A 72,089-nucleotide genomic window follows, 5' to 3' on the forward strand; every position below is an offset into this window, starting at 1 on the left:
AAATATATAGAGAAAGACAGAAAAAATTGACTCTATTTGAGGTTCGTATTAGGAAATATGACCTCTGCAAGTCGGGATAAAATTTTTGTCCGGGCAAAAATTCTATAAATGTTTGTTTGACCTTGTTGATTTTATTTTTCCAATTTTGTTTAATGTTTATAGATAAAAAAATTTTATAATGTTAGATAATACATTGAAAAAACTTCAATAAAAAATTTATGCAAAGAGTTATTACCGTCTGTAAATTAAAAATCACGCAAGCTGATTTTGAAACCTGAAAATTTCTGGAACAGAGCCTGTCCAAGAACAAGAATAGGCTTTGGTGCATGAGTTTTAATTTGTAGATGGGATGGAGTTTAAATTTGATTTCTATATGGGAATTTTTCAGACATGTCAGGCTAACTCTAATAAAAATGAAAGAATTTAACTCATTCTAGAATTTTGTTGGTTATTGCTTCTTCGGTAGGACTGAAGAAAACAATTTTGTTGAGTCAATAGAAAACCAATTTTAGTAGAATAATTTTTTCTCTCTAATCTGAAATCCATATGAGTTAAAGTTTATGGCTATGGTTGGCTAACACATCAGAGTATCTACTGTTAAATTTTCAGAATTTTATGTCTTATATTCAAACCATGGCAGAATTTACAACGTCTGATAAATTATGCTCATGCTGCCCAAAAATTGAAAAACATGTTCTTGTTATGTCATAGCTTCGGGTATAGACCAATTTGACATAACTGGGTTACAGAGCTGAACCAATTGGACACATACCTTTTTTGGGTACAATATGTAGCCCTAATGATATTTATGATGCTGGTGTTTGATTATGCTTGTGTTATAATTTGAAATTACAAGGGTAAATGAAGGCATGTTATGCTTACATGTTTAAATGAGAATGATATACAACATATGATTATGGTAAGATGTTAGTGCATGCACCATGATATTAATTGGTATGATTATGAGCTATGTTACATGAATTACATGTTCTGTAACGACCCCAACTCATACCTCTTAAAAAATGCAGATATTTTTTTTAAACTGCTGCGAAAACCATCCCAAAAACCCGGGGCCTTTACAGTTCTACTCCTAATTGGATAACACGACCAACCACAAGAGAAACTTACACCTATCGTCAAAAATAAACCAATACTTTATTAAAATACTGATAAATAAGTCTAGAGACCATTGCATAAAAGAACTATTTAGAGTACAGTAACAACTAAATAAACGAAAAGAAAATAAAAGTAGAGTCATGATGTTCATCTGTAATCTGTCTAGCAAGTGTGTGACACCCGTGACTTTCCCAGATGCCAGTTACTTCACTAATTTCCTGTTTTTGCGAAAAAACATAAAAAGAGGGGGTCAAAAATCCGAAAAAATCTGCGTACAAATCTCTCTAATGAAAATAAGTGAGCATAAAGAACACAAGTATAATTTTATGCAATTTTTTAGAGGAATGCACTTATGACAATTACATAATCTAATTTAAGCATTCATGCAATATTTATTAAGTATACAAGAACCTTAATCAACAGCAAGTATTTTAATTTAAGTAAGTAAGGTATTTCACATGCATTAAAAATTAACCATCACCCATCCAATACATATAACATTTAAGGAAAGAAGTAAAATATGCATGTCCTAATGCATAGTAGGATTATGCATGATTTATGTTCAATGTATGAACACATTATTGTCTTTTGTTAAAGTTTTACTTTTCATATGCATGCCCTATTAAATGCATACAATTTAGGTTTCTCTTTTTAATTATCATCGCCCGCGGATACACCCAACAGGTACAATCCCCGAGGTCAAGTTAGGTTCACAGGATAACTTAGCACACAAATTTGTATTTTATTACTGGGTTCCAACTTAGCCCTCGACCGAATCACCTTCGAAATATTAGACCTCCACTTCTAATGTCGGGGACACAAGGGACACCCACGCCCACAAGTGCCACTTCCTTGGTACCATAAACAACAATTGTGTCAAAACACACCACCCCCGATTAAAGTGGTGGATTCTTCCTAAAACCATGACCAGGAGAAAGAACCTCAATATTGGGTTCAGGAAACAAAAATAAAGCGCACGGAGTTTTTGTATCCTCACAGTCTTCCTAAGACTGGATCTCTAAGATCTCCATTCTCCAGATGAAAGATCTCATAATATATTTTACACTGTTCTTATTTCTTATATTTTTATTAAAGTCAATTCTTTAAGTTTGCAACATCATATGCAAAAGTAAAGTGAAAACTCGCATCCTCCCTTGCGGAGACCCTTATGGTACTCCAGCTCGTGTAAACACATAGAACAATGCAATATAATGCAATACAAGTAAATATAATTTTTGTGATGCCTTTAAAAGTAACCAAAGAAAGAGCAAACCAATGCTCGAGGCTCTCTAGGCCTGCGATGATTCATTTTGATCGTCGATGCACCATATTCAAACACCATAACAACTTGCAATATATGCAATGATGTCAACATGCTTCCAAATGCATACTTATATATGTCAATTCAACCATGTACATAATATGTCACATTCCTATGCATGTGCTCGATACTCATGTGCATGTACCTTTATGTGACCAATTCACCAACATGCTCCTATCCACCAATCATCTTAAGTTGGACAAATGAGCATGTATATACAAAACACACATAGATTTTATATATGCCCATGCACTTAAAGCAAACTTTATCATAGAATAATGCTTAAGCATGCCACATCAAACATATAAGCACTTACAATCTTAACATGTAGTGAAATCAAAGTGCATGTACATCACACGTTCTTGAAATTTATCATGCATAGAGAGATTAAAATCCCCGATTTCACTAGTCACATAACCACACTGCTTACATAAGCTGAAAAACATCACATCATTAACAGGATATGATTCCAATAAGAGATGATCTTCATAATTTGACTAAAGCGAGGGACTACGTTCTGTCAATGTGTGTTGCCTCAGGTGGCCCCACAGACATAGGGTATTCCATCTCAGATTATACTTGGGAAAGAAGTTTTCTCACCCAGATAATTAAATTCAGTTATTAACCTTACAACAAAAATTATTTCCTATCGATGGATTTCATATGCATAGTCACTTCGTCAGTGAACCCGGCACAGATGTGTCCATAATAATATGTAGAGTTTCCCCCCTACTTTCATTTAGGCTATTTCAGAAGATGCAAGAAGCTACACAGGGCTTTATCCATGGGTCCTAACACAAAAGGAATCCTACTACCTATACCCAGCCCATAGCTTTTGTTTTTACATACAAAAAGTTTCCTAACGTAAGCCCCACAAACCCAGATTTTTCATTTACAGAAAAATCACCACTTTGGAAACACACAGAGGCTGATTAAATTTATGAAACATACTAAAAAGAGAATGACTAATGTAGCACTCGAGTCAAGGATGTCAATGTATTTACCAATGCCAAACAAGAATATCAGGATATTGAACCTAATTTTTTCTTTTTTTTGTTTTACCTGAGACCCCGGGCCAACACCCTGCCGACTGACTGAGTCGGCTGAGCCTGCCTTGGCCCTGCCACAGCAAGCACATGTACCCAACCGACTGGGTCGGCTGGGGCCCTGCCAAAGCTAACACAGCACCCAGTCGGCTGGGCCTATCGCCTACCACCATCAACTGAAGCAAACGGCCTCATCTCTTTCTTCTTCTTTTTCCAGGGTTTCCATCCAAAGAAAAGAGCACAAAATCGAACCAGGGTTCAATTTCTCATTCATTTTCACAAGAAGGGACTCGTACCTCTGTCCGACGCTTGATGGCTGTTGAAACCGCGTGAGGTTGGTCCCGCCGACCCCGATTGCTCACTGTGAGGGGTTGTTATCGCCGCCTCTGGTGACCCTGCTGTCGAACAAGGGGCTGCGTTCCCTTCACGTCGCGTGCACGAGAGAGAGAGAGAGAGAGAGAGAGAGAGAGAGAGAGAGAGAGAGAGAGAGAGAGAGAGAGAGAGAGAGAGAGAGAGAAACCAACTCGAGACCCCCTTTTGAAGGGGAAAGCCTGACAAAATAGGAGCTGACCTTCCCTCCGACGGCTACGCTTCAAGCCCCTCACTTTTCTTTCATGCGATTTCAGTTAGGGTTCTCTCTCAGAACCCTAACTTTTTTTTTCAGATTTATTGGGCAACACATATCGGGTTGCCTTTTACCCTTATGTGTTTTTGTTACACAGGGCGTGGCCCGGGTTCGGACCCGGGACTCGAAAACCGACCCCGAGTTGGGGTGCGCCTTACCTATTCGACATGGATCCACAAGTTGGATCCAAATGGATCTAACTATGAATCCTCGAGTTAAATTTATATTTTTGTTTTAAATATTTATTATTAATATTATTATTATTAGTATAAACGTGGATGATATCATTTATACATAAATACCCCTTTATGGGTCCTAAATCCGAAATGTGGATCTCAGGCCTAAATTTGCATATTTTAAAACATTTTATATTATAAATAATAGCTAAAGATCACGGTTTTTACAGCACATGTGAATGCTCTCGGTTGAGTTTCCTAATTCAAGAAACTAATTTGTGCTAAGTATGCACGAGTTGTGAATGTTGCATATGTGTACGTGGATGTGCAGATAGGCATAAAAAGATATGTTGGCACATGCCAATTGTTAATGCTTGGTTTAAGAAACCAACTAAGTGCTATGTGTGCACGAACGTGTTTGGTTGTGACATGGATGTTATTATGATATAAGATGTATAAGGCATGCGTGTACATGTGATCGCTCGTGAGTGAGCAAGGGCTTTGATAATAACCCAGTGGCGTGTTGATGTGAACCAAGATATGCAAATGAATACACCATGCACACATACATAATAATATGAGATATCTTCACATGCAAGATACTCATATGGTTGTAAGAAACTAAGCATAATAAATGGATTATGTAATTTAATAAGCTAATGAACTATGCAACTATCATAATGAGTAGTGTGATACTCATGCCTGAACGGCAATGTGACAAGTCACCCTAGAGGGATACTTGGGCCTTTAAGCTTTGCAATGTTGTTTAGGCACTTGCTATGAAATGGTATGAAACCCTACTTTAATTAAGAAAACCAATAACACATTCAGACTTGGTATTACCTTGAAGAGGGTAAGTGATACAAACTTTGTTGAACTGTCTTGTATTTATTTTATAGCAAGGACATCTCACTAGAGTCCCTAGTCTTCAGAGTTAAGAGATCAGGACTACCAATGTGTCCTAGGTGATAGCTCTATATTTTATGCAGAAGTGGTTAGGTTGCATCCTCGAAATCTCGGCCACTAGTGAGTTTTCTCTCGGTCATAGATCGGTCTCGGTAAATCACTCAAAAAATTAAAATATATAGCATAAAAAACATCTGAGTGGTCTCCTTCGAGGCTATGATTGTACTGCGAATACCTGCAAGAAGGTAATAACGATAAACTTAAAGCCTTAAACTCAATTATAGTTATGCATGAAAACTTATGTGCAAATATACCTTAATAAGTTAGTTGCATAGTCATAATATTGTTCTTGATTTATGGCATCTTGCATAGAATTATGATTAATGCATGATCAGTGAATACTTTATGGTTTAATCATGCAATATAATGGTTTCAACTGATCTTTGGTGTTGTGTGCACTTAGTTCGTATATGCATGCTTAGTTATGGTATTCTTATTGAGACTCATTGCAGTCTGACCCCTTACTTTAGCAATGTTCCAGGTAACGAGTAGGTTGATGGAGTAGTTATGGGATGCTACAGAGGTATCATGTAAACCATCAATTCAAATCCTGAAAATATTATTTTTGAATAAATGATTATTAAATTTAAGACTAGATTGTAATAACTTTCATTTATTTAATAAATACTTTAAATTTATGAATGGTGGTGTGATTGAATACCTGTAACTCGCCCAAAATGTTTAATTGATTTCAAACTAATGATTTTCATTATAGTTTTGAAATTGACAAAGGGTTTTGTTAATTGAATGTTTTTTCTCGAATTCAGTTATAGGGAGCTATTAAATGTTGGTGCTTGTGTAAGTTGACTCCTTAGAGCTTAATTTGATTAAGGCAATGACATAGGTGAGACCACGTATTAAAAAATATATCCTTGTATTTTTGGGTTAAAATTTTGGGGCATTATAAACAACGTTACCATTAATCGTTCTGCTCTAAAACGTTATTGGCTATAGGCCCTGCACAATGCCCCTTGTATGGATGTCAAAACAATCATTGGCATTGTGCATTACCCCATGTGTAGTTTCCTAAACACATATTTGGCTCCATGCACCACCTCATGCGTAGCAACCTAAACCATGTCACGACTTTGTGCATCTTCCCTATGCATGGTGTCATAATGCTCTTCAATGAATATACGGAAGCAATCATTGTTCAAGTTTTGAAGAAGGGGTAACGCTCAGGCCCCTTCGAACCAACAACTCAATTCAAGAGCAATGTCGTACTGTCAAGGCCGTGATACGGCCTATTTTAAGTGTAACCCAAAACACCTGCCTTGCGGCTAATTGATAGTTATATGTCTTCGTGAGCAATGCTACCTAAATCACTCATCGATGCTTGGGCATTCACTTGCCCGGCCCCAAGCCACCATGCACGATTGGTAACACCTAATATGATCCTTGAGGGAATTAGCCATAACTCGCATGCACCCTCATGCATACCAAACGCTATGTGTGGGATACTTATTCGAGTTGAGAGGTACTTAATCAAATCAACAAAGACATCATACTCTATTTTGCTGGCCCAATTCAATGTAAAACAACACACCACATCATTGTCGTCACATGTTGTTGCAATGACACCAATATTTTTGCTAATCGATGACATGCTACCACCACACGTTATCGATAACTCAACAAATATTGTTTGTTGCCATGTCTTATGCCGTCACACACCATCGCACCAACATCAATATTGTTATTCATCTCAAGACACGATACCACCACATGCCATCGATAGCCTAACAAATACCACCCACTACTACATCTGATGTATTCTCCACTCGATGTTGTTTTGCACTATGCTTGCCAAATTCAATTCTCGCACATGGCTCTTGCTCAATGCTCATCATCTACCTAAACATTGAGTGAATTTCTATTACCCGCACAACAGGTTGTGCCAACAATGTTGCCTTGCAGTGCCAGTGTCCACTTCACATGACAAGGTTTGTCTGCCCCAAGACTATGCATACACTTCGGTCCTCAAACACTATGATCAAGGGTCTCTATATGAAAAGGCCTCCTACTTTTGAGAATCCCTTTCTCTCTAGAATTCATTATATGGGACTCTATAGCCACATTGGATCTTGGACCTGAGCAGGCATCTCTTGGATCAACTAGATGCAAGTCCACTTCCTTAACATGTTCCATCAAGCTGATATCGTTGAGATTGAGCTTATCTCTAAACTGACTAAACTTTGGGGCAGACAGAGGTTTGATGAGAATACCAGTGACTTGTTCTTGAAAAGGAATATACTTCACAATAATATCACCCCTGAAATCTTTTTTTTTTTGAAAAAAGTGATAGTCAATTTCAATATATTTAGTTTGGGAATGAAAAATGAGATTTACAGCTAAATATGTTGTTCCTAGATTATTGCACCATAAACAAAGTGTTTCTTCATATGTCACATTTAACTCTGCTCGCAACTACTTGAGCCAACTAAGCTCATAAATTGCCTCACCCATAGCCTTTTACTGAGCTTCTATAGAGGACCTGGCAATTATACATTGTTTGTTAGAGCTCTAAAATAGTAAATTTGGTCACATGAAGGAAAAGTAATTACTGGTAGATTTACTGAGCACCCTGCCCAATCAACATCAAAATATGCAAACAAACGAAGCGATTCTGACTTCTGAATTTACAGACACAAATTTAAGGTCTAAGATATCTCAAAATTTTGTTTTACATGTGACCAATGACCTTCAGTAGGTTCATGCATAAACTAACAAGCTTTATTGACCGAGTATGCCATATCTAGCCTGGTGAAGGTGACGTATTGCAAGGTCCCAATGATGCTTCTGTATTGGGTTGAATCTTCTAATAGGGTACCATCATGCTTAGAAAGAACCACATTAGGAGTTGCAAGGGTAACCATAGGTTTGTAGTCTCTCATGTATGATTCAATCAAAAGATCCTGAATATATTTTCTCTAGAATAACACTATCTCTGAGGGCTCGTGAACCACCTCAATCCCAAAGAAGTAATGAATAGGGCCCAAGTCCTTGATAGAAAATTTATTGCCAAAATCGTGGATAACCTGCCTAACATTGTCGTATGAGTTTTCTTTAATAATAATATCATCAAAATATATTTAAACAAATATATGAAAACCATTCTAATGATAGATAAATAAGGATGCATCAGCTTTGGATTCAGTGAACACTATCAGAAAAATGCGGATTAGCGACAGACACTTTCCATCGCTCATCTGTCAGTAACGTGTTTAGAGACAGATTAATAATGAATTAGAGACGGAAAGTGTGTCGCATAATCCTGGTCGCTAAAATGCAACATAATTTATTTGTATCCAATCCATCGCTAAATAAGGACTAATTTGGTTTTATGAAGGAATATATTCTGTCACTAATCCATCGCTAAAATTTAATGATGAATACATATTGGTCGCTAATGTCCGTCACCAATTTAGCGAGGGATTCACGACGGATTAAATTCCATCACAAAATATCGATTGATTTAAATTGGCGATGGATATTAGCGACGGATAATATTCATCGCTAATCCATGCATTTGGCTACAGTTAATATTTTCATGCATTGATAATTTAATATTTTCATGTGCAAAACCATTCATTTAAAACATATTTGAAGCATTGATAACTTATTATTCATTTTTATGTGCAAACTCATTCATAAGATGATACATTCATTTGAAGCATGTTTTCATGATATAATTTCACATGGAAGGCATAATCAAATTGAAAATAACTGCATGTAAGCATGGATACAGTTACATCAAACATTGTAATATATTCAAATCAATCATATCAAAACAATGTCAAACATGTACTTGAAGCAAACACACTCCAATATCCTGCTAACTACTATCATGACTAGTATGGAATCCAAACTCCAAAAATAAGAAAACTTCTATTTTCATACATTAAAATCATGCTCAGCATGATCTCCGAACTTCATCAAAGCAGTCCTAGATATCCATAACTAAGTGAGTGTGTGAACAAAAAATTGTTGCATCCAAGAAATTAAATAACTTGTGATGTGCTTGCATCAGTTACTCACCACGGGTATTTATCCAATTTGCATGCTATTGCCTTTGTATTTTTTTATTTCTTTTTACATTTCATTTTTAGCTGCATGCGATCCTTAGCACTAAGCATCGCGCAATTAGCCCAGCTACGCATCTGCAAAGCATAATTATATACGACCAAGAAAAAGGGAGGGGGGGGGTGCAGGGGCCAAAAGGCCCCTGCGGCTCTTGAAAAGGAGGAGGTAGGGGCCGATGGCCCCTACCGGACCAAGACAAAAAAAAAAGAGGAGGGGAGGGGGGGCACAGGGGTCAAAGGCCCATACGGCTCTTGAAAAGGAGGAGGTAGGGGCCGATGGCCCCTGTCGGACCAAGACAAAAAAAAAAGAATAAGGAGACAACGCAGGGGGAGAGAGGGATCACTTGAGGGAGAGGGAGCACAGACGATGATGAGGGAGTGCGGATGGGGTGCTCCAGCGACTGAGGAGGCTCGAGAGGGAGAGAAACCAAGAGGGAGGAGGGGGGTAAGGTGACCAGACGTGGCCGGTCGCCCGGTGAGGAGGCACCGGTGGAGCTACCGAAAAAGGGGTGGCGGTAGTCGGACAGGAGGATCGGCAAATACAAGAGGGTTAGGGTTCGATTTGGGGGAAATCAGAAAGAGAGGAGAGAGAATGTCACGGCTTAGACGGGCTTATATCGAAAAATAGTGACCGATTAGCGACGAAAATATTTTGTCTCAAACTCCGTCGCTAAGTAGCCACTTCCTTAGCAACGGAAAACTTATGTCGTTAATCCATCGCTACTTTGCGACAAAGTTTGACACAAAACTTTTTCATCGCTAATCCATCGCTAATTAGCAACGGAGTATGAGACGAAATATTTCTGTTGCTAAATCCGCAGCAAATTTCAACTTTAGCGACGACTACTTTTCTCTCGCTAAGCCGTCGCAACTTTGCGACAGAAATAATCCGTCGCCAATTTTTGTCGCTAATTAACATTTTTCTTTTAGTGGAACCCTAGCTTTTCTAAGTACACATGAAGTCTCTCAAACCAAGTTCGAGGAGTTTGTTTCAATCTATAGATGACACAATTCAACTTACATACAAAATTAGGATACCTCTTGTCTTTAAAACCATTGGGTTAACTCATATAAACTTCTTATTTTAAAATACCAAGCAGAAAATCATTATTAACATCGACTCAAATACCATGGGACACCCTGGACTATCCTTGAGAAATTTGAAAATTCAGAAAGAAGGGATTGAAACGTGCCTTCTCTTCCTCAACCATCGCAGGCATCATGACCTCGATCACGCCCTCTTTGAGAGAAAAAGGTGGTGGCGAAAGATTCAACTACTTGGATAGACTTTGAATTCAATATTTAAAGTATCTTTTCTTGATTTAAATGTAAATAAAAAATCTAAAAAAACTTATGCAGCTTATTGAGGGCAGATGTGATAACTATTGTTTTAAAACTTTCATAATCTCAGGAGATACCATTCATAATATATTGAACCAAGTCTCTTTCAGCGATAGGTTTATCAACTGCACATAGAAAATCCGCAAGAAACTTGACATGATTCAAATTTTTAAACATAAACTTTTCTTCCTTTTTCACATTATGGATGTCACACTTCAACTGAAGAATACAAATACTTGAGTGAGATGCATAGGATTGTTCTAATGCAATCCATACTTTCTTGTTAGATGAAACACATATAATCTATCCCAAAACAACTTCAGTAATTATGGCCTTTATCCAACTCAACGTGAGTTGGTCTGACGATTTCCATGAAACACATTTTGGATTGAGTTTTAATAGCTCACTTTCTCTAATATACAAACTTGGTATAGAAAAGGAATCATCCACATATTTGATGAAGTCCCTACTATACATCATGAACTCAATTTAGGAACATCATAGCAAATAATTGTCCATGTCCAGCTTGATGGACACTAGAGAGGAAAATATGTTTAATTGAATTATAGGGTTGTGACTTAGGAAAGACAAACTTATTAAACTTGACGTCATGTCAGCCAACAAGTGAAAGGGCATACCACAATCACAACTTTGCAGGGGCTAGGCTTGACTCTGATACCATGTAAAGATTCAAACGACACGACTTTGAGAAAGCACACACAGAGAATAACATATTTTACATGGCATGTTCTATCATGACCTTTGTCCACGGGGAAACTCTCGCTCTCTTAATTAACGCAAAGAGTAGAGGTTATCTTCTTTTATATAGAGATTACATGAGAAAGGTTTAGAGTCCAATTGAACCTTTTGTGATTAGAATCATGATTGATTTTCTAATAAAGGAGTCTGACTGAGCATCCCACTTGGGAGAAGCATCTTATGATCAAGAGTCTCCATATCAAGAGACATCTTACAGAAAGTAATCCTTGTTTCTCTAGGATTCATCATATGAGACTTTGTACCCGTATTGAATCCTTGACCTGGGTGGGCATCTTTTGGATCAATTGGACACAGGTCCACTTCTTTAACAATATATAGCTTACTATATGTTTAATTTAAAACATGCAAGAAAAAAACTAAAGCAAATAAATACCATTATAGTTCATTTATAGAGCTTACTATATGTTTAATTTAAAACACGCAAGAAAAAAACTAAAGCAAATAAATATCATTATAAAATATTATCATATATTGTTTATCCTACTATCCATAAAATGAAAGAGAGGTTGAAAAAGATGAACATATCGTTGAAAAGAGAAGCAAAGTTTGATGCAAGCAATTGCTAAATTTTTTAGACCAGTAATTTTCTCGTATAAGATGGATCTCAACTTTGTCCCAAATGCTTTTTATCGAGCAACTTTGATAAATCATAAAACGTGAACCACCACCACTGTCATGAGCTTACTTTTTTCAATAAGTTAGTGTGGCACAACAGTCCTTCCTTACCATCGCAAGCCTTTCTATCGCTCTATCACGAACATAGAATGCTTTGCAAACCCACGACGCGCCAAGCTGGCCAGCCTAACGGCCAAAGGCCGCGTACCAACATCTTTCTATGTGCTGAATCATTTTCATTGGCCCTACATACCACCTCGTGCGTAGCTACCTAACGAAAGTTGATCAAGCGCATTTTCAAATGTGTATTTTATATAGTCCATGTCGCTTAGTGCATAGTTGTCTCATACCAGCTATCACTTTCGAAAGAGGCACAAACTTTGCCTTAACCTTGTGTGCCATGATGCATATTGTGATTCCATGCGCACAACATAGCAAAACCTTGCAACCGAAGGAACAGGATCTTGCGGCCTCTAATCCGAAGATCAATTGATGATTGAACACCATAGCGAAGAGCATCAGCCAGACTCATTTGTTGGCGCCTAGGCATTCACTCGCCTAGCCCCGAGTCACCATACTTGGTTGGAATCACCTAATGTGATTCCTGAAAGAATTAGCCCTAACACACACGCACCCGTGTGCATCCTACTGCTACGCGTGGCAAATCTCTTGCAAGCTGAGAGGTCCTTAACAAAATCTCCAAAGGCGACATCCTCTGATCCGCTAACACTGCTTAACCAAACAATGCTTTATATTTGTGTCACCACACAGCGATGTACTAACGACGATACTGATGCCTATCGCATATCGTGCTACCATCGCACGTCACCGATCAAGCGAACGCATACCGTTCATACACTCGATGCATTTTTCGCTCAGTAGAGCTCTACACTGCACATGTCCTGTTCTAAAAGATCGGCATGCGACAACCACAATAGTTGGCCTTAAAGGAAGAAAACTGAAAAATGAATGGTTTTTAAAACTGCAATATATCATAATTCATAATTTATAATTTTTAAATAGGTAGGTTTATTAAAAATGGTAAGTATCTAGACCATTTATATTCTTGAAAATGATTTAATGCATTGTAACTGAAAATGGGAGGCAGGTGGAATGCAGGAATCCTTTTGTCCTATGAGAGAGAGAGAGATTGTTATAAATAGTAATATTAAATTTTGAGAAAACTACTTGATGCATTTGCTTTTGCTTTTATAATATTTAGGAAAATATTGACCCAAGAAAACCAAAAGACAGCATTTTTTTATGCCGCAAATGACAGCTACCCATCTCAACATTTCTCCAGATGGAGACCACACTCATCTGGAGAAATGCCAAGATGGAGTGGTTGTCAGCGGCGCTGCAGGATAATGTGAACCACAAACTAAAAATCTGATAATTCTGATTTGCACAAGTGGTAAAATAAAAAAATAAAAAGTTAAAACAAATGGGGAAAAGTGAAAATGATTTATTTAATACATCATCTTTTTGTGATTCCCAAGGTTTCTATTGGATCGGTGGTTTCTACTAGAGCATTAATTGAACTCAACGGCAAGCAATAGAAACAGCAAAACCTGTTTCTTAATAAAGAAAAAAGGTGTCTTCTTCCACAGGACTAAGGACCCTGCAGTACTGCTGGACGACTTTGACGGCCGTGCAAGATGTGATCAAAAATCAAAATAATTCCGATAAAACTAATCATGCACGTCAATGGTGAGTGGGAAACATCTCAACAAATGGTTCTCAAATGCTATGACTTTGGTCTTGCGTTTCTACGCCTTGATCAGTTTGGACTGGTAATGTTCCTTCTCTTTAATTTATCTTTTTATCAGAAAATCTTATAATACAGTAAACCAAAAAAAGACAAAGAGAGTTCTTACTTTAAGAGGCAAGTCATTGGTCTTCTTTGAAAGTGGCATGGTCTAAATCCCACCATCTTCCTCCCTTTTAAAAAGCTTTACCAAGGGGGCCTCAGCTTGTCGAGCAGTCAGTGCGTCACCTTGTAGAAGTTGTAAGTTCGAATCCCAATGATACGGTTGTATAACTGGTAGGAGTGTGCCTAACACCAACTTTTTATGTGAACAAAAATAAAAATAAGAAGAACTTGCACAAAAGAGAGCTCTGCCATCGTCTGACATCTTGATTCCAATCTACAGGAGCCGCATCCTCCATTGCCCGTTTACTCCATGAGATCCCTGATCAGAAAGCTCAGTCACAAGCGCTTGCCCGTTTACTCCATGAGAGTCAATGAGAGCCCTGATCAGAAAGCTCAGTCACGCTTCCCCCTCCCCCCACGCAAGCCGGCAATCCCGTTACTTCCGGACTCCACTCACCACCTTTTGACCACGACCAGCGCTAGCAGGCCCCCTTCCTCCTTCCTTCCTTCAATGGAAAAAAACAAACAAACAAAAGTTGCATTCCCATAACGTCATCGCCATTCTTCTATTCTTCCTCTACTTTGACCGTCTCTTCCCCTTCTTCAAGACCTCCCCCACCAACCCCTTTCTCTCTACATTTTTTCATCAATTACCATTTCCACCTCTCTCTCTCTCTCTCTCTCTCTCTCTCTCTCTCTGTAAATAAAGAAAAATGGTGAAGAACGATCTCTGCATCACAGTGCCGAGCTTCTTCAGGTGCCCCATATCGTTGGACGTGATGAAGTCGCCGGTGAGCCTCTGCACCGGTGTCACCTATGACCGCTCCAGCATCCAGCGCTGGCTTGAAGCCGGCCACAACACCTGCCCCGCCACCATGCAGCCCCTTCCCTCCAAGGACCTCCTCCCCAACCTCACCCTCCACCGCATCATCCAGTCCTGGTCCTCCGCCACCACCTGCTCCTCCCCGAACCACGACAACGACCACCTGCCGGACCTCCTCCGCGGCGTCCGGGATGGCGACCTTGGCTCGATTGGGAGGCTCTCCGCCGTCGTCCGATCCGGCGATAGGGGCCGCGACGCCGTGGCGAGCGCCGGAGGCGCCGCCGCTCTCGCGTGTGCCCTCCGCGTGGAGAAGGGGATCCACGTTCTCCGGGAGGCCGTCAAGGCGCTCGCGCCTATCCTGGCCGCCCGGTCCGATCAACCGGCGGTGGAGATGCTCTCGACCCCGCACGCGCTCGCCTCCTTCGCGGCCGTCCTTTCCAATGGCGACGACCCGAAGGCGGTGGCGGAGTGCGCGAGGGCGGTCGAGTCCGTGGCTTCCGCCGGCCCGGGCTCGTGCTCCTCCGTCTCGGCGAGCGACGCCGTTCTTTCAGGCCTCCTCAGAGTTCTCTCGACGGACTCCGGCAGCGATGCGATCGCGGCGGCTGTGTCCTGCCTGGCGGCGATCGCAATGAAGAGACGCTCTCGCGAGGGGATCGTCCAGCTCGGTGCGGTTACGGCCGTCGGAAGGGTCCTCATCCGGCCGGATTCAGGCGGAGACGCTGTGGAGAAGGCGGTGAGGGTGCTGGAGCTCGTCTCTTCGTGCGCCGAGGGACGGACGGCGATCTGCGACTCGCCGGAATGCGTCGCGGCGATCGTCGGGAGGCTGCTGAAGGGGAATGCGGCCGCGACTGAGAGCGGGGTGGTGGTGCTGTGGAGGGTGTGCCGCTCCTTCCGGGACCGGAGGGCGACGGAGGCGGTGGCGGGGAGCAACGCGCCGGCGAAGTTCCTGCTGGTGATGCAGAGTAACTGTTCGCCGGACGTCCGACGGATGGCGGGAGACCTCCTCAAAACCTTCCGTCCGAATCTCAGGAATTTCATCTCCAGCTACGATAGCAAGACGACGCACATAATGCCCTTCTGAACCTCCCGAGATTTTCCTGTCTTGTTCTTTTTCCCCTTTCTCTCCTAATTCCGGATTTTGTATACGAGAACTTGTAAATCTTGGGGATCTGAAAATGAGATAATCGTGAATTCTCGGGACTTAGTGAAAAATGGGCGTACAAGTCCGTTCTGAGCACCATCTTTTTGGCTTTCTTTTCATCTACCTGGATCATGATTCTGAGAAGGAATGATCGAGATTTTTCGTGATTTGGACTTCCTAGAGTCTAGATTCTGGGAAATTAGGAATAGGTTGAGCCGAGATGATGATAATCATGTTGATATATGTAACTAATTCGAGGAATTATTTTAAGAATTTGGCCGTTAGTTCAAGGAAATTGATTTTTTAAGATCTTCGAAATACAATTTCCGGAAATTGATTGATCCGAGCAGGGGTACGACAACACCAAAGATTTTTAGCTGGTTTGAGGAGGAATGGAGCTGGTGATCCTTAAAAAGAAGGGTTTAAGTGAGATCTTTGCGATTTTTGAAGAACGAGTTCGTGAAATCGAGAGTGCTAGGTAGATTATGATCTTATCTTTCAGCCCGAATTTCTGGGCTAATGTTCTATCTAAGCCAGACAATTCCTATATCAGATCTTCGGCTATGAGGATCTGGTCGCTTAAAAATCCATTTTGGTCAATTATATGGGAAAGAAATCCTTTCAAAGTTCATCGTTAGTCTTTTCGATTTATAACAGCTAAAAAATAAATTAAATGAAAAAACATAAAATTCAAAATTCTTGGGCATGTGATGGTGATAAAGAAAAAATACCAGAAAACTTAAATTCTAAATAAACTCAATCCCATAAAATTATATTTTCCATTCTCCTAAAATCAATGCAACTAATTAGGTAAATAGTAAATAATTAACAAGTTCTCACCTACCCAACTAATCATCTTTCTAGTCCTCATAAAGTTAATGCAATTAATTAGGTAAATAATAATAGTTACCAAGTTACTATACAAGTAATTAATTTATTTAATTTTTATATTATTAAAAAAATTAATAAATAGCACATTCTCGGGCTGACTCTAACCCGGCCTAAGTATATAACTAGTCGGGTTTTGACCTAGTACCTAATGGGCTCAAGCCTAAAACCTTGACCCAAACTCGAGTAGGCTTGACCCATCGGTCCGCCTAGCCTGTTGCCCACCCCTACACCCCACTATGCCAACCCCGCCTTGGTTAAGTTCATCGTTGGATCAATATCTCTACACCTACTCCAACTTTTCACTGCATTTTCATCATCAAGAAAAAAAGCCCCAAAATCTTGCTTCGAAGATCTTTTTTGTGTCTATCTTATTAAAACCAACCTTTAAGAATTGGTAAACAATGTGATTGAAAAATGGGACAATTGGCTAAAAGAAATGCCAAAAAGCAAAAAATTCAAATACAATTTACTCTAGACCATTTTTTGGGGTTGGGTTGTTGATGCAGAAGCATAGTAGAAGGTCCAAGTCCATTTGGATTCATTTTTAGATTTTAGATTTTTTTTATCTTTGTATGAGGATATTAAATCACTATACTTCATCCATATCTTTAAAATAAGTATTAGCTTTTTTAGAAAGTTATCATATTAGGTAATTTAATTTATTTAGAATAAGGTAAAATCTCTAGATGAAAGATCAATGTAGATTAGAAGTTGATTGAGATATAAATTTAGTTATTTTTTTCCTTTAATTTTTAGCTTTTCTATATTTTTCTTTAAGTTTTTGCTTTTTGGTAGATAATTTCACAGTTGGTTAGATAATCTTGTAAATTTTAAATCAATTAGTATCAAAGTTTAGGTTCGCTTGCCTCATTCATCATCATAAAGCGATGCTCGAAGGATGATCCTATTGTAGCAAAGGGACGGTTTTCTTTGACTTGTTCGATCAAATGATTTGAGAAAACAATTCTATCAGATTTGGTATTCACCATTGTCCACTACAAACAGGGAGCAGTTATGGTCGTCGACCTGTATCGCTCCCACCATTGCTTATGTTTAATCTTCATCGACTATGGGAACCACCCCCACCCTCTTCTTAACAAACGGAGGATCAACTGACAACCTATATTCTGGTGGCAGAGCAACCCATTGCCGCCACCATTCGCACACGGCTCTGCCTACCTGTCATCTCCCCAACAATGTTGGTTTGCATATGGAGTGGATCCCACCTATCAGCCATTGGATTGTGCCCTGCAGAATGAAGAACCTCCACCTAACACCATGCATTGGCATTAGCTCTGGCCACCGGCTGCCACCACACCGATGGTTACCCATGCTCCTCAACCCCCTGCCACTGCCATCCCTATCTCTCATGCAGACAACCAAAGGAGACGTTGATCATGCTCCCTTGTTCGTTGTCCTTGCTCAGCTTCATCCTTGCCCCCCCCTCTTTCTCCCTCTCTTCTCACCTTCTCTTGGCCTTCTTTGCTAATGCAGGGATAAAGATGAACAAATTCGTATATATGATTTGAAGAAGAAAGATACATAAATAGATGAAGTCTTCCTCTAGATAGATACAACAGAATTTTATCTTAACAAAAATACAATCAATAATAAAAGGTAACTAGAAATCAACCCTATTTTACGCAATCTGCTGAATATGTATAACTGAATTGATGTGCTTCCTTATCCTATAGCTGTCAACACTCCCTGTCAAACTGGTGTATAGAGATCATATACACCTAGTTTGCCGACCAGATCTTTTCCTAATGCTTTGGTGAACAAGTCAGCTATCTGATTTTGGGAAGAGACATACATGGTTCAAATTACTCCTTGAACCTTTTCTCGCATAAGGTAGCAATCTATATCGATGTGCTTTATTTTTTCATAGTAAACATGATTTGCTGCAATTTGTATCACAGCTTGATTGTCACAAAATAATGTCACTGCCTTAGGAGTGTTTACTTGAAGATCTCTGAGAAGATTCTTTAATCATATAACTTCACACACTGCATTTGTCATTGCTCTATATTCAGCTTCGGCTGAAGAGCGAGAGACCACAGCTTGTTTCTTCATCTTCCATGAGATAGGAGTGTTTCCAAGGAAGGCCCAATATCCAGAAACTGACCTTCGTGTATCAAGCCAACCAGCCCAATCAGAATCATAAAACATTTTCATCTAAAGACGGTTGTCACTTTTTAACAAGATTCCTTGACCGGGCTTGGTTTTCAAGTAGCGTACCACCCTCAATGCTGCATTCATGTGAGGGACACGAGGTGCATACATAAACCTGCTTAAAACATGAATAGCAAAGAGAATATCGGGTCTGGATATGGTCAGATATATTAACTTCCCCACTAAACGTTGATATGTGGATGGGTCTGTAATAAGCTCTCCTTGAAGATTCGATAGAGACAAATTATGTTCCATTGGAAATTCCATTGGTTTAGCTCCCAATAGTCCTACTTCATCAAGAATCTCAAGAGCATACTTTCTTTGAGATATAAAAATCCCCTTTTTTATCTTGCAAATTCTAGACCCAAAAAATACCTCAAAGGCCCAAGGTCCTTCATATGAAATTGATTACTTAAATGTTCTTTAAGTCTAAGAATCATATCATCATCGTCACCAGCCAGGATTAAGTCATCAACATATACTAGAATCATAGTGATTTTTTTATTTTGAACCTTAGTAAAAGGGAGTGATCTGCCTGAGATTGAGAAAAACAACACTTTCAAGGCTTGCGAGAATTTAGCAAACCAATTTCTAGGAGCTGGTTTAAGTCCATACAAGAACTTATTCAGCTTGCAGACTAAGTTCTCCCCCTTTCGAGCAAACCCTTAAGGAAGTGTTACGTAGAGATTTTTATGTAAATCTCCATGGAGAAAGACATTATGAACATCCATTTGATGCAATGACCAACCCTTGACTGCCGCAACTGCAAGAAGGCAACGAACAATGACTAGCTTAGCCACAAGAGCAAAAGTCCATGGAGACCTTCCTGTTGAGAGTATCTTTTTGCCACTAGGTGTGCCTTGTAACATTCAATAGACCCATCAAAGTTGTATTTCACCTTATACACCCATTTACAACCAATAGGCTTGGCATCTTCAGGCAAAGTAGTAATAGTCCAAGTGTGGTTGTCTTCAAGAGCCTGTATCTCAGACTCCATGGCTTTTCGCCAATTCAAGTCATTGATGGCTTGGTGAAAGAATTGAGGTTCACGAATGTTTGAAATAGCAAGAAAAAAGGCTTGATGTGTAGGTGAAAGACGAGCAAAAGAAACAAATTGTGTAAGTGGATATTGTGTGCCATGAGCAATTCTTGACTTTGACTCCAACAAGGATGTGACGCCCCAAAATGCCAACTTGGAAAATCCTTAAATTTTCAGAGTAATTTTTTTTTTGAAAGCATTGTGCAAAAAGGAAAGCTAGCAAGGGAAAACAGTTGGAGATTCTGAGCGGGTCACAGGAAGAAACAACAAGAAGAAACATTTTATTTATTACAAATTGATACGTGAGCAATATACATCATTTCCCTTTTCCAACGACCACTGCCAAGATCTTCGAGTTCTAGAGTGTGGGTTCAGTCCTCCGTCGCACATCGAGCTTCATCGCACCACTAGAAGTCAAATACTTGTATCCCCATAAAACGGGGTCAGTACTCTTGCGAGCTGGTGAGATAAACCATCCATACATTTATCATTTCTAAGGAAAAGCATAAGGTATAAAGCATGAAACAGGATACAGATATGTCATGCTTGAAAACTACAAGTAACAGACTATTGCTAACATGATGGAACAGTTAGAAACATTTAAACCAAAGTACAAGTGCGTGTGTCAAGTAAGCAAGTGTACGTGTTACAAGTCTAAGCAGCAGTGAAAATAGCAAGTACAACAACTACTACGAACTGAACAAGGAAAACAAGCCCAGCAACTACTGAACAACGAAACGAGGGAACTAAGCAAACCAAAGGACTGAGCCAAACAACTGCTGAGACAACAAAACGACTAAGGAACCAAGCATGAGACAAGCGCAAGAACAGTACCAACACAAGCAGTGAAGTAAAAATAATACTAAGTGATAAGCGATAATGTCAAGCCTTAACATGTTTAGATAGTAACGTCAAACATCTGAGTAAGTAAGCAAGGTAACGAATACTTCCACGTGATAAGCTACAGTGTCGAACACTAACAACTTAGACAGTGACGGAAACCATCTAAGTGAGTAAGCAAAGAAGTTACAACTCTAGCATCACGATCAAGGATGAGCAGCACTATCGTGATCAAACGGTCAGCATTCACATTCCAGGGCAATGATGAATGTTCATTAATTATATACCCAAGGCACACAGGATATACTACAAGGAAAAATACATGTAACCACACGTCCTTAGCACAGGTGAGCTCAACTCATGAGATGGGTCTACAACCCACACAAACTCGCCACGGAGTTCATAACATCCATAACAGTCTTCAAAGATAAGTATATAGTTCTACAATGTAATTCAAGTCCCCTCTTCACGTTCGGGACGGATCAAATGCCAAGGGTAAATCGTGTGCCCAATGCAAATGCACACGAAACTAATCAGACATTTAAGCAATAAAGCACTTAATTAAAGGAGCCATTACGATGATGAAAATCATCGTGTACACCAAACCACGCCTAGGCATAATTTGTGTATTCAGTCACAATTCCTCCCTCCAAGGTACTTAGGCCCATCTGGCCTGGTGTTCCCTGCAGGGCAACACGAGCAGAAATGTCAAGATCACACTTAGACATTTACGTGCTCCAGCACTACCAGCATAGTAGAGGGCCTTGCCGATGAAGGCAATAACCATACATGATAATCAGAGATGTGACAAGTTTTTACTTAATGTCAAGGGGAGGTGAATTGCCGCATACATATGTGTAACGATGTCACATACGACCCATATGACGTACATGTCAATAAAAGAAAGACCTAATTGCTCAACCATCAAACATAAATGTTAATATTTACGTATCTCATTTCTATTCGCGTGCAACCTCGTGCAAGGGCTAAGTGGCATTCCACACAGCAGTAAACAAGTGATCATAATTTGGTATTTGCAATTATAACAATACAAACGTATCCAACTCGTGCCTCCTTGCACGAATTTACTTCGCATAGGTATATAGATACAAATGCCTCGTGGTCCCCACGGGGTACGCAGCGAGGTCTTAGCCATGTCACCCACGTGCTCGGCCTCACACGACCCGAGAAAAAGCACGTCGCCGATAAAAGCGATCTCACATCACTACCATTTCCATCTCTAGGGTATCACAGTACGTGAGCTCTCTCACGATCGTGGGCCACTGCCCAAAGACCCCAACCGAGTCCCAAACCTCAACCGGTCAAACTATGTTGATACCCAGATGGTGTTTCAACTTTTCAAGTGTATGTTACGTCGAGTGTGAAGCACGCATCTGGTGCGTAAGACAATCATTAATATAGGAACATGAATCAAACAACAAGTAACACTCAACAAACCATAGACAGTGACAAACGTGTCAGATGTGCCAACGTGCACATGTGAAACAAATAAAGCCACGAAGTCACGATTATTTGCACGAGTATCGAGCAGAAGCTACGATACGAACACGTATTTATAAAGTGGCACATCTCCTTATTTTTGAGTGGCACGAATCTCAAAAATGCATATACAATTACGATTGCACATGCATCAAGTGTCCAAAGCTTTGATTACGGATCTTCCAAGTATGCGTACTTCAAACGCCATACGTCGGCTCATAACGTGTAGCGAGGCCATTCACTTAGGGGATTCGCGACGTCAACACCCACGAGTGTGGGAAAAGATTCTCAGCACAATCCCTTGAGTATGGGAAATTTCATTAGCACATCCACGATGTATTGCTGCGCTCGCGAAACACAAAAATGCCAAAACGTTGGTTTTGACGAAACGTCAAAAACCCCAATACGTAAGAATACATTTACATACGAGTGGGCAGCGTACCGCTCGTCACACTCCCTGCCCTAATACTGTCAAAACAAGGTAGCTAGGTGGTCACCATGGTTGCTCCACGCGCATCGCACGATAGGCCAACCGCAGGCGATAATCGTAATGCACGAAGTACCAATACGTCACACGGGACCCATGAGGTCATCATTGTGGGTCCGGACAAGCACACGCAGTGCCAAGTGTACAAATGGGACTGTTGGACAGTACACATAACGTCCCAGAAGTTCTCTTTCATTTTCCTAGCTTTCCCCTTTTTCTTACTCTATTTCTCGCGTCAAAGCAAGAGACAACTATTACTGAAACACATTTCAATTCAATATATATCAGAATTATCGTGGTTCTTACAAAGGAAGTAGGTGAACATAGAGCATTGGAACAATAAAATTCTTTCAGTCAAGTTGAGGGTTGACGTGCTCAAGTAGAGCGGCGTGGTTTAGATATAGTATCAGAATCAGTTAGAGGTGGTTGAGTTGTACTGGGCTCAATAACAGGTAATATGGATGAGTCTATATTGAGGGTGTTGGTGCTAAGTGATGAGTCTGGCAAATGTGTGGTCACGGTAGGAATAGAAATTGGAGTATATCGTTCATTAATAGGCATTGGCAACACAGTCGAAGAAGGTTCTATTATCAAAGAAAAAGAAAAATTTTGTTCTTCAAAAACTACATCTCTACTAGTGAACATTTTTTGATCTTGAAAATCGTAAACAAGGTATCCTTTTTGTCCAAATGGATATCCTAAGAAAATACATTTTTTGGCTCGAGGATGAAATTTTGAACTAGGGTTTAAATTTGTAGCATAACTTAAGCATCCAAACACACGAAGATGAGAAAACTTGAGTTCTTTCTTATATAGCCTTTCATATCGTGCTAGTCCATTGAAACAAGGAGTAGGAGTTCGGTTAATTAAATACACGGTTGTTTTGACACATTCTCCTCAAAATTTCAATGGTAAGTGAACTTGAAATCTTAGAGCATGAGCAACTTGCAAAAGATGCTGGTGTTTTCGCTATACTACACCATTTTGTTGTGGGGTATCAACACAACTATGTTGATGTAGAATTCTATAATCAAATAAAAAAGATATCATATCATGTGAAAAAAAAACTCTCCTCCATTGTCTGAACGAACAATTTTTATGCAACAATGAAACTGATTATAAATCATGTTAATAAAATCCTGCAATAAATATTTGGTTTCATGATTATATCGCATCAAATAAACCCAAGTGCATATAGTGTAGTCATCCACAATACTTAAAAAATAATGTGCACCACTAAATAAAGGTTGGGAATATCCTGCCCAAATGTCACAATGAATAAGTTCAAATGGTGCAGTTGAAATAATATCACTAGATGGAAAAGTTAAACAAGTTTGTTTGGACATTTGACAAACCTCACATAAACATGTATCAAACATAACAATAGAATCACCATACTTAGAGAAAAGATTATTCTTAGACTGAGTTGGATGACCAAGATGCCAATGCCATAGATTGAACTTAGATGAGTGATAGGTGGAGGCCACATTCATGGACATTGGTTGTTCAAAATGGTATAAACCAGCTCTTTGTTCACCCACTCCAATCATCGTCATCTTGACTCGGTCCTGCACCACACAACAATCATAGTAGAAAATGACAGAACAATTGGTGTTTTGGGTAAGTTTACTAACTAAAAGAAATTACATTTAAAGGAAGGCACAAAGTAAACATTTTTAGTGTGATTTTAGGAGAAATAACACAAGTGCCTATGTGTGTGGCTGTAGCAAAGAAACCATTAGGAAGTCATACTTGAGTGGAGGAAATATGAGTAGAAACTTGATCTAACATATCTATAAATGACACCATATGATCACTAGCTCCAGTATCAATGATCCATGTATTATTTGAAAGAAATTGAAAAGATAAACTCATACCAACAAGATTAATGGAAGGTATTGAAGGCTTTTCATTAACTAAGGCCAAGAGTTTGTGATATTGTTCCATGGTTAATGAAGGAGTAGCACTTAAGAATCGCTTTTGGACACATCACTAGAATGCTCCTTGGGTGTCTGAGTTGTATTAGTTGTAGGTCCTTGCTTGTATTGCTTGTGACCTAGTGGAAATCCATAAAGAAAATAGCACTTGTCTTTAGTATGTCTCGCCTTATGGTAATGCGAACAAACAAATTTTTTATGCAGATTTGGTTTGCCTCTTGATGTTTGACGATCTGATTCAAGTGAAGATCCACCTTCTTGAGACATAAAAGCAACATGTCTCGATGATGCTGGAGTCACACATGCTTCTCATTGTTTTTCTTCTTATAAGACCAAAGAATAGACTTTTGCAATGGAGGGCAACGGTTCCATCAATAGTATTTGTCCATGAATAGCGCCATATGAGTCGTTCAGTTCCATAAGGAACTGAATCATTCTTTCTTGTTGTTGGTGTTCAATCATTGTTTTTGTAGCACCATAAGAACAAGTCGGCGAGAGAAGATAAGAGAAAAGCTCATCCCAATAAGCTTTAGTTTAGTAAAATAAGTAGCAATTAAAGAACTTTCTTGCATCAATCTGAAAATGGCACTTCGAATCTGGAAGATTCATGGTGCACAACTCTAAGAGAATCACTCTTTTAAGTCCTGCCATACTTCATATGCAGTTGATGCATATATTACACTCTCAGCCAACTCCCTTGACAAGGAATTAATTATCCATGAGAGTATCATATGGTTGCATCTAACCCATAATACATGATCTGGTGAAGACACCTCTGGCTGTAAGATCAAACCATCCACAAAGCCAAGTTTGTTCTTAGCACTCAACGCCATCACCATGGAGCGACTCTATGTGGCATATTTATTGCCACTCAAGGGTTGGGACACCAACACAACTCCTATGTTGTCTGAGTGATGCAGGAAGTATGGTATTCATGCTTCTTGAGCTATGTTGTTCGGTGCACCAGACGAGTTATTTTTTTAAGTTAAAGCTTCTCCTTCATTGCTCATGATGATCAAAACATTTGAGGATCATAGTGATAACCTTTGTTTAGGAAAAAAGAGAATGCCAACAATATTTTTTCTTGACAGGGAAAATGATTCCTTAGCAATATGGTTGGATAGCAAACATAGAATATGAGGCTCTAGATTATAACAGTCTTTGACTGTAAAATGACAGCAATAAAAAACTCAACAACACTGGTTGATGAATAAAGCCACCACAACAAAATAATAATGCAGCTACAAATATATATGCAGCACCACAACAAACAAACGGTATCAACAAATCAGAAGCTGAAATATATACGAATCCTTAGACGAGTTGCTAGCATCTAATTAATGGTGTTTCTCCTTTCACCATGGCTTTGATACCATGTTAACGCAAGGATAAAGATGAACAAATTTGTATATATCATTTGAAGGAGAAAGCTACATAAATAGAGGAAGTCTTTCTCTTGATAGATAAAACCAAATTTTATCTTAACAAAAATACAATCAATAATAAAAGGTAACTAGAAATCAACTCTGTTGGATATGTATAACCAAATTGTTGTGCTTCCTTATCCTACAACTATCAACATTCTTCTCCCCCACCACCACCTCCATTTTATCCACCATCTTCCTCTCTGCTTCTACCACCCAAGCCTTGCTAGTGAGAAGCCCAGCCCTTGCTAGTGGGAAGCCCAACCCAGTTCTTCCCTTTCTTCCTCCTACTTCCTTTCTCATATGTCTACCGCCTACAAGGTTTAGGCCAATGGGGATCCCATTGGGTGGTATATGCCAACTACCTATGACCAACAACACCTCTGTTAAACAACCACCGATCCTACTAGTAGACCACCATGGGTGGTGAGAGAGGGTGGATTTCATCCAAACACTAACCACCTCCACCCTTTTTCAAAGCCAACGAAGGTGAGAGAAATGAGTTTGAAAATGGTTCAGTTTTGAACTAATTTCTCTAATGTCCTCATTCTTCTTTTTATAAAGAACCGAGGGACAAAATCAGCTTCTCAGCCAAACACAGTTCTACCCACTTGGGCCTCCGTCTTAACCTTTGTTTGGACCTAGTATCAAGCCAAATACCTCTCATTTTGACTCATTTTAACCCTAATCCCTAACTAAATCAACATGAACTATCCCAAACCCCAAGCCTTGGACCCAACCCACTAAACTCCGTATCCAACCCCAAAATTATAGACCCAACCCAACTCAAGATCCAAACTTAACCCAGACCTTAACCACATCCAATTCATGTCAACTCAAAATTTACCATGAGTCACAGAATCCAAACATCTACCAAAAACTGCAGAGCAATGGTTAGAGTATTGGATTTGTGTAGAGTATGGTGATGAATTGGATATTTTAGAGTTCATACATTTTTTGATTAGATTCAAGCAATGGAGCAGAACTTCAAGAATAACCAAACCCTAAAACATCGAAAATTCCTCTTAGCTATTATTGCATTTTGCGAGGTTGCTAGATGGTGGTGGATGGGCGTGTAATTCACCCGTGAGAGCAAAGAAATAAACAAAGATCTAACATAGATTGAGATGAAGCAATTGATGTGGGTCAAGATTGCAGATCAACTACGCCTCACTTTTGGCACAAAAGATACCCAAACCCAGTTTGATAATACCTTGTTAGAGCCTACATGTTATCATCGCAAAATTGTTTCCCTCTCTTGTGAGAGAGAAACGATCAGCGAGTCAAACTCGACCAAAGTTTTCAAAATTGGTTTTGAAAATTACTCGCCTCCGTTTTAAAAATTTGCGGGAAAATTCTGTAGAATGGGATCCGCCTGTCGGTACGAGGTTCAACCGTTCCTGGCGCCTTTATTAGGGGTAATTGAACAAAGGATCGCATGCACGCTTTGACTAAGTTAAATTATCTAAATCATGCTCTATTTTCCTAGAATGCACAAAGAATCAGGCATGTGCTATGGAATTTTGAACAAATGCAAGTTTTGAAAGAATGATGTTTGCTTGGAAAATTGAAATATGCTTGGAAAATGTTTGAGAAATACTTGGGAAAATCATTGAATTTTATTGGAAATCAGAGATTGGATTGGAAAATGAATTCTCAGGAAAACTTGAATCTTGAGAAAATTGATTTTTGAGATTGGAAATTGCTTTTCTGAGAAAATGGATTTGAGAATCTTGAGAAAGTCAGGAAGTTCATTAGAAAATGACCTTTGAAATGGAAAATGGATTCTCAGGAAAATGGGAACTCTGAGAAAATCGATTTCTGAAAACTTGGGATTTTGAAATTTGAGAATGTTAAAACAATGGAAAATCTTGATTTGAACTTGGGAAATACTTTGAAATCTCATTTGAAAATTTAGAATTCTGAGAAAATCCAGTCCTGAGAAAGACTTGGTAAATCCTTGAGAAAATTGATTTTTTTTATTGAAATTGAAAAATGAATTTGAAAATAATGCAATTTGAATGATATGAATGAATGAATATGAATTTGAAAGGGAATTTCAATTGAGGAATTGGGAAATCCTTTTGAAACTTTGAGAAATGCAGTGCATTTTTTAAGTTAGCCTAAGAGTGTAGGCTGAATGTGGCTAATATGAAGATCATAAATCTTGGTTTTCTTCGTATTCTGACTATGGCTATAAATACGAATCCCACCGAGTTTATAAACTCCATAAGAGCTTGTGCATGTGTCATTTGTGTCAACCATAGTGAATTTGGAAAAATGTGCATGAATGATACATCAAGTATTAAAAATTGTTGAAATTAAACTATATGCAATGCAGTCCTATTCTAAGCAAAAAAGTAACTCTTATTCCAAATTATTACATTTGATGTTACATTGAATTAAAATAAAAGAATAAAACTAAGTCTTCTTCTTGAATATTCCTGCAAAACTAAAAAACAATGTTAGCACAAAAATATAGGTTTTTCTGAATTTATCCGAAAATATGGGAAATTATCGGATATTATTCAGATATAAACCCAGAATCATACCCCCTTTGATATAAACATGAGAAATAATGAATAAATTTTGAAAATAAACTTGAAAATTCAAAATTGGGGTCAAAATGACCAAAATGCCCCTGAAGACATTGAAATCAGGGTTTTCTGAAAGAATTTTTTGTAAATTTTGGAATTTTGGAAATCAAAGAAAATAAATCAAAATAACATGATGAAATATGATGATATGCATGAAAATTTATGGAATTAGAAATTGGAATTTCGAAATTAAGGTCAAAATGACCAAAATACCCCTGATAACAAGATTATGGCCTTGAAACCAGGGTTTTCTGAAATAAATTTTGCAAAAATGAAAAATTGAAATGCAAATGAGATTGAAATTAACCCTAATATGATATTACATGCTTATTTAAATGAATGAAACCCTAAAATGGCAAAAATATCATAAAATATCAAATTTAACTTGATTTTCGCCTGATTTTTGCTTCTGAATTTAAAGATAAACTAACATATAAAGCAAATAAACTTGGAATTGAGCCAAATTTAGCATGGACACCTAGACTGACTCTAAAAACAGAATTGAGCTCGAAAATCTATTTTTTTTGTATTTTCTTAATAAGGAAAATAGCTAAAAAACCTAAAAAATCAAAAGTTTGCCTAAAATACTGATTCTAATTTAGATTTTGAATAACAAACTTCTATAAAAATTTCCCAAATTTTATGGGGTAATAGAGGACAGTTAGGCGAAGATTTTTTCCTTTTACAAATTCTGGTTTTGACCTATGGTCGGAGCTGTACAGCTCCGGCAAATCGGATCAGAATCCGGCGACTCTAGGATTTGGAGGAAACAGACAGGTTTCGGGAGAAAATGTGGGAAAAATAGCAGACATATGGGAAAATGGCTGAAAATGTGGGAAAATGTTTCTGATAGATAGAAAAAAATTTATCTTTTTACAGTATTGGGATTTAAGTTACGGTTTGGAAATGGGCATACTATTATCAGAGACCTAAATCTCTGAAAATTTTGGATATTGGAATCGGTCAGACATAAAAGATAATTTTAAGAAAAATACTGGGATTATCCCAAAAATCCCCAAATTTTGGGAAATGACATAAAAATGAGTTAGAAACAACTTTCTTGTTGAAAGTTTTTGTATTCTAGGTACGGGTTGTGCAGACACAACGCATTAGGGTCTGTCTAAACCCTGACAAAGAAAAATCGAGATTTTCTCAAGGGTCTGGGAAAATCGATTTTTGACAGAGGTTAAATCTACTTGTAAAGATCTCAAAATTTTCAGATAATTAGTAAATTTCACCGTGAATCTACTGTAATTTTTAGGGGAAGGTTCGGATCTCCCATCTTGGGGATCTCAGGCTGACAAGTCTGCTAAAACTGAGCTTGGTATTTCTAGAGGGTTCAAAACCCGATTTAGGTTCTGATTTTTGAAATGAAGTTGCCAACCTCAAACCAATCTATATTTTTTGCAGGCGATCAATAACACACAAGAATATCTAATACGAAATTTTCAGGATTTATCAATGAATATTCATACATGAGATAACAACTGGACTCTATACATGAATTTAAAAAAAATGATAAAGCAATAGACACGTGTTAATGAAACTAATGGTATAAGATATGAAGATATCTTAAATGCAATTTCTAAAATGTACAACCTAAATGAAAATAACAACAAAATTAAAAGAGATGCAGGAAGGTTGTTTGATGAGAGGGGGTTTGATCCATCTATCGGATGGATCCCTTCTCTCACATGGCCAAAAAACGAATTCCACAAAACCATTTTAACTTGCACAAACCCAATTTGGGTTTCCTACAGCAACCATACAGCATGGACTTATGCTAAACTTATGTAAAAAAAAAATGAAAAAGACTTTACCTTGAGAAGAATAACCCTGCTAGATCCGGGTGCAGGAGTGAAGATGGAGGCAATGATGGCTTGGTTGGGGCTGTCAGCTGAAGATCACTTGAAAATGGAGTGATGTTGGCTGGTGAGACCTTGGAAGAGACGTCTGCCAAGGTGGCTGAAGATACCTTAGTTGGGGGTTGAAGCAGGTTGAACCGGTTGATAATGGCTGGACGTCTTGAAGAGTATGAAGCCACTAAGGGCTGGGCGTCATCTTGGAGATGGCGCTAGAGGTATTGGAGCGGATGCACCTGGTCTTGCTGGAGGCGATGCTGCACAGGCTGGAAATAGAGGGCTGATGCTATGTTGTTGGTGAAGGAAGAACCAGGGAGTGAGAGAGAGAGAGAGAGAGAGAGAGAGAGAGAGAGAGAGAGAGAGAGAGAGAGAGAGAGAGAGAGGTGTGAGATGGATAGGGCCACCACCGTATGTTGTTTTTTTTTGGTTTTTAACTTAGGGAAGAGACTATCTTTTCCTAAGTTTTTAGGTTTTAATTAGAGAGGAAAGAAAAGGAGAGAGCCTTTACGTGAATGGATGGGCAAGAGGGAAAGGAAGGAAGGAAGGGAAGAAGGAAAGAAAGGGAAGAAAAGAAAGGAAAGAAAAGGAAGAGAAGAAAGGAAAGGGGAAGGAAAAGAGAAAAGGAAAGAAAAGGGAAGAAAAGAGAAGGAAAGAAGGAGAAGGAGGATAGGCTGGAAGGGATGTACGTGAGTGGCGGGAGAAGTGAAAGAAAAAGAAAGAAGGAAAAAGGAAAAGAAAATAAGAAAGAAAAAAAAAAGAAAAGGAAGAAAAAGAAAGAAAAAAAGAAAGAAAGGAAGAAGAAAAGTTAAGAGAAAGAGGAAGAAGAAAAGGAAGGGAGAGGGGGCTGGAGGTTTAGGCGACCACCTTATGGGTCCCACCTTAGGTAAAAAAGAAAATAAATAAATAAATAAAAGAAAATAAAGAGGAAAATATAATAAACAATTTTTTTCTTGTTATATGTAAATTAAAAAGGAAAATGCAAATGGATAGGCCATCTCAGAGCGGGTCCAAATTCCACTTTTGAAATTCATTTTGACGATTAGAGGGGTAAAATAGTCTTTTCAAAAAAATTCTAGACGAAACAAACTATTTTTGGCAGTTTTTGAAACGAGCTCAGATTTTGAAGTTCAATACCCCGTTGTGAAGCAAATTCAGTGTAGAATTTGAAAATTTGAGTTTGAAATAAATCCATATTGTTTTTCTCGAGAAAATATTTCTAAATTTAGAATCCCGGGGGTAAAAATGTCAATTTTAGAAACCCGGAGTTTGAAATTGATTTCTGAAAACTTTTAAAAACTCAATCTGGATTGAAATTTATAAAACTGGAGTTCTGGACTTCAAAAATGAAATAAAATGTTGAGAAATGATATGAAATGATGAGAAATGACATGAAATGCTATGCGAAATGCAGACTCTGAATGAAGAATTTTGGATGTTAGACCCCGATTGGCAGCTGTACTAGTTTAAAAAGCATTAAAATTGATAAAATTTGCAAAATGGTTTTTGGACTCTACTAGGTTAGAGTGACACTGAAAATTAGGGTTTGAGCTGAAATGAACTAAAATGAGTTGGATTGAGCTGGATTCTAGAGTTTCAGAACTCAACTAGACTGACAAGGTACTGACTCATCTGACCTTTCCGACTAAATTTTCAAAAAAAACTGTCATTTTTAGAGAAATTGTACGGAATTGACACTTGAGTGAAGTGAATTACGAATCTGATCTGGGTTTGAGCTAGAACAAAAGTCAGTAATACTGACATGAACTAAAATCAAAGCTCAAACACTAGCTCAATTGACTGAACTCAGGTCAATTTCAGCTGAAAGAGCTGAAATGGACTAAAATGGGCTCCTAGACACTTGGAAATGGTTTTGAACTTAAACTGGAGCACTTGAACTTCTGGTGAGCTCAAGTTAGGCTCTGGGGAATATGACTGACTGTGAATGACTGACTCAGAGACAATTGGCTTGGATTTGAGTGAGAAATAAGCTCATTTCTGAAGAAATGATCTCATTTTGGCAGGAATGGTCAGAAATGGAAATGGTTTGTTCATTGTGAGCTCAAATGAGCTTGAAATGACTGATATTCTAATTGTCATGAACTGACCAATGAGCTTGGTTGACTCCGACTGACTGGGGTCTGGGATGACCTAGGGGTAAAATGGTAATTTTCTTAATAAAAATGGGTAAAGTGGTGATTTTCTGAAACTGACTCAGGGTTTGACTCCTACACTGACCTAACAGGGTTGGCACTGCACGAGGAGGGTTGTTTGAAATGAGTGTGGAAAATTTGGTGTGTTTATAGATGCCTCTCTTTGCTACTAAGTCGACTTGAAGACGAGCTTAGTGGCAAAAAAAAAACACACCAAATTTGGGCTATAAACATGCTCTAGTTAGAAGGATCTGACTGGATATGAAGAAATTAGCCTTTATGAAAATGGTAGATATGAAATGGAGAATGAAGAAGAGAAATTTACTTCAAAAGAAGTGAGATTCAGGTTTTGCCCTTAACCTGGATGGGACGAAAAATACCTCGTGTAGAAACGAAACTCAGGTTTGACCCTTAACCTGACTGGAAAATGAAATACCTCATCAAAATGAGGCTTAGGTTTAACCCTTAACCTAATCGAGAAAATGAAATACCTCATCAAAATGAGGCTCAGGTTTAACCCTTAACCTGACCGGGAAATGAAATACCTTATCAAAATGAGGCTCAGGTTTAATCCCTTAACCTGACCGAGAAATGAAACAACTCATCAAAATGAGGCTCAGGTTTAACCCTTAACCTGACCGAGAAGATAGAAAATGGTAAGTTGGATGGTGAATAAGACATTTTTTTTTTGAAGAAGAATAAAGCGACTCTTTCGAAAATGCGAAAGATGAATTCTTTCGACAACGCGAAAGATAGCAAAGGTGATCCAAAGGAACAAGGCGATTCTTTCAACAACGCGAAAGATGACAAGGTGATCCAAAGGAGAAAGGCGATTCTTTTAACAACGCAAAAGATGAATTCTTTCGACAACGCGAAAGATGACAAAGGCGATCCAAAGGAACAAGGCGATTCTTTCAACAACGTGAAAGATGACAAGGCGATCTAAAGGAGTAAGGCGATTTTTTTTGACAACGCAAAAGATGAATTCTTTCGACAACGCGAAAGATGACAAAGGTTATCCTTTCAGAGAAAAGGTTAATCTTTCAACAACGCGAAAGACGATAAAGGTTACTCTCTCAAGGAGGTAAAAGGTGATACTAGGATGTGTCAAGATGGACATCGAGCTCTTCACTTCATGTCAAGATAGTAAGAAAATATTGCCAAAATGTTAAAAAATGTTTGTTGATTCAAAATGCTTGAAATTGATGTATATTGGTATGAAAATCTTTCCTCTTTTCTACCAAAAGTATTACCTACAATTGGGCTAATTCTGTAGAATCAAGATTCAAATTCAAATTGCTTGCGATTGGATTTCTTTTAAGGAGGCTATCAATTTCCTTGATATGAATAGAAAAGCGAGTATTCTTGATATTGTGAAAGCAATTGGTGAAAGAATATTGATAATAGAATTTCACAAATTTTAAAAAGGATTCTTGGCATATTTGGCAATCTGATATCCTGAGATTTTTTTCTCATGATGATCTTTCTGCACTCTTTTTTTTTCTGTGACAGAATTGGAGCTTTCTTAGTTTTTTTTTGGGATTACATCATCCTTCATTTTGAAGATGTCCTAACTTTTCTCTCTCTCTCTTTTTGGCAGGGTACGTCACAAACTCCTTCATCTTGGAGATGCTCTGATTCTTCTTTTCTCTCAGGGATCATATTGGCGGTTATTGGCTCTTCGGCTGAAAATCTCTTGATGATAGCAGAAATTAAATACCTTTAGGGTTTGTCGGGAGGCTCATCGCAGTCGCCTTCATCTTGACGGTGATCTGAACTTTCCCTTGAAGGACCCGTCATAAACTCCTTCATCTCGGAGATGATCCAAATCTTTTTTGGCCCTGGGGGTCTAACTCGCATAATTTATCTTCATCTTGACGACAATTGAGAGATCCCTTTTACATATATTTAATTGCAGCTTAGGTGATTGAGGAGATATGAAATTTGAATGGATTTTTCTGTATCAACCAGGATATTTCGATTGCTTTATTTTCCAAGAATGATCTTTAAAAATGTGCCATTGACTGCGATCAATACCGATCACTTATGGCTTTGCAACAACATTGAATTTCCTTTGCTGGCCATATCGAGGATTTATTCTTCATCCTTTTGGTTGGCTAATAGAAAGATTTTGAATTTTGAATCCTTCTTCGCAAAAGCTTTGTCCTTTTGAAAGTAATATTGAAGGTAATTTTGAGGTAATTCTTTTATGCAATAAAGGTTTTGAAATCAACAAATATTTTAATGACAAATTGGCAAAATGTTCTTAAAATCCTTGGTGAAAGAAATTGCTTGAGGTATAATTGACACATACTTGACTAAATTGAGTCCTGAAAAGACTCAGTAAAAGATCAACTCGAATGTTGGGTTTTGTTTTGACTTACCATCTCGAAAGTAGGATTTGTTGATTGACCAACTCGAAAGCAGAATTTGGGTTGACTGACCAGCTCGAAAGCAGGATTTGTTGACCGACCAGCTCGAAAGCAAGATTTGTTGACCGACCAGCTCGAAAGTAGGATTTGTTGATCGACCAGCTCGAAAGCAGGATTTGTTGACCGACCAGCTCGAAAGCAGGATTTGTTAATCGACCAGCTCGAAAGTAGGATTTGTTGATCGACCAGCTCGAAAGCAGGATTTGTTGATCGACCAGCTCGAAAGCAGGATTTGTTGACCGACAAGCTTGAAAGCAGGATTTGAAATGGTAAAAATGATTGACATTGATAGTTGTGACCCGAAGGTTTGAGAATGATGGATATTTGATGAAATTGTAACCCGAAAGCTTGAAATATAAGAGATATTGATGAAATTTGTAACCCGAAGGCTTGAAAATAATATACTTTGATGAAATTATAACCCGAAGGCTTGACAATGATAATTTGATGACCCAAAGGTCGGAATTGGAATTAACACTTTGGAATTTTGATGAATGGTTAGTGCAAAGACTGAACCAGGGGCGGCAATTGATCAATCAGTCAGACACTAGCACGAGCGTTAGGCATACCAGTACGAGCACCAAATTTTTGTAAATATACCAATACAAGCCCTGAATTTTTGAAAATGTATCAGTACTAGTACTGATTTTTGAAAAATGCCCCAATATGAGCACCGGGTTTTGAAATTGCACCGGTACGAGTACTGGATTTTGAAAATGTACCGGTACGAGCACTGGATTTTGAAAAATGCATCAACACGAGCACTGGATTTTGAAAATATACCAGTATGAGGACTTGGCTTTCTGACCAAGAGTTGGATAAAAGACCGACATTCTAAGGTTCTTGAGAATTGAGCGAGAATGATTGTCGGTATTTTCAGGATTATCCCTTATCCTGAAAGGGGAAGAAAGAATACCTCGAAGGACGAGGTTTAGGTTTATCCCTTAACCTGAAAAGGGAAAAAGAATACAATTTATAAAAGTGGAGAAAAATTAAATAAGTTTATGAAAATTTTGTTTTTGAAAAGAATTCTCACAGGTAGCCTTGTTGCTTTTGTTAGGGGTCTCAGGATTATCCCTTATCCTGGATGGGAAACTCAGGTTTATCCCTTAACCTGAAGGGAAAGTGATGGATTTTGAAAAATACCTCAGCACGAGCACTGGGCTTTCTGATCGAGAGTTGGATAGAAGATCGACATTCTAAGGCTCTTGAGAATTGAGCGAGAATGATTGTCAGTGTTTTCAGGATTATCCCTTATCCTAAAAGGGGAAGAAAGAATACCTCGAAGGATGAGGTTCAGGTTTATCCCTTAACCTGAAAAGGGGAAAAGAATAAAATTTATAAAAGTGGAGAAAATTGAATAAGTTTATGAAAAATTTGTTTTTGAAAAGAATTCTCACAGGTAGCCTTGTTGCGTCTGTGAGGGGTCTCAGGATTATCCCTTATCCTGAATGGGAAACTCAGGTTTATCCCTTAATCTAAAGGGGAAGTGAATTTGATATATATGGATGCAAATGAATGCGAATGAATACAAATGTGTGCATGCAAATGCAAATGTATGCAAACGAATGCAAAATGATGTAAATGGATGCACATGCATGCAAAATGCGAGATTTGTTTGATCATGCCTGCATACAGGACATTTTGAAGTAAAAACAAATTTTCAAAAAAAAAATGCCCCAGTGTAATAAGGGAAACAAATTTTGGATAAAAGGAAGATATTTGACAAAGTGACTGGCTTCTTGATTGATTAGAGAGACACTCTGAGAGAGGTCATTCCTCATGAAAGAACATTTTGCAAAGAAGGAGAATAAGATGTGACATCAAGTTTATGAGGAAATTGATAATTGTATTAATGCATTGAAGAAAAGATGACAAATCAAGGAAAGACAAATGAGATTGCATTATCCCTTCAAAATAATGAAAGCAAGATGAGAAATGGGAAAATGCTAGCATTGTCAGCTTCTTGAATGATTGAGAAAAAAGCTCAGTCAGGATGACTAGTCCTTCTTTTTATCTTCAACGAGGAGATTCTTATCAATGCAGTCTTGAACGATATTCTTGAAGACGAAACAATGTTCGGTATCGTGACCCATTGTCCGATGAAACTTGCAGAATTGATCTTTAAACCTTCCCATGGTCACAGGAGGATCCGCTATCTTGGAGAATCTAACCATCCCTTTGGCTATCATGTATTCCAGAACTTGCTCGAGCGGTTGTTCTAAGGGAGTAAAATTGCAGTCGTATCCCCAACCGTCATGCTTTGGTCTCCCTTGGGGTTTTAATTCTAGTTGAATGCTCGAGGGAGGGCTGTCATTCTGCTTGTTGATTTTATCCTCTTGTCTTGTATGATCATCTTTGCTGGAATTTAGACTCCCTGATCCGCCGGTGTGGTTTTTTCTGCCACCCTTTTGCTTTTGCCATTGTTGTTGCCGGGAGCATTTACGGAGAATGTGAAGTTTGACTTCTTCTTGGTATCTAAATTGTTTTTTTAGAGTGTGAGGCTTTCATATACTCCATTCTCTATTCTCATCTCAAGTCATTCAGCTCGTTCTATTAATTCGATGAAAGATCGTGCTGGGAAAGTAGAGATCATGTCTCTCAAAGGTTGAGAGAAATTATTCAGGATGATCGACAACGCATGCCCTTCTGATATCGGATCCTTCATTTGATTATAGGTGGATCTTTATCTGTGGATAAAGTCTCTGGCCTTTTCAGTGTCCTTCTGCTTCAGATTGTAAAGATGATTCAGGGTGGGTAGCACCTCGGTATTGAACAAGAATCGCTCAATGAAAAGATTAACCACCTTGTTGAATTCCTTCAACTCAATGAGATTGATGTGCTCTGAATACCATTTGGCAACAGTGCCCTCTAGACTGCGAGGAAAGCATCTAAACAAAGCGTGATTGTCTCTCTTAAATCTATTGCATTCTACAAAGAAGATAGCCAGGTGACCCTTGGGATTGCCAGTCCCATCAAATTTGACAAATTTGCGAGGGAGATCTTCTAGGTTGTCATCTCCTTTCAGACCATCATAGAAATCTTCGCTTATAAAAATTCTTTTGCCCTTGTCGTGAGCCTGCAAATCTTGAACTATCCTGACCATATCTCTGAACTGTGGTTGGTCAGAATCACTGATAGACTGATCTTTGACTTTATGGGCTGACCCCTGCCCCTGAGCAGACTTGCGGAGTATCTGTTGAGTCTCAATTTCTTCATTTGTGTCTCCCACTGATTCCTCTTCATCAGATGTATCTTCATGTTGGACACGCTTTTTAGATGTCTTCACCTGCTTCTTGATTGTGTGACCCTCAGCTTTCTGCTTGACCTGGGTCTGCTTTGTACTGGATTCAGCTTGCTCTGCCAGCACCTTGCTCATCATCTTTTTGAACATGGTATATATCTGAAGATCAATGTCATCCTCGACTTGCTGCCCTTGATTTCTTCTTGATCGAGGAGAGTCCATCTCTTCTTCTGAGGCCATGGAATATATGATGCCCTTGATTGGTGCAGTTTTCTTTCTTGACCTCGTCTGAACCATTAAATATCATAAACGCTCTCTGCAGAGCAAAGTTGAGAGTTAGGTTTTTGAAAGAGATTTTGATTGAAAGAAAAATATTTTTTGGGAAATTTGGTAGACAATTGAAAGAATATCCCACTACTAGGGATTGAGTCGTCGCTGGGGTTACGAGAATTGCGTTGTCATTCCTTCGCAAAGAAAATAAACAACTGAAAATTATGCCTTGTTACCTAGGCAAGGTCGTCAAACCAAGAATGAAGAATTTGAAAGATTTTTATTCATTGAAGGGAAAACATGATTGCATCAATAATAAACTTGGGAAAGAGGGGGCAGACAGACAATTTGCCACCACTCTTTATAATCAACAGGGACACAAGGACCGGGAAAAAGTGAAAGAGTAACAAAAGAGTCACGGCCATATCTGGCAGAATGGTATATTCTGGACCACTGTGCTGATGTAAGGTCGAACTCTGACACAACTCCTGATAACAGTCACATCTTTATGTGCTTTTGTCTCTGAGAAAACTGTCGGACACACCACTCTGGATGGTAATAAGCACAGAAGAAAGGACCAAGTAGCTTGAATCTCTTGCCATATTCATAGATGTATCTGAGAGGTGATAACTCTCGATCAAAATAGTCCCATACCACTTCTTCTTACTGCAGATGATCAATCGGGAACCGGTACCGTGCCACTGGAAGGAGCTCCTTGCCGTTGTATCTGAACGAACTAGCTCTGGTCGGCACATGCTGAAGAAACCAAGACTGAAGTGCATAAGTGCATCACTCGACTAAAATGGACTCTCCAAGCGTGAAGCGAGTCAATCCTTTGTATAGAAAAGCAAGTGCGGCCATGGCTATCGAAAAATGATTGGTCTATCGACTTCCCCATCTTCTCAGAAGCTAAACTATTCTGACATCCACATAATTTTGTCCGTATGGAAAGAAAGCGAGTCCCACAGTGCACAGAACCATCGCATGCTGAATTCTCTCTCGAGTTGTTCTGGATAGCGAGCTGACTTCTGCGAATTCCCCATACTGTCGGTAGATCTCGATCAGGCTCACATATTCATTCCCATTTTCTTCAATCAGTGGCCAAGACTTGCGTCCTGTCATGCAAGCTACAACATCTTTAGGGTCCAGACCCTTGACATTGATCAGAAATTGTTGCTCTAATGGATCTTCAGGTTGACCAGCTCGTCCATCAACAAGGTCATCTCGCCCTATAGGAACCAGAATGTGCAAGTGTGTGGATTCCACTGTTCTGCCAGTGCATGAATCAGATTGTCGTTGACTACCAACTTTCTCATTACTGATGTCAGTTCCAACCCGCAATCGCTCAAGTAGTCCAGAAACATACGAGAGAAGTTTTTGAACCAAGTATAGTACCACCGAAGAAAGAAGGGTCTAGTGCTAAGAGCTCGATGCTTAGAAAGACTTTGTCGCACCTCATATAAGATGTGACCTTCAGGAAAGACAGAGTCGAGCTGACTGAATGCCATTGGACTGAAAGATAGGAAGATTGGAATTAGACTTTGAAAAAATACAAGAATTTTGAAAATTGCAGGCAGGATAAAGTGAAATACTGAAAATTTGAAGTCCAGAGGAACGAAAGAATGAAAAATCACCTGGAGTTTTGAAGAAAAAGTGGATAATTTGGAAAAATCGTTCAGGGTTTACAAGGAAATGCTTCATAAATGGGAAAATAAAGTATTTTGGAAAAACTGGAAAAAATATGGGAAAATAAGATGGAAATGAATATCATACATCCAATCACAAACAATTATGCACATACAGCATTCCCTAAGAAGCTGACTGTAAATGCATCAATTTTGAAAGAGCTTTAGGACCTTAATCCTTACTCTAGGCTAGGGGTGGCAATTTCTGACACGACCCGCCAACCCGCCTCTTAGGCGGGTTCGGGTTGGGCTTAAGCCAACCCGTTTAATAAACGGGTCGACCCGCGTAACCCGTTTATTAAACAGGTCGGGTTCGGGTTGGGGGTATGTCAACCCGCCAACCCGGCTGACCCGTTTAATAAACGGGTTAGGCGGGTGGGTCAACCCTCCAACCTGACCCGCCAACCCGACCCGTCAACCCGACCCGCCAACCTGACTACCTGCCAACCCGATCCGTCAACCCGCCAACCCGACCCGCCAACCTAACCCGCGAACCTGAAAACCCGTTTACCCGACCCAACCCATTTATTAAATGGGTTGGCGGGTCGTGTCAGGTTACCCGTTTATTAAACGGGTCGGGTTCGTGTTTGCCACAGCTGACCCGTTTAATAAACGGGTCGGGTTCGGGTTGAGGTATGCTGACACGCCAACCCGACCCACCAACCCGCCAACCCGACCCGATTGCCACCCCTACTCTAGGCTAAGATCAACTGTGTCCAATCCAGTTACGTTGATATACTCGAGACGAGACTCTAAGTACGTGGCATAGAAATTCATCTCCGGTTCTAGGCCTGTGTTTTCCCAACATCCTTGAGCACCTGCTGATATACGTTGGACTATGGCCCTTGGTATGTGGCAGGGGGGCGTTATCCCAAATAAGTGACCAGTTGTGAGGCTCTGTCCCAAACTATGGTTCTAGAAGAGAGCCCAGCAACGTGAAGACAGGGTAGACATAGGTGGGGTGGTTTTTAAAAACATGAGCACATGCAGGCAAACAGAGGGCTCTAAGTCCTAAAGAGATAGAATTTTGAAATATTTGAAGATGCAAACATTGTTTTCATACAAATCCTAGATTGAGGAGTGTTGTATTTCAGACCTAAGTCTAAGTGAGCATGCATAATTCTCCTCAATATGGTCCTACCAACCCATGCCTAGTCTACATGCAATCCATGTCAGTTGGGTTCAAGTCTAGGCTCCTAGGTTCACATGATATCAGAAATTAAAAGTTGACAGTTCATAGAGCACGATTTTGATAATTGAGCTAAGTCAAAACATACAATTGATCAGACGAAGACAGGTCCCATCACGACCGCCAAACCTGTTATCATCGCAATTTTTTTTCTCTCTTGCGAGATAGAAACGATCCTGCGAGTCAAACTCGACCAAAGTTTTAAAAATTGGTTTTGAAAATTACTCACCTTCGTTTTGAAAATTTACGAAAAAATTTCGGGGAATGGGATCCGCCTGTCGGTATGAGGTTCAACTGTTCCTGGCGCCTTTACCAGGGGTAATTGAACCAAGGATCACATGCGTGCTTTGACTAAGTTAAATTATCTAAATCATGCTCTATTTTCCTAGAATGCACAGAGAATCAGGCATGTGCTATGGAATTTTGAACAAATGCAAGTTTTGAAAGAATGATGTTTGCTTGAAAAATTGAAATATGCTTGGAAAACGCTTGAGAAATACTTGGAAAAATCATTGAATTTCATTAGAAATCAGAGATTGGATTGTAAAATGAATTCTCAAGAAAACTTGAATCTTGGGAAAATCGATTTTTGAGATTTGGAATTGCTTTTCTGAGAAAATGGATTTGAGAATCTTGAGAAAGTCAGGAAGTTCATTGGAAAATGACCTTTGAAATGGAAAATGGATTCTCAGGAAAATGGGAACTCTAAGAAAATCGATTTTCGAAAACTTGGGATTTTGAAATTTGAGAATGTTCAAACATTGAAAATCTTGATTTGAACTTGAGAAATACTTTGAAATCTCATTTGAAAATTTAGAATTCTGAGAAAATTCAGTCCTGAGAAAGACTTGGTAAATCCTTGAGAAAATTGATTTTTTTATTGAAATTGGAAAATGAATTTGAAAATAATGCAATTTGAATGATATGAATGAATGAATATGAATTTGAAAGCGAATTTCAATTGAGGAATTGGGAAATTCTTTTGAAACTTTGAGAAATGCACTGCATTTTTGAAGTTAGCATAAGAGTGTAGGCTGAATGTGGGCAATATGAAGATCATAAATCTTTGTTTTCTTCGTATTCTGACTATGGCTATAAATACGAATCCCACCGAATTTATAAACTCCATAAGAGCTTGTGCATGTGTTATTTGTGTCAACCATAGTGAATTTGGAAAAATGTGCATGAATGATACATCAAGTATTGAAAATTGTTGAAATTAAACTATATACAATGCAGTCCTATTCTAAGCAGAAAAGTAACTCTTATTCTAAATTATTACATTTGATGTTACATTGAATTAAAATAAAAGAATAAAACTAAGCCTTCTTCTTGAATATTCCTGCAAAACTAAAAAACAATGTTAGCACAAAAATGTAGGTTTTTCTGAATTTATCTGAAAATATGGGAAATTATCGAATATTATTCAGATATAAACCCAGAATCATACCCCCTTTGATATAAACATGATAAATAATGAATAAATTTTGAAAATAAACTTGAAAATTCAAAATTGGGGTCAAAATGACCAAAATGCCCCTGATGACCTTGAAATTAGGGTTTTCTGAAAGAATTTTTTGTAAATTTTGAAGATCAAATAAAATAAATCAAACATAACATGATGAAATATGATAATATGCATGAAAATTTATGGAATTAGAAATTGGAATTTCGAAATTTAGGTCAAAATGACCAAAATGCCCTTGATAACAAGACTATGGCCTTGAAACCAGGGTTTTCTGAAATAAATTTTGCAAAAATGAAAAAACGAAATGCAAATGGGATAGAAATTAACCCTAATATGATATGACATGCTTATTTACATGAATGAAACCCTAAAATGGCAAAAATATCATAAAATATCAAATTTAACTTGATTTTCGCCTGATTTTAAAGATAACTAACGCATAAAGCAAATGAACTTGAAATTGAGCCAAATTTGTCATGAACACCTATACTGACCCTAAAAACAGAATGGAGCTCGAAAATCTATTTTTTTTGTATTTTCTTAATATAGAAAATAGCTAAAAATTCTAAAAAATCAAGATTTTGCCTAAAATGCTGATTCTAAATTGGATTTAGAATATCAAACTTCCATAAAAAATTCCCAAATTTTATGGGGTGATAGAAGACAGTTAGGCAAAGATTTGTTCCTTTTACCTTTTCTGGTTTTGACCTATGGTTGGAGCTGTACAGCTCTGGCAAGTTTGATCAGAATCCGACGACTCTAGGATTTGGGAGAAACAGACAGGTTTTGAAAGAAAATGTGAGAAAAATATCAGAAAAATGGGAAAATGTCTGAAAATATGGGAACATGTCCATGACAGACAGAGAAAAAAATTATCTTTTTATAATATTGAGATTCGGGTTACGGTTTGGAAATGGGCACACTGTTATCAGAGACCTAAATCTCTGGAAATTCTGGATATTGGAATCGGTCAGAAAAAAAGATAATTTTGGGAAAAATATTGAGGTTATCCAAAAAATTCCCACATTTTAAGAAATGACAGTAAATTGGGTTAAGAACAACTTTTGTATTAAAATTTTTTGTATTCGGGCTACGGGTTGAGCAGACACAGCGCATTAGGGTCTGTCTAAACCCTGACAAAGAAAAATCGAGATTTTCTCAAGGGTCTGGGAAAATTGATTTTTGACAGAGGTCAAATCTGATTGTAAAGATCTCAAAATTTCCAGATAATTAGTAGATTTCATCGTGAATCTACTGTAATTTCTAAAGGAAGGTTTGAATCTCCCATTTAGGGAATCTCAGGCTGACAAGTCTGCTAAAACTGAGCTTGGTATTTCTAGAGGGTTCAAAACCCGATTTAGGTTTTGATTTTTGAAATGAAGTCGTCGACCTCAAACCAATCTAGATTTTTTGCAGGAGATCAATAACACACAATAATATCTAATACAAATTTTCAGAATTTATCAATGAAGATTCATACATGAGATAACAACTGGACTCTATACATGAATTTAAAAAAAACGATAAAGCAATAGACATGTGTTAATGAAACTAATGGTATAAGATATGAAGATATCTTAAATGCAATTTCTAAAATGTACAACCTAAATGAAAATAACAACAAAATTAAAAGAGATGCAGGGAGGTGTGATACTTGTTTGATGTTGGCTTTGATGAGAGGGGATCTGATCCATCTATCGGATGGATCCCTTCTCTCACATGGCCAAAACACGAATTCCACAAAACCATTTTAACTTGCACAAACCCAATTTGGGTTTCCTACAGCAACCATACAGCATGGACTTATGCTAAACTTATGTAAAAAAAAAAATGAAAGTGACTTTAGCTTGAGAAGAATAACACTGCTAGATCTGGGTGAAGGAGTGAAGATGGAGGCAATGATGGCTTGGTTGGGGCTGTCAGCTGAAGATCACTTGAAAATGGAGTGATGCTGGCTGGTGAGACCTTGGAAGAGACGTCTGCCAAGGTGGCTGAAGATACCTTAGTTGGGGGTTGAAGCAGGTTGAACCAGTTGATAATGGTTGGACGTCTTGAAGAGTATGAAGCCACCAAGGGCTGGGCGTCAGCTTGGAGATGGCGCTGGAGGTATTGGAGCGGATGCACCTGGTCTTGCTGGAGGCGATGCTGCACAGGCTGGAAATGGAGGGCTGTTGTTGTGCTGTTGGTGAAGGAAGAACTAGGGTGAGAGAGAGAGAGAGAGAGAGAGAGAGAGAGAGAGAGAGAGGCGTGAGATGGATAGGGCCACCACCGTATGTTGTTTTTTTTGGTTTTTAACTTAGGGAAGAGACTATCTTTTCCTAAGTTTTTAGGTTTTAATTAAAGAGGAAGGAGAGGGAGAGAGCCTTTACGTGAATGGCTGGGCAAGAGAGAAAGGAAGGAAGGAAGGAAGGGAAGAAGGAAAGAAAGGGAAGAAAAGAAAGGAAAGAAAAGGAAGAGAAGAAAGGAAAGGGGAAGGAAAAGACGAAAGGAAAGAAAAGGGAAGAAAGGAGAGGGAAAGAAGGAGGAGGATGGGCTGGAAGGGATGTACGTGAGTGGAGGGAGAAGGGAAAGAAGAAGAAAGAAGGAAAAAGGAAAAGAAAAGAAGAAAGGAAAAAAAAAGAAAAGGAAGAAAAAGAAAGAAAGGAAGAAGAAAAGGAAAGAGAAAGAGGAGAGGGGGCTGGAGGTTTGGGCTACCACCTTGTGGGTCCCACCTTAGGTAAAAAAGAAAATAAATAATAATAATAATAAAAAGAAAATAAAGAGGAAAATATAATAAACAAATTTTTTTCTTATTATATGTAAATTAAAAAGGGAAATGCAAATGGATGGGCCATCTTAGAGCGAGTCCAAATTCCACTTTTGAAATTCATTTTGATGATTAGAGGGGTAAAATAGTCTTTTCAAAAAATTTCCAGACGAAACGAACTATTTTTGGCAGTTTTTGAAACGAGCTCAGATTTTGAAGTTCAATACCCCGTTGCGAAGCAAATCCAGTGTAGAATTTGAAAATTTGAGTTTGAAATAAATCCATATTGTTTTTCTCGAGAAAATATTTCCAAATTTAGAATCCCGAGGGTAAAAATATCATTTTTGGAAACCCAGAGTTTGAAATGAATTTCTGAAAACTTTTAAAAACTCAATCTGGATTGAAATTTATAAAACTGGAGTTCTGGACTTCGAAAATGAAATGAAATGCTGAGAAATGATATGAAAATGATTAGAAATGACATGAAATGCTATGCAAAATGCAGACTCTGAATGAAGAATTTTGGATGTTAGACCCCGATTGACAGTTGTACTAGTTTAAAAAGCATTAAAATTGATAAAATTTGCAAAATGGTTTTTGGACTCTACTGGGTTAGAGTGACACTGAAAATCAGGGTTTGAGCTTTAATGAACAGAAATGAGTTGGATTGAGCTGCATTCTAGAGTTTCAGAACTCAACTGGACTGACAAAGTACTGACTCATCTGACCTTTCCGACTAAATTTTCAAAAAAAACTGTCATTTTTAGAGAAATGGTACGGAATGGTCACTAGAGTGAAGTGAATTACGAATCTGAGCTGGGTTGGAGCTAGAACAAAAGTCAGTAATACTAACATGAACTAAAATCAAAGCTCGAAGACTAACTCAATTGACTGAACTCAGCTCAATTTTAGCTGAAAGAGCTGAAATAGACTAAAATGAGATCCTAGACACTTGGAAATGATTTTGAACTTAAACTGGAGCACTTGAACTTCTGGTGAGCTCAAGTTAGGCTTTGGGGAATATGATTGACTGTGAATGACTGACTCAGAGACAATTGGCTTGGATTTGAGTGAGAAATAAGCTCATTTTTGAAGAAATGCTCCCATTTTGGCAGGAATGGTCAGAAATGGAAATGGTTTGTTCATTGTGAGCTCAGATGAGCTTGAAATGACTGATATTCTAATTGTCCTGAACTGACCAATGAGCTTGGTTGACTCAGACTGACTGGGGTCTGGGATGACCTAGGGGTAAAATGGTAATTTTCTTAATAAAATGGGTAAAGTGGTGATTTTCTGAAACTGACTCGGGGTTTGACTCCTACACTGACCTAACAGGGTTGGCACTGCACGAGAAGGGTTGTCTCAAATGAGTGTAGAAAATTTGGGGTGTTTACACTACCCTAAATGATTTTTCATTTAAATCCATTCAAGACTTATCTAAGGTCACAGATCCAATTGAAGATTATTTGGGTCCAAAATCTCTTGATATATCCAAAACTATTTAGTTGGATCCATTTGAACCCAGCTTAGGTCCCAAAGATCTAACACTAGACCCACTTGACCCAATCCAGAGTGGTCTTCTACAAACTCCACCCATACCCAAATATATTCAAAATCCAAACCCTAATAATCAGATTTAAAACTATCCAAACTTAATCTTACCTAACACAAGCTCGCTTCAAACTTTCATCTTGCATGGATCAGAGAAGTATGCTCTTTAACAAATAGCTACAGATGAGGTTCCTTTAAAGTGATTCTAAATTTTATCTTAGCCATATGCTTCATATCCAGTTAACATGTTTTTACTTTCAAGGCATCTCATGTGACTTTGGTTTGATTGGAAAGAATGTTTTTGGTTTCAGTATGCATGTTGGGATAGATCTCTGCTTGGTTCGTTCAGTTTATAAAGCAACACCAAGATTTGTTTCCATATTGTGGGCCCATGACCCATAATATAGAATGGAATTGAAAAAAATGCAAGTGAGATCCAGACTTGAGGATAAATCTTCTTCAACCTAAAGAGAATGATGCAGGAGGAAAGTAGAAGGCCCGGGTCCATTTGGATCTATTTTTAATTTTTTTTTTTTGTATTTAGTTATTGGATCATTATACTTGATCTATATCTTTAAGATAAGTATTATCTTTTTAGAAAGTTATCAAATTTGGTACTTTATTTAAAATTAGAAAAATATCATCTATTTATAGATGAGGGATCTTTGTAGATGGACAATTGATCGAGGCATGAATTTAGTTAATTTCTTTCTTTAATTTTCAGTTTTTCTGCATCTTTCTTCGATTTTTTGTTTTTTTAGTTAATTTCGTAATTGATTAGATAACCTCATAAATCCAGAGTTAGATTTACATCATTTGTGTACCTAGGGTTTGCTGCCAAACAGGAAATTAGTCACACTTGAGGTCTATTGGAGGCCATGCCCGAGCAAATTTTCCCCAAACCAGTGATCCAATATAGCACCCTGATATGTTTTTCATCAATATATATATATATATATATATATATATATATATATATATATATATAGAGAGAGAGAGAGAGAGAGAGGGGGGGGGATGGTCCACCCCTTGTCTTTTCCTTCAAAATTTGTATGTCAGATATGTTTTTTTTGGCAAATCTAACCATATGGATATGATCTCCATGGTTGAAAACATATGAATTAGACTCTTGGATCAAAGTTTTTTTTATGTATAGGTAAGATTTTATAACATAGAAAAACTTTCATAAATTTCAAAACTATTGATTTTTTAACCCATGTAAAATCCTATATACACATCAAAAAAATCTGCTCCAAGAGTCATGGAAGTCACATCTCTATGGTTAGATTTGCCAAAACACGATCTAACATGTACATTTTGAAGGAGAGGACAAGGGTTGGACCATTTGGTGGGTTAGTGGGTGGATCATCTTCTCTCTATATATAAAGCTAGGAGCATACAGTTTTGAGTGTTCTTTGCAAATCTGACTCCACAGATGTGTTGAGCATGGCCAATTTATTAGGAAATGATATTTGGATCATGTTTCTTCTCTAAATTTTTTTAAGCATTGAATGTTTAGCTAAATTTTAGGCTGTTGATTTTCAAACCTTTTAAAAACCTACCCATCTGTTGCAATCAGGCAACCCAAGAGTCAAATCTTATAAAATAAAATATGTAAAACACATTTGTATGGATAGAACTGAGAAAAACATGAAAAATCCTTCTAATGCCCTATACGATGGCTCTAGGCATGAATCCGTGTAGGCAACTACATTGTTTTAAGATGAGAAAGTCACTTTTCTATGGTAATACTTGTGAGATTAGTGTAGCCTTGATATTTGTTTTTTCCTATCGAAGTTTAAATTCTCAAGCTGCAAAGACTGCACATGAGAACATTTGAGGTATATAATAAAGGAATTGAATCTCCCAAGCCAGATTATAACTCCTAGAATGCATGAGCACGACTTCAAGAATTCATGCACTTGCATTCTTCTGTGTTATTTCTATGAGACAACATTTGAGAATGTTTATATAGTTGGTGCTTTGTTTTTTATTCGTGTGATTGTGTTCCTAGGTTAAATGCTGGAAATGGTTTGCACTTTGAGCTGAATATTAAGGGATCAAGTGTCGTTGAGATATTGTGGATTAACTATGAAGTAGCCATCAAGCCTGTGCAGCTTTCTATACTTAAAGATTCAATGAAATCTTTTAAGAGAAATTTGGAATTGTTAGAGAGCCTTAAGAAACAGCTAGATGGAAATTCAGCGCAACTGAATGCAAAAGAAAATGCCAATTATGAAGTGTTGCATGAGCTAAAAAAAGGTATATATCTTCTCCCTGCACTTTGGGCTTTATTGACAGTTGCTAGCTTATTGTGTTTGAAAAAAGAAATCGCATTTGAAATTTGGATGGTATTCTCCCATTCTCACTTTTTTATTTTTTTATTAATAAACAAAGCATCTTGACTTTATACGGCAGCATGACACCACCAACTAGGTTTTGAATTCATTTCTAGTCATCCGTCCCTTTTAAAAGGTATGCTTCTTCGTCTTAACTATTTTTTTAACAATTCTTCTTCTTCTCTCTCACTTAGGATCTAATATTTTGTCTTGCATCTGCATTATAGGTTTTTTATATATATATATTGAAAGCTATGTCACATGAGTACGGGAAACGGTGCGGAGGGTATGACATGGTAATTTTAAAATTTGCGGCTACGAAAACACAACTATATATATTGTTTATTTGGACTTTGGATAGGGTTAGACCCAATCCATCTTGTATATATTATATATTTTTTGAAGAGATTGGGATGTGAATGATATTTTGAAGAGATTGGGATTGTGGATGATTTTTTTTTTACAAAAAGGAGAGGGCAGTTTGATATTTTTTATAAAATAAAATGATGTTTTTTCCCTTTCTCTCTCCAACATGCCATCACAGAGGAAGTCAGGTCTCTCTCTCTCTCATCCTCTTCCTTCGTTTCTTCTTCTCTCTATGAAGGAGGAACGAGAGGGAAAACCAGAGAGAGGGAGGAAGACTAGAGGGGTATCTTAAAGAAGAGGGAAATCCAGAGGGGGGTAAACAAGACCAGAGAGGGGGGCCATCGTGGTGAGGGTGGGACCAAAAATGGTCCCACCTATTTGACCCTTGTTTGACTAGGGTCAAAAACCCTAAAAAACAAGTTTGGGTCGGGTATGGGTTGGAACTGACCCAAATCAGTGCAGGATCCGACCTAGTGTGTACCCGTACTGAGTCTGGTACCAATACCTGACATGGGTACGGCACCTCATATGGTGTGTCTATATTACATAGATTGAAAGCATTAAAGTGGAAAAGTATTTAACAACTCTTGCATAATTTTCATAGAATTTAGCTTTAGCTTTCACATAGTTAATAACTTTCATAATTATAATCAGTAATCAGGATAGATTTTAGTACAAAGTGGTTCCCATACTCTCTCACTGATTCTTGAGAGAGAGAGAGAGAGAGAGAGTTTTGCAAGTAGGTTATATGTCCCCCCCCCGAACAGGGCAGTTAGCTACATCTCATGTTCGGGGGGTCCCAAAGAGCACCACGTATGTAAGCATGTGTGTCTCGTATCCCCATGTTTGTCAGCATTAATTAGCGTTGGAGTTTGATGCGATTGCAAAGACTTAAATACCCTCTCCTTCATTGGTGCCAAAAAAAATAATGATTCTAGAAAAGGAGTGGTTGTAAAGACTTAAGTGCCTCGAAAATGATTATTTAAGACTCAGTCTCTGCACTGCAGGATTATCCGAGAAAGAAATCTCCCCTGGAGGAGGCCATGAATATCAACCCTCTCACTCTCTCTTTCTCTTCTCTTTCTGCTTCTGTGCACATCCAACAAAAGATCCTACATTGCTCCATCAAGCACCGACTGACATGCACATTGACTGTTGTGGAGCTTGATTTAGAGTTTTTACCCTTACAAGAGGAGGGTTTGAGGGCTCCTCCCAGCGTAGGCAGCATCATTCAACTAAATGAGTTGTGGATCCTGATTCAGAGTTTTTACCCCTTATAGGAGAGGGGTCTGGGGGCTCCTCCCAGCGTGTGTAGCATCATTCAACTTGAAGAGTTATGGAGCCTAATTCAGAGTTTTTACCCTTACAAAAGGGGGGTTTGAGGGTTCCTCCCAGTGTGGGTAGCATCATTCAACCTGCACATTGACTGTTGTGGAGCCTGATTTAGAGTTTTTACCCTTACAGGAGGAGGGTTTGGGGGCTCCTCCCAGCGTGGGTAGCATCATTCAACTAAATGAGTGTGGATCCTGATTCAGAGTTTTTACCCTTACATGAGAGGGGTCTGGGGGCTCCTCCCAGCGTGGGTAGCATCATTCAACTTGAAGAGTTGTGGAGTCTGATTCAGAGTTTTTACCCTTATAGAAGGAGGGTCTGAGAGGGCTCCTCCCAGCGTGGGTAGCATCATTCAACTTGATGAGTTGTGGAGCCTGATTCAGAGTTTTTACCCTTACAGAAGGGGGGTCTGAGGTCTCCTCCCAGCGTGGGTAGCATTATTCAACTTGATGAGTTATGGAGCCTGATTTAGAGTTTTTGCCCTTACAGGATGGGGGTTCGGGGACTCTCCTCCGATGCGGGTCGTTGGAAACCCAAAAACACTATAAATCGTTGTGAGGCTCATTGGAGATCCGAAAATACTACAAATCACTATAGGAAAGCCCGACAATACTACAAATCGCTGTTGAAAGATCGGACAACACTATAAATCATTGTGGGCTCGTTGGAGACCCGAAAATACTGTAATAGGGGTCTGGTTTGTAGTTAAAATGGAGAATGAAATAGCAATAGAAGTCACTAAAAATTTACAGGAATAAACTAGACTCAATAACGAAGACACCATTTTTTACGGATTTGGAATATGACCTCCGATTAGGGAGATATGACCCTGACAAGTTGGTCCTAATTTGGGTAGTGATTTACAGTGATTTGCTTACTGAATAACACTACAAATCGCTATAGTGATTTGTGAAAGACACTACAAATCGCTATAGTGACATCCAACAACACTATAAATCGTTGTGGGGCCCATTGAAGACCCAAAAACACTATAAATTGCTATAGTGATTTGCGAAAGACACTACAAATCGTTGTTGAAAGGCCAGATAACACTATAAATCGTTGTGGGGCTCGTTGGAGACCCGAAAATACTATAAATCATTGTAGGAAGGCCCGACAATACTACAAATCATTGTTAGAAGACCGGACAACACTATAAATCGTTGTGGGACTCGTTGGAGACCCGATAACACTAAAAATCACTGTAGGGGAGTCACTGAAAAAATCATGGGACGCGCCGGGGGAGAGCCCCCCGGACCCCCCTTCTGTAAGGGCAAAAACTCTAAATCAGGCTCCACAACGAATCAAGTTGAACGATGCTACAGTCAGTCGGTGTTTGATAGAGCAATGTACGATCGTCTGCTGGATGTGCACAAAAGTAAAAAGAGAAGGGAGAGAGAGTGAGAGGGTTGATGTTCATGGCCTTCTTTAGGGGGAACTCTTTGCCTCCCTTCATTTCTTCTCTAGAGAGAGAGAGAGAGGGAGGGTTTTACAGTGTTTTACGGAGAAAGAAGAAGAAGAAGATGACGATGAAAAGTTCAAACTGACATTTTTGATGGCTCAGGTTCGTTTCGCCGGATGACCATCGGATCGTCGGCTCACCATCATTTCGCCGGATCACCATCGGATCGTCAGCTAAGGTTCGTTTCGCTGTGTAGACTTTGAAGAGTTAACATCATCCTCGACTTTTTGGGTGAAGGACATGTTTGTCCTTTTTTGAACTGTTTGTTTTCCTTTTTTGAATAAAGGATATTTTTGTCATTTTCTCAAACCGTCATTTTATGGCAAGAATAGCAAGAAAGGGTACTTAAGTCTTTGCAACCACACCAGACTCTAATGCTAAGTGATGTCAACATACATGGGAATACGAGCCTCATATGCTTGTATACGTGGTGCTCATTCAGACCCCCGAACACAGACGTGGGATTCAGTGAATCATCGGGGGAGAACATACACCACCCTCCCGAGAGTTTTAGCCTAAGCTAGTATTTTAGGTGTACCATGTTCTGCTATCAGCTGTTCACCTGCTTTGATACATTATAGATATCCGGATCTCAACCTTTAGCTTTTAGATAAATATCCGACATTATTTGAAGTCGAGGGGAGATATTTTAAGGTCCATATTAAAGGGATCAATGTGGCATTAGCTACATCTGCATAGGTATGAATTCCAAGTTGATAATGGCAATCTCTTGATAGCAGATTAGTCATCTCTGCAGGAGGAAACTCGTCAGAGCATGTTGGAGAAGGAAAATTTTCATTGCATTTCCAACTTCGAGCTAACGTCAAACAAACTAAGTGAACTTGCTGAAAAGCGGAAGGCTCTGGAGAAGGAAGGGAAAATAGCTCAAGAGTCTCTGCAGGTGTGCATGTGCTTCTTTACTATAATAGCTTGATATTTTCTTCTCATAAAATGTAGTATTCAAATCCTAATCTTTGATTCCACTACACATTTAACAGAAACCCTGAAGTTTATGAAATTTTCTCATGTGACTCCTATTTTACGTTTTAGTCATAATTGTCCTGTAGCAATGCTTTTTCAGATGAACTTGGGGATTAGATGATTGGACAAATTCAGGCAACCAACCAAGCTAGATGAAGCATAGTTTTATGTAATAAACCTTGACAGCTTGATAAGTTGAGCTTCTAGATCTTAGTTTTTGTTGAGTCAGATTCTAGAGCAAACAAATTGTCCAGCTCCCTTTGGTGGTGCCTGAGAAATGCTTGCCCGCACTGGTCAGATTATGTTCGCATTAAAGAAGTTAGTTGATAGCATGCCCATACATGGATTGGATATTTGTAGTATAGAAGCAAGACCTTGCATTCTTGATTAATAATAAATTTCAAATTCTCATTTACAATTTTGTATGGGACAAACAGTATGTTTTTTTATCATTTTCACTATGAAGATCCTTGTACATGAAGCGGATAGTTTCTGGTCAAAAGTACTGTGGATCCCATTCATTTTCCCATGAACAGAATTTAGCCCATAGCTAATATCTCTTTCTTTGATGTTTGTTTGCAAAACTTGATATTTCATTGATCCAGAGAGTCAGTAGTTTTTCATTTTGGTATGGTGCCTAAGGGTGGATAAATGAATTAAGAAGTTCCTTGATTACTCAAGTTTGGTTTGGTAAAAGTTCAGTTGGAACACATTTATTTTTCAAACTAGCTAACCAAACTTGAGCTTTAAACTACCCTTTGGTTTGTTAAACGAATGCTCGCATGCCCTGAGCTCATTTCTAGATTATGATTTCTCCTTTATTTTTAGTAGGCTTAGTTTTGCTTTTATTTTGGGTTTCTGGCACGCTATCTATTGCATAGGAATGGTGCTTATGAATTTCATGAATTTTGCAGGCTGCAATGTTGCTTATGAATTTCATGAATTGTGCAGGCTGCAATGTTGCAGAAGGAAAATGTAGAAAGACGACGTGAAGAAGTGTGTGGTTTCAAGGCACAATCACTGGATGACTGCTTGTCAAAATGTATAGATTACCACAAAGCCACCCTAAGAGGAATTGAGGATCTTATAAAAGAACTGGAAGGATAATAAGTGATGGAAGAAAAGGAGATTAAGGTATTGCAATGGCCAAGGTGGTATTTTGAATCCATATCGGATCCATATTCACCACCAAATATTTTCTAATATAGCTATCTTTTTTTGAATTTATAACCTGAAGAAACCGCACCCGGCACAAAGACCTGGTCGCGCCGGCTCAGCCTGCCATACCTACTTTCATAGTGACAGCAGCGTAAAACTCCGAGGCTGGGACCCCTTCTCCCAGGGCCTATGCTAGGCATTGGCTTGCACAGAGGGGTGATGCCCATGAGAATCGAACCTTGACTGCCCATCTAGCAGTCAAGGCTCCACCCCACTACGCCAACCCCCCTTGGGGCTCTAATAGCTATATGGGTGCGGATTTGTAACAGCTGTGCATATGGCTGAACTTAAGAACAACCAGATTATACCTATATGATTTTGAACTTAAAGGAGCTCTAGTGCTATATGGATTGAAACCCCATTTGATCAGATTAGATCTTGTAGTGGAGTGGACTTTGTCATATTCTGTGTGTATGCAACTCTTGCAATATGAAGTCAGATCAACTCAGGCAGCATTTCAGCCAAACAAGTTCCAGTCATCCCCTATGTCATACTCTTGTTAATACCAACCCTAGGATCTCATTGTTGCAAGTTGTTTTAATAAAGAACTACAACAAAATAGGCTTTTAGCAACAGACTTTTCCATTGCTAAAGGCCCCAAGTTCTGTCACTAAAAGTCCCAAGATCTGTAATTGTCTGGTCAGTAAATATTTTAGCGATGGTTAAGCCATCGCTAAATAAAATCTCTAGCAAACCGCAAGAGGGTATACCCATAGCGATGGCTTTGGCCATTGCTATAGGTCTTTGATTTGAAAAACAATACTTTACCAGCCGTCACTAGTAGTCTTTTTTTGAAAAGTAAATAAATATATTAGATTTATTTATGTATTTTATATTTATGTTTAAATACATTTATATATTTTTATTTACATAAATAAAATATATTTTTGAAATTTCAAAAATTAATTAAAGCATTTTTCAAACAGCTACAATCAGCAAAAGACAGAACAGTTAACAATAAGCTTTCAAGAGTAAATCTATGTAATCCATACAAAGTTTTTGATTTCCAACTTGACTGTACAACAAGCAGCTCACTAAGTCTCACACTTTCCATTATATCTATAATAATGTACATTGAGACACCATACACATACAGATTGCAACAATTACTGTGCTGCCTCTAAGCATATACTTACACTCCTGCAACTTCCCTAAATGCTTCTTCTGCTTATCAAATTTTTTTCATGAAGATATTAAAACAAAAAACAAAGTTTTTTTTTTCACTAGCCAAGCATGGACTTAGGGTTTCTCTTCCCCCCTTTCGAGTTTTGGCAATTGCTCTCTCTCTCTCTCTCTCCTGGTTGACTCCCTTGCCTCTCCCCAACGACCGATCGGCCCACCACCAAGTCCACCACACTTTGAGTTCTGGCACCCCTTCTACGCCCCAACGACTGATTCCCCCTCCGACGTCGTCGCTAGTCGCACACCAAGGGGGCAAAAAAATCGTTAAAATGGGCAAAAAAAAAACAATTACCCAACAAAATTGATCAATTCATTCTCAACAATTAGAACCATCTCTCTCCCTCTCCTTCTTGTTCTTCTGATTATGTCATTTTAGTTTTTTTCACCGCAAAATTGGTCATCTTTCCTCAACGGTTATGTTGAATTTAGGGTTTGCATATTTTATTTTCATTTACCCTCTGTTGTTGATTCCAATTCCTGACTTACTAGCAAAGTTTGGAGGTTGGATTCTACCTATTTGGAAAGGGAGAGTCGAATGGAGGTTACGTGAATGTTGGCTTGTATGATGAGTGCAGCCAAACTAGCACTCTAGCCTTATTACCCACATTAATTCTCATTGGGTTCACGGTCTTGCTCACCATTGACCTATGGCCTGGGCTCATCATGAGCATTGATAGGCTGAGGAGAACACTTTACGTTGCATCCGTAGCATCTACTGTTACGTATTTGCATTTCGGATTTGATTTTACGAATACTCCAACATTAGGTTATGGGCCCACTACCGTGCAATTCTGATGAGCGTGTGGGTGTGCGTTCTTTAGGTACTCCCTCTTTGAGAGGGTTGTGTATGTTCGCCCCCGATGATTCACTGAATCCCACGTCTGTGTTCGGGGCTTTGAATGAGCACCACGTATACAAGCACATGGGGCTCGTATTCCCGTGTATGTTGACATAACTTTGCATCGGACTCTGGTGTTGTTGCAAAGACTTAAGTACCCTTTCTTGCTATTCTTCTCATAAAGTGATGGTTTGAGAAAATGACAAAAATGCCCTTCATTTAAAAAAGAAAAAACAAACAGTTCAAAAAAAGGACAAACATGTCCTCCATCCAGAAAGTCGAGGATGATGTTGACTCTTCAAAGTCTTCTTCTTTTTCTGTTCAAAAAAAGGACAAACATGTCTTCTTCTTCTTTCTCCGTAAAACACTATAAAACCCTCTCTCTCTCTAGAGAAGAAATCAAGGAAAACAAAGAGTTCTTCCTGGAGAAGGCCATGAACATCAACCCTCTCACTCTCTCTCCCTTCTCTCTCTACTTCTGTGCACATCCAACAGACGATCCTACATTGCTCCATCGTCATCTTCTTCTTCATTCTTCGTAAAACACTGTAAAACCCTGGAGAAGGCCATGAACACCAACCCTCTCACTCTCTCTCCCTTCTCTCTCTACTTATGTGCCCTTACAGGAGGGGGGTCCGGGGGCCTTCCAACAATGATTTGTAGTATTATCGGGCTTTCCTACAGCAATTTGTAGTATTTTCGGGTCTCCAACGAAACGCTATAGTGATTTGCAGAAGACACTACAAATCGCTATAGCGATTTGCGGAAGACACTACAAATCGCAAATCGCTATAGCGATTTGTAGTGTCTTCCGTGAATCGCTATAGCGATTTGTAGATTCTTCCGCAAATCGCTATAGCGATTTGTAGTGCGGAAGACACTACAAATCGCAAATCGCTATAGCGATTTGTAGTGTCTTCCGTGAATCGCTATAGCGATTTGTAGATTCTTTCGCAAATCGCTATAGTGATTTGTAGTGTTTTCCGCAAATCGCTATAGCGATTTGTAGTGTTATTCAATAGGCAAATCACTGTAAATCGCTACCTGAATTAGGACCAACTTGTCAGGGCCATATCTCCCTAACCGGAGGTCATATTCCAAATCCGTAAAAAGTGGTGTCTTCGTTATTGAGTCTAGTTTATTTCTGTAAATTTTCAGCAATTTCTATTGTCATTTCATTCCCCATTTTAACTTCAACGATACATTACAACCACAATCATCAAAAGAAAGATTGCCCAAGCTAAGAGTCACCGTTCTCGCCCTCCTCCTCGACAGCAACTCAGTCGGTGCAGTCGCGCTGAGGATGGCCAGCAGAAGCTCCACCACATCGTCTTTCTCTCCCTAGCGAGGAGGTCTCAGCGGAGCCGTCATTCCGGTGACGGGTGTTTATCTCGTTCCGGTGATAGGTGTTTTACGAAATGTAAATCCCCCCTCCTGTAAGGGCAAAAGACCATGAACACGCTGGAAGGAGCCCTCAGACCCCCCTTCTGTAAGGGTAAAAGCTCTGAATCAGACTCCATAACTCTTCAAGTTGAATGATGTTACCCACGCTGGGAGGAGCCCTCAGACCCTCCTCCTGTAAGGGTAAAAACTCTGAATCAGGCTCCACAACAGTAAATGTGCAGGTCAGTCGGTGCTTGATGGAGCAATGTATGATCTCCTAATGGATGTGCACAGAAGCAGAAATAGAAAGGAGAGAGAGAGAGTGAGAGTTGAATGATGCTACCCACGCTGAGAGAGAGAGAGTGAGAAATAGAAGGGAGAGAGAGAGAGAGTAAGAGGGTTGATGTTCATGGCCTCCTCCAGGGAAGATTTCTTTCTCGGATAATCCTGCAGTGCAGAGACTGGGTCTTAAATAATCATCTTCGAGGCACTTAAGTCTTTATAACCACTCCTTTTCAAGAACCGTCATTTTTTTTGCACCAATGGAGGAGAGGGTACTTAAGTCTTTGCAATCGCATCAAACTCCAATGCTAATTAATGCTGACAAACATGGGGATACGAGACACACATGCTTAAATACGTGGTGCTTTTTGGGACCCCCGAGCATGAGATGCCCTGTTCGGGGGTAACATATAACCTGCTTTTCCCTCTTTTTCATGCTTATTGCCGGTTATGCTTTGGATCACTGTCACCGGCAGCATACAAGATCCGCTGCCGGAGACAACGGGTGGTCACTGCAAAGTCCAGTTTTTGCCACCGGCAACCATGTGGGGTGATCGTAGCCGACGGCATTTCAGCTAGCCGTCGGTGTCGATAACCGCAAGTCGACCAGGGGCGACACTGTGGCCAGGCCACCGGTGATTACGGTGTCGAGAGAAAGCATTGTCGCCAACCAAACTATCACCGGTGGAACGTTACTTTCAACTGGAACCATCGATGGAGACGGCAACCTCGACGCATGTACAAATGCTTAAAAATCTTCTTTTTCCTGTTGAGGGTTTCCCTCCCTCCACCGTTGAACAGTGGTAGGCTGCATCACTTTCCTTCGCTGGCGGGACCACCAGTGCCGGTAGCTGCCTGGTGTCCCGTCTATTTTCGGTTTCTATAAAAAAGAAGGGAAAAACAGACCCTTACCTGTAACCATTCGGTTGTTGTTGTCGAAGAGTTGATCACCATCGTGGGTGAAGCCAAGCCGATCCCCATCGCTGGCGGACTAGACAGTCGTCGTTCCCGGTGGCGTGCCGGTGATGTCCTCTGAAAGGGGGGTGGCGGCAGGTGTTTTTAGTATAGTCGAGCGGGGTGGGGGTCGCCATCACCGATGATTGTTGGACGCGGTAGGAGTCGACGTCGTTGGTGACCTTTCAGTCGGCCGCCAGTGTCGGTGACCTCTAGATCGCCGAGGGGTGATGCGGTGGTGGTTTTTGGTTTATGAGAAACCGTCTCAGAAACCTAAAAACCCTTAGCCGTATTATCGGCTTTTTTTTGTCCCGGATCGGGTATTTTGACCCGATATCGAGGCCGATCCAGGCCCATTTTGGGTGGATAAAGTCTTCTGATATCTCAGTTTTGTTCACGTCTGGGTCCAATCCAGAGAGCCTGAATCTTGTATGGACCGGGTCAGACCCGGGTCCTGTTTGGATAGGGCTTGACCCGAATACTGTTTAGACCAGGTTCGACTAGGGTCCAGTTTGAATCGGGTTTGATCCGAGTCCAGTTTAGATCGAGTTCGACCTAGGTCCTGTTATGACCGGGTCACACCCAGGTCCTATTTGGATGGGGTCAGGCCCAAATCATTTTTGGATCGGGTTTGACCCGAATCCTATTTAGATCGGGTCAGACTCAGGTTTATGTTATGGATCAAATCTAGATCGGATAGGATCCATAACATGGTCCAGATACTATTTATACCTGAACCAGATCAGTGATTGATACGGTCATTTTAAGGACCGGTTCAGAGACTTGTTTGACTGGTTTCTTTCGATTTTTCACCGGTTCTGAGAGGTAGAGACCTTATTTTTATAAATCCATGAAAAGACAAGGATTTTCTCATTCGGTTATAGGGTTTTATGAGTTTTTGTTCATATTTTGCACCAGTTCATTAGGTTCAAAATTGGTTCAGACCCTTAGATGACCAGTTCAGAGCTATTTTAGACCAGTTGGAGGTATTTTTAGACCGGTTTTAACTTGAAGACCCCGAGTTTTACCCATATGAGCTTGTTTTTATCATTTTTCATACCTTATAAGTATTCATTGTTAAGAAAGCATGACTTATGCATGTTAATTCATGTATTTTATATTGGTTAAGTTATGCATAATATTTTTAAGCATAAATTATAACTAAATTCATGAAATTTTATCATCAAATTTAGTTTATGCATATAAGTTGAAGCATGAACTTGCATTTTGATGATATAATGTATATTTTGTTATGAATATACATGCATTAACATATGTGCATGGTCATGCTCCGTAATACGAATATATTTTTGGTAAAAGATCTTAATTGACTGATTTATGCAATCATCAAAGTGATCTGAGTTGTATTGATTGAGGATTCTTTGGACCGTATTAAGATTCTTTATTATGATTGCGTGTGACTTTATGAAACAACGATTCTACCCAAAGGTAGGTTGTCAGTTCTAGGAGCCATTGAAAAAATTTCTAGGAGCCATTGAGGCTCAATTTGTCAGTTCTAATAAGGAAATGACTAGTACATTAATGTCCAAACTGGTATATATGAAATATATTGATGACAGTCATATCCGACAGCACATTTTGGAAATGAAGAACATTGCATCTCAGCTGAATGACATGAAGTTTGTCATTTTTTATTTTTTATTTGTCTATTTTATTTTGACCTCATTGCTTACTGAATATGGACCCTTCAAAATCTCCTACAATACAGATAACGATGAGTGGTCTTTTAATGACCGCTTGTCTAAGTATGTTGAACAAGAGGAGAGACTGAAGGGTGAGAGGGTGTCAAGTGCACATATGACCTCTCATAAGAAAAAACAGAGGTTGGGGCCAAGAAAAGTTCCTTCAAAAGGAAGAACAAGAAGAAAGTGTTTGGGGAGACTTCTAACTCTCATGCAAAATTCAATCCCAGGCAGAAAACTTTTATATAAAGTGTTTCTTCTACAAAAAGAAGGGATATAAGAAGGTGGACTACTTGAAACACAAAAAATGTCTTGAAAATAAATGTAATAAGTCATTTGTTTCTCATGAGTGTAATTTGATTCATGTTTTATTGCATAGTTGGTGAATTGATTCTGATGCTACAGTGTACATTGTCAACTCTTTGCTGGCATTTCTAAATAAAAGAGAACCAATAGAGTATGAAAGAAGCATTTTCTCATAAAATAAGATGCATTTGAATGTTAAGAACGTTGGGACCTGCAAAGTTATGTTGGAATCAGGATTTATTTTAGATTTGGTTGATACATTTTATATTTCATCCTATAGTCGAAACTTGATTTCAATTTTGAAACTTGATAAGTTTGGTTTTAGTTTTAAATTTGAAAACTCCAAGCTTGTTATTATAAAAAATTGTATTAATATAGGTTCTGCATATCTATGTGATGGTTTGTATTGGTTAAAAACAAAATTTCAAATTTAAGAATCTCATTCTATTGAGAACACAATGATTGACGATAAATGTGATCTAAAGGAAGATCAATCCTACTTGCTTTGGCATCGAAGATTATGACATATCTCGAAAGAGAGTTCAAAAACTTGTGAAAGAAGAAATCCTTGGATCCCTTGATTTCACATATATAGAGTCATGTGTTGATTGCATAAAGGCTAAGCAGTCTAACACGTATAAGGAAGATGTCAAACACAGTAATGGAAAGTTAAAGATAGTGCATACAGATGTTTGTGACCTTTTTTGACTGTGTTGTACGGGTAAAAAATATTTTGTTACCTTTATAGACAATTACTCACGGTATATGTATCTCAACTTATTATTTAAAAAATCAGAAGTCTTTCAGGTTTTTAAGGACTTTAAGAAAAAAGTAGAGAAACAAACTGATGAAGTTATTAAGGTTATTAGGTCTGATAGAGGTGGTGAATATTATGATTGTTTCACTGAGATAAGACAAAAATAAGGGTCATTAGTACAGTTTCTAAAAGAGAAAGACATTATACCTCAGTATATCATACCTAGTAGTGCTTACCAGAATGGTGTAGCTAAAATAAGAAACCACACGCTTAAAGAAATAATTCGAGTGATGTTGAATCACTCAAACCTTCCTTTGACCTTATGGGGTGAAGCTCTTAGGACAGAAGTGTATATTTTGAATAAGGTTCCTACAAAGGTTGTTCAGAAGACTTCTTACGAGTTATGAACAAGTAGAAAACCTTCTTTATCATATATGTGTATATAGGGATGTCCAGCTGAAGCTAAATTGTATAACCCACATATAAAAGCTTTTGATCCTAGGATGACTAGTAGATTTTTTATTAGTTATCCAGAAAGATCAATGAGCTTTAGGTTTTATTGTTCATCTCATACACCACAGATAGTAAAAGTAGATAAAGCTAGATTTCTTGAAAATAGTTTTATTGAGATAGATGCAGGATTCAGGTTCGATACCTACGAAGGAAAAAGACCCAATTTATTTGTCATTGTCCCTTTAGATAATGTCAAAAAAAGTCTGATCAATGAACATTAATCCCAAATAGAGCTAGTTATTGATGAAAATTTACAACAACAACATGATACAAACGTTTATTTTGAACCACCAGTAGCACCTATATGGAGGTCTACGATGACCAAAAAATCTGCTATCCATCTGGACTATATGGTGTATTTGCAAGAGTCCAATAATTTCATAGATATTGATGATGATCTCATCACCTTTATAGAAGTCATTGAAAGTGAAAGATCAACACATTGGATCAATGTCATGAAATAAGAGCTTGACTCTATGGCAAAGAACCAAGTGTGAGATCTTGTACCTCGACTTAATAGAATTAGACATGCTGGTTCTAAGTAGGTCTATAAGATCAAAATAGACTCTAACGATCAAGTGAAGAGGTACACAACTAGGCTTGTTGTAAAAGGTTTCACACATATAGAGAGCATTGATTATAATGAGACTTTTTCTCCTGTCTCAACTAAAAAATTGTTGAGGATAATCATGACCCTCATTGTTCATTTTGATTTAGAGCTATATCAAATGGATGTGAAAACTATCTTCCTGAATGAGGATCTGGAAAAGGAGGTATACATGCAACAACCTCCTGGTTTCAGTGTAGATGGCTTGAATCATTTAGTTTACAAATTAAAGAAGCCAATTTATAGACTTAAACAAGCCTTCAGTTAGTAGTATAAAAGTTTAATCAGGTAATTATAAACTTTGGATTCACTGAAAACATTGTGGATCAGTGTATTTACATTAAGACTAGTGGGAGTAAAATCATAATTTTAGTTTTATATATTGATGATATTCTTCTTGCGACTAATGATTGGAATCTACTATATGAGACAAAAGATTTTGTTTCCTCTTATTTCGATATAAAGGACATGGGTGAGGCCACATATGTCCTTAGAATAGAGATCTGTCATGACAAAACTAAGGGTGTCTTTGGTCTCTCTTAGAAATCCTATATCCTTAAGGTTCTTAAAAGATATGGGATGAAGAATTATTATCCTAGTACGACACCCATAGTGAAATGAGATAAATTGAGCTTGAAGGATAGTTCTTAGGATGATAATAAAAATGCTAAGATGGCAATTGTCCCATATGCTTCAGTGGTTAGGAGTTTGCAATATGCGTAGACCTGTACACGATCTGATATAACATTTGTTGTGGGAATGCTTGGTAGATATCAGTCAAATCTATGCATTACGTACTGGAAGGCAGGGAAGAAGATCATGCGTTATTTATAAGGAACGAAGAACTACATGTTGACCTACAGAAAAGTTGACCACCTATAGGTCATTGGATACTCTGATGCAGACTTAGAAGGATGTCTCGATAGTAGAAAATTCACTACCAGATATATCTTCCTATTAGCAGGTGGTGTCATCTCATAGAGAAGTGAAAAGAAATCTACAATTGTTGCCCATACCATAGAGGCAGAATTTATTGCTCTATACGAGACTTCACCTCAGGTCATTTGGATAAGAAACTTCATTATAGGTATTGGTATTGTGGACTCTATTGAGAGACCACTAAAGATCTTTTGTGATAATGAAGTAGTCATATCCAATTCAAATAACAACAAGTGCCCAATCTTGTGTTGACACATGAAGTTAAAATATTTTGTTGTTAAAGAAAAGACTGATAATCATCTGATATGTATTGATACAATTGGTACGAAGAAAATGACTGTAGATCCCCTTACTAAAAGGCTAGCACCGGAATTGTATTCCCAACATATAAAGGGGATGAGTCTTTTTTATTACTTCTAATGTATGACAATACATTATGTAATCACATTTTTTAAAATCAATTGATTCTCTATGACTTTGTGTATTGTTGATTTTGCATAAAGGATCTCTCATTTTGTTAGAGAGAATAGCAAAATAACAATATTAAATGACCAATAAAATGGGTTAGAGACCAACCTATTAATAAAGGTAATCTTAACATACTAAAGCACTGGAAAAGAATTATATTATAGTATATGAAATATTATATTTCATAAAAAGGTGATCATCTTCGTAACTCATATGATTCATTCTTGTGATAAATGATATCATGTAAACCCATATGAAGAATTAAATCGAGATAACGGTATAAACCTTGATTTAGTACACTTTCAGTGTCAATGGGTCAAGTGAGAGAATGTCAAACATTTTGGGTCTGGGTCCAACCCATAAAGTGACCCGATTTGACACAGTTAGTAGGCTGGTAGTGAGAAGTTAGTGGGCTGGTAGTGCGGTGGAGGTTACGTAAATGTGTATCTCCCATTATAAATGAAGAGGTTGGGCTGTATGATGAGTGCAAAAAAAAATCTAACACTCTATCCTTATTACTCACATTATGGTAATTTTTATTGGGTTCAGGGTCCTGCTCACCATCGACCTAAGGCCTAGGCTCATCGTGGACATCGATAGGCCGGGGAGTACCCGCACTTTGCATCCATGACAACTATCGGTACATATTTGCATTCTGAAATTGATTTTGCAAATAGGCCAACACATTTTTCTTTCTTCCTAGGTTTGATATTTTGGGATGATTTGTGGGGGACGAGAAGGAATGGGTTGGTTGTGATGGAGTGAGGTGGAAGTTGTTATTGGGAAAAAGGAAGATGGGGATGGGTTGTAGCAAGGAGGCTCTGACTTTGCGTGGATCAGGATGTGAATCATTGCATTTCTGCTCTGGGGTTGCTCGTATTCTTTGGATCTTCATAATGATCATCATGATTCGGTTTCATCGATTCTTTAGTCTTTTTTTTAATGTTAATGGTGCCTTTTGGATGTATTTCGATCAGTACTAATTTGGTTTAGCTTGCCTATTGTCTGTTTTGATGAGTGTTATTCTTTTTTTCGATTTCTGAATCTGTCTTTAAGTTCGTTTGCGGTGATACCTTGCATTTATGTGACATTGATTAACAATTTTTGGCATTATTGACTCCTGCATTATTTGGGCATGTGCACTTTAAAACCGTTTCATACTGATAATCACAATAATAAGTTTTAAAAATGAGCATTTTTGCTCATTTTGGATGAATGCCACTTAGTTTTGTTGACTTTTGAGCCTTTTAAAATGCAAATAGGATATGGCCACGATGTCAGCATGAGCAAAAATGCTCATTTTCAGCATGACCTGATCTGCTTCCGAGCTCGGGCCGAGCCTGAACAAGTCAAGCTTGGCCCGAACCAAGCTTAACGAATTGAGCCGATCTCAGCTCGGGCTCGACCCGAGCTGAGCCTAAACACCAGTTGTTTGGGCTCAGGCCGAGCTCGAGGAAAGCCTGAACACAATTTTATTTGGGTGAGCTGAGCTTGAACATGACAAGCTTGGCTCATGTGCATCCCTGTATGCAGCGTTTGGGAGAATCAAAATATATTGGTAGGAGGCACATTAATCTCAAGCATTTACTGTGGTTAATGTTGTGACACATTTGAAAATCTAATTTTCAGTACTCACTGGAAGTAAATCCCCTAATCACAATTACGAGGTCATCGGTATATTTTGGAGGAGTTGGAGTTGGCTGATTGCTAACGGAAAATGTCACCTCCCTCCAACTCCTCCTTCCCAAGGACAGTCAATTCCATGAGATGAATGCCACATCTAATAACCGTCTACAAATCCACTGGTAACGTGCTCTCAAACATAGCCTAAGTAGACTGCAAGTTAGTATCCAGTTCTTAACGGGTCTGGATCCAGATTGGGATCTCGGATACAGTGAAAGAAAAAAAAAACATGGGTTTATCTTCTTAACCAGTGAGGTGCTTGGCTCACCTGCTTACGACCCACTTCACCACAACACAAAATTCTTGATTGTCTTGGATTTCTGGATGAGCCGGTGTAACCAAAGGTCTAGTATGAAACCAAAATCCCAAAAAAGCAAAATGTGAGTGTTACGGATAACTGAAAATGGTAAAATATTGAGGGGTAGTATCGGAAGTTAAAGTATGTCAAAAGAGCCGACAAAAACTCTACGAGAGGAAGGTAAAAGATGCGTCATGGTACGGTCTTTGCTTCCTTGATTCCCTGTTGTCCCAGCCTTTAACTCAAATTACATAAATGGCCTTAATTTTTTCTAAAAAGACGCAACAGAAAAGCCACCCTGAGCTGAAATGAAATTTTTTTTTTTTGGAGGGGTTTTCTGAAACGTGCAAGTGGAAACAGGACAATCTGTTGTTTTTCCTAAGGTGTTTGTTTCATAGAAAATGAGCAAAACATGTCTATTGAAAAATATATGTTGGGACTCACGTAATAAATGTCAAAAAGCAACTTTTCTGTCAAAATGGGTTCATACTTTCCCTTGAGAGGGTGGTGTATGTTCCCCCTGGAACACGGGGCCGCATGTTCAAAGATCCACGTGGAACTCATTCGGCTGGTTATGTAAGGAGTAAGATCTTGGGTTTTGCAATATTCCTTCTTCCGTACACAACCAGCCGAATGAGTGCCGCATGGCACTCATTCGGTCCCCTGAACACGCGGCCCCGTGTTCGAGGGTAACATACAACCTGCTCGGCTTTCCCTCCCTAGGGAAGCACTTTCCTTTTAAAGCTAATTTTTCAAAGGAAAGAAGCTTCCCTTGATCCAGCTAGTTTGTTTCATGCTTGACGGGAAAGTAACGGGTTGACTGTCTTTTTTTCCTCCTTCCTACCATGAATGAAACAAACATCAAACCATTGTGTTGATATAGTGTAATGTCAGCACAAGTGAGCTCCAATTTTTTCCACCTATCACTTTTTATGTGTAAATCCTTACCTACCTTCTTTCTAAAGCTTTCTCACTAAAGGGCAGCTGACTGGCTTGTTAGCCCTTTCATGAAAATGAAACAAACATACCCTTCTATTATGGTAAAAATTAAAAAGGAAAAAATAAAAAAATAAAACCATTAACCGGGTAAAAATTCCTAACATTGTCAAACAGGTTGGAGAAATGATAAAACGTTCCATTTTATTTTAGGATGCCCGAAACCATGCTCTTCACTTTGTTTAGCTAAAATAAATGTTGGTTATAAGATGCCAAATATTGTCTTTCCCTGCCATACAGGACTCCACAGTTTGGGAAATGGAAAAGAAAGTGGGTCATCCCCAAAAGAACAGGGTGTTTTCAATTGGAAATACCTTCTACCTATCCAAACACACCCTTAGCAAAATAATATAGTAAGTTTGGTGATAACATTTCCATTTTGCTGATCATATCTGATAGAAATAACAAACACATAATTTTCCAACATGCAACCCTTGAGTTAAAATTCAAACAAGTGCTATGACTTCATTAGGTACTGACCAAGTTGAGTTCTAAATCTATAGAGACATCAAAATTGCATCCATTGTTTGGAGTTTGGACTATAAGCTTGCATTGTTTATTTGCAAGCTAAATTAATCAAGAGAGCAACACCCATTCAAACACTCGTGAGAGCCAATAGACTACAATAACATGAAAAAACACAAATCACACATACACACTATTTATAGTGGTATGGTCCAACGTGACTTAGAACATCTCCGTATATCACACAATGAAGAGGAGATGTCTTCACTTATTTATGATTTATGTACAAAATTTTGAAAACTTGTTGGATAAAAGAGTTTTCTACTTAGGTTAGACTCCTTTTGATTACAAGGATATTTTTAGTAGGAGTATTGTAGGATGAGTCAAGCTTTCATTCGTTTCTCCTTCATTGGATAATTGTATTTTTCTTTTTTTTCATATGTTGTCTTGTAAAAAAGATTTTCTTGTCTTGTGCAATCAATAAGATAGCAATTCTTAAAATTAGAACTGTTCATTGGATCTTTCCTTCATAGCATGTGGGCCCATCTCAGCGTGTGAACTGATGTGTTGTGGATCCAATGCATCATCACCTGGATCCAGTTCAATATTTAGATAAGGTTTGATTTATTTTAGTGGCTCTAGTCTTACCAATGCCAGACTCACCATAAAAAACCTTGGTTGGATATAAGCACACTACAAATATCGCATGATTTATAAAAGGCTTGTAAAAGATGGATGATATTTTGGTAAAAGTTAAATTCACTAATAAAAGTTGTTAGTTTGTTCTACACAACTTAAAAAAAATTATTTCATTTTTGTTTTATTTTTCAAAATTTTAAGCATATATATCCTATTTTTGCTCATTTTTTTAAACACCAATAAAAGTATAAATTGTGAAAAAAACTGTGGAGAATTGCATGGTAATTCAAATTTCATTTTAAACTTGTGGTCACTAAGAGAACCAAATGCTTTTTTAATGGATTTATACCTTAGTAATGCCAATGGTTATTTTTCTAATAAGTGTGCTTAAGAACCATATCAACTTCTATTGGGCTAATTAAATTTTTTTTTGAGATACGCAAAGTTGGACATAACCTCCACAGGATCCATTGTGTTTGAAGGTCCAAGATCTCTTGAGATTTGCCTTTGCCAAGAAAAACCCACACACCAAATTGGTGACCGGGTCCAATATTTATCTGATCCAGATTTGCACCTTGTCAAGGTTGTGGATCAAAAAATTAGATCCATTTGGGTCCACCCAAACCAACTAAGCCAGTCTGGTCACATCACTTCCTGTATGGGTAAACTTGACACTCTTATTGGATCCCACTATCTGGAGAAATTGGATCTAACAAGTGGATACCCCAAACTCAGATTGGGATGTTACTGGTCCAATCCAAGAGGCACCAGCCTGATCCAAAATAAAATAAAATAACAGTTGGCATGATCGAACATTTATTTGGATGTCATTGATTCGGATCTGGGTAGTATATCTGATTCCAAATACTTTTAGCTGGATTTGGTAAAAGACATGGCATCAGATTACTTGAATTTGGATTTGTTGTTTTACATCTATATCTGATTCGTACCCTAGCCACATACAAATCCGACTAGTAACAAAATCCAATCACATGTGAAAAAAATAATAATAAATGCTTTTAACCTAATTAACACCGAACTTGAATCATAAATAAAATTTATTTTACTCCTTTTAAAAAAACACCGAACTTGAATCATCCAATTCCAAATCCTATTGTTCCATATCTGATTTGGCCGGATTCAGTAAAGCCTACATCTGAACCGAATCCGACAAGTTTATATCCGTGGATCTTGAATCTATGCCCGAACAATCAGGTCCACAGCCCGCAGCAGGAAACAAAGGAAAAATACAAGAAGACACAAAAGTGATAAAAATTATTTATAGGGGCACTTCAGTAAATCTCTTCTGAGTTACAACATCTCGGGAAGAGAGTCTTCTTCCTTTTGCGCCACTCCCTCCATTTTTAATTTATTTATTTATTTCCTTCTTATGTCTATTGTTCATTTCGACCGGACTTCTCCGGCGAGCTCCGCCCTCCGATCCGGCTGGAATCTCACTCCTCCTCCGACTCGCCTCTCCTCTCCTCTGTTTTCCGGCAGAAAACTCGACGTGGCCGCTTCCCGCCCGTCGATGCTTCGAATCACGCTCTATCTGGACCCTCGATGCACAGAATCCTCTGTCGCTACTCTTCTCTTTCCTTTGATGAAAATCCCGTGAAGCGGTATTGCTCTCCCCCGCCGGACGTAGTGGTATTTACTAACTCGGAAGCTGGCAGTTTTGTTTGAGTGGGAAAAGAGAAGTTCCGGTTAACCGTGCTGAGGAAGACTGCGGGTTTTCTCTGCCTTGGAGTATTCCTAAGGTTTTGTCGGAGTCCGGTAAAAAACGAGGGTTTCTGAGATCGGAGATCGAACATTGATGTTAGTCCACCGGGGGAGGTTGAGGAATCTATGAAGAACGGCGTCGCCGAGCGGCGGAACCTGATGCCGGTGCTCGGACGCGTTCTCGGCGGGCGGCAGGCGGAGAAGTGTCTCACATGGAATGGCAGATTTTGCTAGCTATGGGAATACTGAGAGAAACGTCGAGCAGGTGATTTGATCCTCTCTCTCTGTTTAGGGTGTTCGTTCGCTCGTTTGTGTTGATTCGGTAGAGCCATTTGCGAATTCGATCTGCCAGAGGCGTTGCGTTCATATTGATGGATTTTTGGCGATTTTTGGTGATTTTTTTAGTATTTTGTTTTGTTTACATTGCGGATTTCTTAGTTTCTGCTCAAGTTATTGATTTGGAAGAGAAACTAAAATGGAAGAACCCTTGAAATTAAGTCAGGGAACTTAGTTTTTACAGAGAAAGAATGGATCATTGTGTCGATTTTCGTGTAGCTTCCTGCTGAAATTCTTATTATAATGAAAGAATGCGTAGTGAAAATTGCTCAAGAGGTACAGCTAGGATTGCTGTAAATATGTGCAGAGCCCTGTTTGTCATGTGTGATCTAGGTACAATGAGATTGTGATTCTATGTTATTGGTTTGTCAACAAAGCTTTTCTCTTCTATGAGCGGAATCACTTCATCTTATGTTTCGAGAAAATATATCAAAATTAGTTCTCTAGCGTGTTTTTTTTCTCAGAAAACTGCTATATTTAACATGATTAAAGCTTGTAGACTTCTTGATGTCTGTGGCTTGGTTTCAGTTCCTTTAGACTAATTTTTTTTTTGTCTTTACCTATCTATTATGTGTATTCATACGCGCATGTTTGCAGGCTAATTCAATCTTTGCATTTCCTTTATGCTTAGGTGTGCTTGCACACGTAGGTTGCCGCTCTCCATTATTAAATCCATCAAAATGAAGTGCATAAACACAATTGATATCAAAAAAGTTAAAATGTCTATTAATGTATCATCAAGCATAAGACCTGTTTCATAAATTGTAAAAGAATAGGAAATGGGAAAATCTTTGTAAAATGATAATAAGTAAAGATTGTCATGTGAATGAGACTATAATGATTCTAAACAAAAGTAGGCACAGTCTAGAAAAAGGCAAAAAGATAATTACATTATCCATGCATCAGGTGTAACTTAATGTATGATCATGTA

The 72,089-nt window shown here is 38.6% G+C and overlaps 1 protein-coding gene and 1 pseudogene across 2 annotated transcripts in view; both read left to right on the forward strand.

Annotated features, from left to right (window-relative positions):
* The first annotated feature begins 13,858 nt into the window (after nucleotides 1-13,858).
* LOC149837936 (U-box domain-containing protein 28 pseudogene) lies at nucleotides 13,859-16,200 on the forward strand (annotated as a pseudogene). The gene has a single exon (XR_016432139.1). The product of XR_016432139.1 is annotated as a U-box domain-containing protein 28 pseudogene (transcript).
* Nucleotides 16,201-70,948: 54,748 nt separating this feature from the next.
* Nucleotides 70,949-72,089, forward strand: part of LOC149837937 (uncharacterized) — a 2,148-nt gene continuing 1,007 nt past the window's right edge. The window contains exon 1 of the mRNA XM_090008156.1: nucleotides 70,949-71,025. Coding sequence (XP_089864282.1) covers nucleotides 70,949-71,025 — 77 coding nt within the window. The remainder of the gene's footprint in view (nucleotides 71,026-72,089) is intronic.

The sequence above is a fragment of the Nuphar pumila genome, chromosome 5 (genome assembly GCF_984573655.1).
Source record: "Nuphar pumila chromosome 5, dmNupPumi1.hap1.1, whole genome shotgun sequence".
Lineage (NCBI taxonomy): Eukaryota > Viridiplantae > Streptophyta > Magnoliopsida > Nymphaeales > Nymphaeaceae > Nuphar > Nuphar pumila.